This window comes from Rhinopithecus roxellana, chromosome 16, assembly GCF_007565055.1.
Source record: "Rhinopithecus roxellana isolate Shanxi Qingling chromosome 16, ASM756505v1, whole genome shotgun sequence".
Taxonomy (NCBI): Eukaryota; Metazoa; Chordata; class Mammalia; order Primates; family Cercopithecidae; genus Rhinopithecus; species Rhinopithecus roxellana.
The window spans coordinates 66206798-66278886 of record NC_044564.1 but is presented as its reverse complement, the minus strand read 5'-3'; the positions used below and the strand labels follow the sequence as shown (position 1 = coordinate 66278886).

Below are 72089 nucleotides of genomic sequence, written 5' to 3'. Positions count from 1 at the left end.
TATCACCAAATGAATCTCCATGGCAACCAACCAGCACATCCCACCATATGCCACACACCATGAGAAATTACTCTTCAATTATTACTTGGCATGATAGTTTAAATGTATAAGCATTTCAAACAAATCTTTTTAGGCCAATCTCACTATTTGGATGGTTCTGATATGGAGAAATCTGAATAGTTGACATTTAGTTATTTAGATATACATTCACTTATATATACCCAGAAAAAGATTTGGAATACCTACCATCACTTCAAAGGGGGACTTTTAATTTTCACTTCATATATACTACTTAATTATTTTCTTTATTTTTTTTATCACAGGCATATGTTATTTTGTAATCAAAGAAAAAAAACGTAACTTTTGTTGTCCCATACTTGGTAGGCAGTCACTTCTCCTAATGCCATACCTTTATGGAATGCTATCCCGTACACACTGCTTCAGGCAGAATGAAATGTCATATGGGGAATCAGTTACAGCTACATGCTATTATTTTAAGAAATTTTAAACATCCTCTGCCTTTTCATTGAACTCAAGATGAGCACTTAACAATTACAAGTATTCCTAGAAGCAAAGATATCATATATATATATATATATTCTGGTATTTATTTAAAGTACTAAGAAATTCAAATTCTTTATATAATAAGAAATAGCTTTAGTCTTTATCAGCTGAAACGTTATGAGCTATAATCCATGAAACATGCTATTTTTAACAAATGTTTATACTTCCTATCATTCTGAATGTGAAACATTTTCATTTCTTCTAGGAACATTCCAGGTTTAAGTCTGAGAAATGATCCTGGTCTTTTTACAGTTAAAGAGATTGTGGGCACCTATCTCATCCAGTGTTTTAGTCTCAAAGATTGTTGGGTTTTCTTGCTGTCTTTTGGTTGGTTGTTGGTTTTTTTATTCGAAAGCTTAACTTCTCAATATTTGTACAGATGACTAAATTCCCTTGTAATGTTAATATTAAGAAAGAAGTCAGGAATTTTGCGTGATGATCTTACAAGGTGAAATAATCCTGAAGCAATAAAAAGCCTCTAGAAATTAGCCAAAGGACTATACAGAAGAGCATATGGGGATTTTATATCCTACCACATACTCTATTAATGCAGCTTATTAATGCAAAGCATGAGAGGCTGACAAGTCAAACGAGGCCTGATCATGAACATTGATCTGGCTCACATCACTATCCAAGTGTGAGAAGTGAGTCAGGCTGCTTCAGTTGAGCATCATCTATACTCCCCATTATCTGATGGGCACAAATAGATTCAAAATTGAGCTGTTTTAAAATTTTTTTTTGGATAAACTAAAAGTGAGTGTTTTTCCCATTTAATCTTCCTAGGTGGAAAAAAAAAAAAAGCTTAGAAAAACTCTTAGGAAATTGACCTTATCCTTGTCACTTGCAAATCAATCAGAAAAAAAAAAAATTCTTTTTCCTTTTGAACTTCTAATATTGAGTTGAGGGAGTACAGTTAGAATTCTCACAGATAGAACATTGATTTCACCTTTTTGTCTGTTTCAAATTTGCCTCCTATTGACATGTGGCATTGACTTATTGTTCTGACAAGTCCAGAAATGTATTTTCTGAGTTTGGATTTATTAAGTTCAATTTTTTTATTGTCAGTGGTCCGGATATCATTGCTGATTAATGGTCCAGATCCTTTGGAACTCAGGGAGTTAGTGTGAGTAAAATGGGGGAAGATCTACCAAATCGAATTCCTTTCCCCAGTGGTATTCTAGCTGAAGAAAAGGAGCACGCTAATTATATTAGTTAGGGAAGGAGATGGTAAAGGGGATATTGAGGTAAAAACCATAAATTTTGTGAGAAATTGTATCATTTTGCCAAAGAAGAATGAGAAGTCTTTGGAAAGCTCAGATGCTCCCTGCTTTGTGTGAATTTGATAGGTGGGTTGTAGGTCCTGAAATATATACCCTTGGGAAGGGTTGGGGAAGGTCAAGGAGATGGGACATGTCATTGAGTGGGAAAGCAGGAAAAAGTGGGAGCTAATGTGGGTGTGGGGAATAGGGGCTGTCAGTAGGCAGCTGCAGGGGTCAGGGAGGAGAGCAATGGAGGACAGGAGGCAGTGGGCATTCAAGACTCACTGGACTTTTTTCCATTTTGTCACGCTTTCTTTGGCACTTCACTGCTACAGGTTTTTAAGTACCTGGACTGTACTCTCCATCATGGAAGTCTTCTCCTCACTTACTAAGGCTAAAAACACAGGCTGCATAGCCTCTTCATTTTATCACCCTAATGGTCAAAAGGCTCTTATCCTGTTTTGCATTTGTGTCTTGGGGGAAACTTGAGAGGCAAAACTTTGGAGCCATACTCCCCTGGTGCAAATCTCAGCTCTACCACTCCCTGCTGTGTGACCATAGACAAGTCACTTAGCACTCTATGCCTCAGATTCATTTTTAAAATTAGGATGGTAATATTAGTATCTTTACAAGATTTATGAGGATTAAATTAGCTGTTGAGCACGGTTATAGTTAATTTCAGGTGTCAACTTGGCTGAGCTAAGTGATGCCCAGATAGCTGGTAAAGCATTATTTCTGGGTGTGTCTGTGAGAGAGTTTCTGGAAGACATTAGCATTTGATTCAGTTGACTGAGTAAAGAAGATCACCCTCACTGATGTGGGTGGGCAGCACACAATCCATTGAGGGCCCAGATAGAACAAAAAGGCAGAGTGAAGGGTGGATTCCCTCTCTGTTTAAACTGAGACATCCATCTCCTCCTGCCCTCAGATATCAGTGCTCCTGCTTCTTGAGCCATCAGATTTGAACTGGGACTTATACCATTAGCTCCCCACCCCAGTTTCTAGCCTTAAGGTCTAATGGAATTTGTCTGTCAATCCTGTCTTTCTTTTGATTTCTCCGTTTTGGAATGGGAATGTCTATCCTATGCGTGTCCCACCATTGTATTTTAAAAGTACGTAACTCATTTTGTTTTACGAGTTTATAGATGGAGGGGAATTTGGCCTCAGAATGAATCATATCTTAGGTCCCACCCAGATCAGATTTAGACAATGTTTAGATGAGACTTTGGACTTAGATTTTAAGGTTGATGCTTGACTTTAAATGCTATTAGGATGGAACAAATGGGAGGACATAATTTTTGAGAGAATGGGGCGAATGCTATAGATGGAATATTTTTGTTCCTCCAAAATTCGTATGTTAAAACCTAATCCCCGATGCGATAGTGTTTGGAGGTGGAGTCTTTGGGAGGTAATTAGGTTTTGAGGGTGAAACCCTCATGAATGGAATTCATGCCCTTGTAATACGGACACCAGAGAACTTCCTTGACCTTTACACAGCAAGAAGGCAGCCATCCATGAACCAGGAAGAGGACCCTCACCAGACAGTATATGTGCCAGCACCTTGATCTAGGACTTCCCAGCCTCCAGAACTATAATAAATAAATATCTATTATTTATAAGCCACCCAGTTTATGGCATTCTGTTAAAGCCACCTGAACAATATAAGACAGGCATATGATAAATGCTTAGTAAATGTTAAGGGAAAAAAATCCTCCTTGAAAACATAACACATTTATTCAGTATATGTCTTATAAAATCCTTGTAGTATGGAGTTGATATCAGGGTTGCGCAGCTCATCTCCCTCCTCACACCATGTCCAGCAGGTTCCTGAAGAATCTGCACAGTGACTTCTATGTGAACTGAAGCCAGTGCCACAGCCAACACTTAGGAGGTGGTGGTGAAAAACAGTCATGGTTCTGAAAATAAGCAATGCATCTGTATGTTGGAAATCTTCCCTTTGCATAACTGGAAAACAAATCTATGAGTTTTTCAGCAAAAGTGGAGACATAAAAAAAAATCATGTGGGCCTAGATAAATTAAAAATCAATTAAAGACATGTGGATTTCTGTGTGTGTGTGTGTGTGTGGAATACTACGGGAGTTCAGTTGTCACAAATGCCTTATAGTTTATACATGGAACTGTCCTCAAACTGGATTATCAGCACAGAGTGGGATGCAGACTTGGAGAGAGGCAGAATAACCTGATTCAAATGGGAGCCTGGTAAGAGACAAGTCTTTCAGGACTGTAAGTTTGGGAGAAGTTATGAGAAGTAACACAGTGGTGAGTGATGAAATGTCCATTCGTGAGAAACCTGCTCCTTTGGACCTGTTGAATCTGTGAATAAACAGCACCAACATCTGCAAATAGCACATTTTATAAGCTTGAATTGACTTTTCTACTGAACTGGGAACCTCTTCATGGCTTTCTTCTCTGAAAATAATTCAATAATAAAATCCAAAAGAATACCTTTTGTTCTAGTCTTGGAATCTTCCCCATGTGCCAAATGATCATTGATTTTCAAAAATTGCATCCCTTGATAAAAGGTTGTATGCATAACATTTACTATAAAGTGGGATTATCCCAGGGTCTCCTCCTGAAACATAGCCTGTCCTTCAGTGTTTCTGCAGCTCAATATTGAGGGATATTCTGCAACACGTCAGGTCTCTGAGAGCTAAGAAGTGTTCATTACTTCACCTCTAGAACTACAAAACCCCTTGTCCTTAGGTAGGGTGTGGGGTTGAAGACAATTCTACATCATGGGATGCTAAACTTTGGATTGCTCTTTTAAAGCCTGGATGTTAAGATGCTTCACTTAATATGGTTTGTGGAAGCTAGAAATGAAAACTCAAATAATTCTAGAGCAGTGCTTCTCAAACTATCTGCGGTGAAAAACCAGCTTTGGTTTGGTTATTGTTGTTTTTAATCTGTTGCAGACCAATCCTTTTATAAATTGTAATATAAACGAATTACTAGAAAAATGAAAGTTAAGTAAAGCTTTACAGAATACAAGCTAAACATTTTATTTTATTTTACACATTTTAATTGCAAGAGTCAACAGACATAAAATCACTGTACAATTGCCTTAATGTTCCTAAACTCTTGCTCTTAATTTCTGTTCTTGTTCCTATGTGGATCTGGAATAAAAATTTTCTAGATAGACACAGGTCTATGGAGCACCACTTGGAGTAGCACCAGATTAGAGGTCGTTGAGAAGAATACACTTTCGTCCAAAACTTGGACCTAGTATGGGAGTATTTCAGAACACACAGCAACATGTGCATTGCTAGTGATCACTTAAATGACCATATCATCAGAAAGATACTCTGTTAGAATTATATTGCAAGGGACATAACATAGACATCAAAATTTCAGTCAATCTGATGATCTACAGGTAATCCATTGACCAAGACAAATTGTTCTGCATGATCCCTCATCTTTCCTATTTCTACATGTATGAAAATGCCTATGACAGGAGTGCCAAGGGCAGTCTAAAGAGCAAGGGAACTCATTGAAGGAACAATGTAACTTGCAGGTTGGAGATGAAGGCAGAGAATGGAGGGGTGCCAAGTAGCTAAGAGCAGCAAGACCTAGACTATATGCGTGCCTTACACAGGTGGACTAATCACTTCAGAGGCCTCTTCAGGGGCAATTATTCCTGTTTGTCCCAACTGGGAGACAGCTCAGATTGCAAATAACTGTGGTTTCTGTAGGGCCACCCTAAGACTGATTGTCACAAATTGGCTTGGTAAAGTGGTGGACTAAACTTCCCGGATGAGTTCCAAGGCCCTGTGACAGGGAAAAACAGAGAATAGGTGGTGACTTATGTGGCAAAAAGTGGAACCAGAAAAACCTTAAATTCTACTCCCAACTGGTAAAAGGAACTATGTAGATAAGGTCTGGCTAAGGCATCCACCATCCAAAGATCAGTTCTTCCTAAATAGTGGCTATGATTTTAGAAGCATTGCAGTCTTCTACTAACTTGGTTATTGGGAAACAAATGTAGTCTTTCTTTTCCACGTGTTGCTTACTGCACATTCTTATTCCTATAAAATCAATATTTGGCCCATATGATGACAAAGCTTCTGGGGTGCATTCCACATGTGGTACACATTTGATTCTGTATCTTGTTTATAAATAAGCCCAGGCACAGGACAACAGTGATTAAAGACCAGCCAGTGCCTGACCTCAGGGAGGAGGCAAATCCACTTAGAAGCCATTCACCTTTCATCCAGACTTCATGTCCTACATGTGTAACATCAGTGATGTGAGGAAGGAAGTTGGAGCTTTAGTCATCAATCCTGTTTAAGTGAAAGACTGGATCAGTGATTTTGAGTTTGTTGCTTCCTATGATTATAGAAGTTTATATTTCATTTCCACAGTATTTTTTAATAGTAACCTTATGCTAATTCAACATATGCTTACTGTAGAGATAATTGTCTCCAAGAATATCAGTACGTATGGAATTTTTCAGATCATTAATGCTTTATGCATCATGTTCAATTATCTAACCATTTCAGGTCCAAGGTCAGATTTTAGGCACCCTGCCTCGTTATTTCTGTTTCCTTTTTATCTTGGAAGTGGAAAGGAATTTAGAGTTCATCTTCTCCATCCCACTCCCTTGACAGATGAGGAAACTGAGGTCTATGGAGGGTGAAATGGGTTACACCGATGTCTTACAACAAATTGTGATTGGAGTCTGGGTTCCGTTCCCCTGGCTCTTTGTCCAGTGTTCTTTTAGGTATTTCCTCCTAGTTATGGCAAAAATCAGAGTGCATGAAAGAAACTCTGAATGTAATTGCTGTGGGCTTGTGGTCTCGAATTTATACTACAAGATGCTAATCATTGCCTGCCTGCCTGCCTGTCTGCTCGTGCCCTCTCTAAAGGAAATCCCCCTATCCCAAGCCCCTGCTGCCTAAGCAGCCAGGTTTTGTACTGTGTGACTCCTCTACTCCCACCATTGTTAATTAGTCCAGAGATGACCATCTGGCCCTTATGGAGTTCAACCATAGAAGGGTAAAAGGTAGATAGGACAATTCAAATTCTCTTTTTCGGTGGAGGTGGGGGGCAAACCAAGGAACAGAAGGAAGTTGCTATTTGGAAGTGAGATCATGAAGCTGAAATGGGAGTAAGTTGAAAGCTCACAACTATGGCAAACCAAAACCATATGCAACTTAGAGTTGTGTAAGAACAGGAACCAGGAGCAAGCAGGGAAAGCCAGTGAGTAAAGAGAGAAGAAAATGGAGCAGACATACAGAGTTGCACATAGACTCTGCTGCAATGACAATAACAGCTGTTTCCAACCTGTGCCAGGCATTGCTCCCAGCTCCTCACCTGCATAAACTCATTTTAGCCCTCATGACAACCCATGGGGTGAATATTAATGTGATCTTTCTTTTCAGATAAATAAACTGAGGCACAGAGAGGTTAATTAACTTGCTGAAGTTCATACAGTTCCCTTCACTGCTTTAGTACCTGCCAGTTTGTTTGCATCCCTTGTGGGGATCTCTGCCGTAGTCCTTTAAAACACACCCACACAATGGAAAATGTAGTTATTTAACCACAACAAAAATAGAATATTTGGAGAAAATTGGACTTGAAATTTTCAAGCCTGTGATTAAAAAGTCACCTAGACACGGTGTAATCATTTCTATGATTTGGTTTTAATGTTCTTCCTCAATCCTTTCCTTGAGTTAATTTGAGTTGGAGACCTCCCCAGGCAGAACCATGATGGACAGCCATTAACAACTATATAGGAGAGGACTTTATAAGGAATGCAAGCTGGATATTATGTTCTTGTCATCTAATGTCTAAAAGGGGGAATACAAGACAGTGGTAGAAAGAGGGAGGAAAATGGAAACCTAGTTAGTTAAATGCATGAGAGCCCACATGTCCCGCTTCCAAGCAATTCATCTCAGGCACCTGCTGAATGATTTAGGAGCATGCATGCAGAGGGAAGAAAACAGTAAAATATGCAAAATTCTGTTATTTACAAATTTGGAAGTGAGAGGATTTTAGAACCAGAGGATGGGCAAAGGCAAACTCACTGATTTGATACCTAAGTCATACCAATGAGAAGAATACAGTAATCCAGAGACGGATTCTGAATCCACATTTCCAGGGAAGAGCTCTATACATCAAGAAGTGTCTGGATACTTCTCGTCACCAGGGAAGTTTGTGAAACACACAATGATCATCAATGTCCCATGTCATCCTCACACTAACCTTTTCAAGTTGATAACAGGCTTATATCTTTTTGCCAGATGATAAAACTGAGTCTTACAGGGTTTTAGGGCCCTGCTAGGTTCAGTTTGCACAGTTCTGTTCCCCAATCCCAATGTGTTCATACCTGTCTGATTCGGAAAAGAAGTGGGCATCAAAAAATGGTCTTGATTGGGACAAAGGTAGTTAAAGGAAAGTAGACACAGGACAACAGGTGTTCTATCTGGAGTGTGCAGAATGGAAGAACGGTGCATTGTTGTGCCTGCCTGCCTGTCCCAGACTCACTTATGATACCTGGATATGTCAGTGTGGAACACATGGTTAGGATTAGAATGAGGGAGGAAAGAGGACATGAAAATGAGAAGTCACCAGTATTTCTGGAGTTATTTTTATTCCAAATGGTGGTCCCATCTTAACCTCTGGTTTAAGAGAGAGATTTTATATGAGTTGAACTCCCCACACTTGTAGGAATTACTTCCTGCCTATTTCATCAGAGTGACTAACAATAAAACATGAATATCTGTAGTGAAAAGAACCTGTGATTTCCTTGAGAAGCAATACAGAAGGAGGATGTGGTTCCATACCTTTCCACCTGTGAGATCCGGGCAATTTACTTGTGAGAGTCTTAGTTCCCTCACCTATCAGTGAGTGTGATCATTTCTACCTCTTGAAATTGTTTTGGAATTTAACAAAATATGTATGTAGAACACCCAGCATGCAAAATGCCTCACAAGTGACAGATAGCTCCTTCTTCATAAACATCCACTGTATCTCCACCAGTCTCCTATCCAGTTCCTGCCAGCATCTTATTCGAGTGGAGAATATCATCTCATGTTCCAAACTTTTCCTGAGAAGCTGAAAGAGAAGCAAATTAGAACTGCTTTGGGCAGCAATTTTTACACACTCAGAAACAGTGCAAGAAAATTAAAGCCTCCAAACCAAATCGAATACCCACTCTCACCCCTCTACCCAACCTGGGTACCAGCTAACAAAGAATGCATCTCTATTCATTAATAAGTGGGCATTTTTTGTGTTTATGTTATGCTAAATGTTGGAAATGACCCCCTTCGTTGCCCTCAATGCCTTAGATCATATCATCTCTTCACCTTATCTTCCTGGCAAAGAGGTGTACCTTAATTGGCACTTTACAAGCATTTTGTCTGCATTGGTTACCTTTACTGTAAGTTTGATAAGTCCTTCTTGAAAGCTCTATATTCATTCACTCTTTTTAAAGTCTTGCTAAATACTCTTATACAACCAAGATCTGATGACATCATGCTTCATAGCAAACATACATCCTTGTTGAGTGGCCTTGCCAAATCAGTTGGTTTTCTACATTTGGCATTTTGTGTGTAAGTTGGTTAGTTCCCCTAAGGGGATAATTTCTGCACATAAATTCCGGAGAAACAGACTAACGAATACCTAATGCAAAGCTGATTTCTCTTCCTTGGGTAAAGTGACATCTCCACAGGATTAAAGTCATATTTGAAAAGAAACACAGACTTGGAATTGCACAGACAAGGGCTTGATCATTTCCACCATTTAGTACCTACATTGTTATTAAATGCCACTCAGCCTTAGTTTTTGCATCTGTAAAATGGGGACAACAGTGTCCTCCATATACGTTTACAGTGAGGATCAAATCAAATGTAAGGTGTTTGGCCTCCTGCAATGGCTCCCCAGACACAGGTCTTAGTTTTTTTTTTCTAATGTATCTCAAGCACCTAAAACAGCCTGGCCTATGGTAGGTGTTCAATAAGTATTTATTGAATGAACATCAAATCAATAAATATTTATTAAATGAGTAAATCAATATTGAATGAATAAATACATATTGAATGAATGCCAATCGATTGAATAAATAATAAATACTGAATGGATAGACAGTTTATAAAACCCTGTAGCACCAGGACAAAGGGTATCCCCTCACCCCAGTAAGAGCTGTTAATGAGACAGCAGTCACAGGTGGCTTAGTTGGCAGCCCTAAGCCTATTTTCATCCTCTTCCATCCTCTCCTTGGCTTCTCTAATCAGTGTCTCACCCACTCATGCATCCCCAAATTTTATAGGCTTCTTAATAACCTTGCTGATATGCCTGGATCAACTTGTGACCTGGCCAGCCCCTGTGTGCTGGCTGTGCTGGGAAGAGGAACAGCTCTGAGTGACTCCAGTGGGGTGGAGATCAAGGAGAAAAGTGAAGCCGGTTCCCGTTAGCATGGAATAGCCTTTTCTTCGCATCAGGACAGCCTGTGGTGCCCTGAACTCATCAAATGATGAGCTCTATTTGGATTCTAAATGACAGTTGTCAAGGAAACAGTCACTATTCCCCATTGACCCAACACCTCAAAGGGAAACCTAGAAGTCTCTCTCATCAGAGTGAAGCCTGACTTTTGCTGGTTTTCCTGCCCTCTTGCCCTGATATGCCAGGATCCCACAGCCTCCTCTTGCACAGCATAGCAGTGAAACCTCAGCTGTGGTCCTGGAATGGTGAATCTTTGGGACTCTAGATTTTAACTTCCTAACCTCAGCTTTGGCTCTTTTTCGGGCAAAAAGAGGTCAGCCTGTCTGGTTTTCTTTCAGTGGGGCTAAAAGCCAGACCATCCTTCGGGTGTTTTTAAAACCTGGGGCAAATTGCACTGTGTCTCCAGCCTCCTCAGTCCCAGCTCCCCCGCCATAACCCACATATTTGTATCTGGTTAAAATGAATATCAAAGGCAGACATAAAGAAGAATAGAGAGGGAGGAGACACCACAAAGCAGACCTTGGGGGGCAGAGGAGAGAGAAGAAAGGGCAGAGAGGGCCCCTTGCTGGTAGGACTGTGTTCTACCACTACCAGGGAGGAGGAGGGAAGGCTGACAGATAGGAGCTCCTAGCTTCTGACTGTTTTCAGACTGGAAGCACCTGCCTCCCTTGCTTTTTCCTCTGGCCTCACGATCTCTGCAGCCAACGGAGCGGGCAGTATGAGGGGAGAATGTAAAACGCAGAGCCCAGAGGATAGTGCGATCCAGAGTGCCGTGTTCCTAGACCTTCCATCTGTATATCCCCAGTGCCAGTGCAGAGTGTGCTTTCAGAGCAGCCTCATCTTCAATGGAAAATAAGAAAAGACACATCCCCTGCCTTAGTATTGCCTGCATGCTACCATTTGGCAGCCCTTCAGGATTTTATGACAAATAGTAATGAATAATTAACTAATCATTTGAACTGCTGAAGATAACAGCCTTGCCTCAGCTTGCACCATCCCAGACAGGCCTTCACAGTGTTTCCTCTCTTCATAAAGGCTGGCTGAGATGCGGGCTCTCTCTGAACACCCGCGAGACCATCAGGGAACTGGATCATTCCTTCCTGCATTCTGCTTCTCACTGGGTTGCTCGCAGGAGAGTGAGACAAATATAGCTGGTGACTCGACTCTCTCTCGGTCCTGCCGTGCTTTTCTATTGGAGACCAAAGTTTTGGGGGCCCATGACCTCCATGAACTCCATTAGAGCAGTGGCTTGTCCCCTAGGGGACATTTGGCACTGTCTGGACACATTTTGATTGTCACAACAGGGAGAGGGAGTGTTGCTGCTACTGGCATTTAATAGGTAGGGTCCAGGGATGCTGCTAAACATCGTACCGTGTACAGGATGGGCCCCTGCACCAAGAATCGCCTTGGCCCCAAATGTCCACCCTGCAGTAGAGCAGCAGCAGGACGTGTCTCCCAGCATGTTCCATTGCATCCTGGTGACTGTAGCTAGCCCAGGACCAAAGAATCTTGGGCTCCCTCGAGTGGTGATTCACACTATGACAGCCAAGAAGGGCCCATAGCTGCAGGGGGTGGGGCGTGTGTGTGTGTGTGTGTGTGTGGTGTGTGTGTGTGGTGTGTGTGTGTGAAACAAGTCATTTCATTCATCACAAAATATGCTTTGGTTGATGGTGACAGCAATTTCCATAAATCATTAAAGCCATTTTCTTCTCTCTAGGTTGTTAATATCTATGCAGAGGCCTTTGAATTCAGAGAGCAGATTTCCTTCTGATTAGTCAAACAGAGTGTTTATTTTTTGAAATATGCTCTTCCCATTTAGAGTAGCACTTGAGTGTGAATTTGTGTGATTTCTTTCTGTTTGTTTTCTTCCTAAATGGAAACTCCAAGAGCTTCCATCACGTTCCCAGTTCTTCTTTTGGAAAGAGAACATTAAGAAGGTTCCAGGATGGACGACTCAGAGATAATGCTTCCACTTACATTTTTGAAGGGATGAGGATAAGGGGGTGGAAGGTAATTTTAAGATTCCAATTCTGATCATATGAACCATTATGAGAGCGAATCTTGCATTGTTCTATGAATGCCTCTACAGTGAAGCCTTTGCAAAGCACATCTTGTTTATAACAGATTATTTGGTTTCCCAAGAAAGCAATATTATTAATGGGTTATTTAAAATTTAACTGACTGTTCTCATTTATCTTGTAGCCTGTCATCATGCCACTCCCATGTTCATATAATAATAATAATATCTATTGAGTACATTCCACATGACAGGTACTGTGTCACATTCATTAACTCATTCATTCTTCACAATAGTTGTATAGGGAAATACAACTGCATCTTTCACAGGAGGGACTGGAGACAAAAAGATAAATAACTTCACAAGGTCACTGACCCAGCAAGTAAGAACGTGGGACAGGAGTCAAGGTCTGTCACGTCCCAAAGCATGCTGACTGTCCCACTGAGATCTTTAGGGTTCTGGTCCATCAGGACAGCTCTCCAAGGGGCCCTGGGGGTCTAGGCCAAGCACCCCACCTCCTCCATCCTGGCATCATTCTTGTGATCCTTTCCTCCTAAGCTCTCACTCTTGAGGCCACTTCCTTGCTAGGCTCCATCGGCTGTTCTCCTCCTCAACTTCAGGTCTGTATACCTGTTTTCTCATGAGAAACACCCTCCCTTTTTCTTCCAACACTTCAGGTTCTGTTTTTGTTCAAAGCCCACTTCTTACCACCACCATAAAGCCTTCCCTAACGTTTTCCCTGTTGAAAAGGTGCACTGTCTAGGTTCGGATAAAAACCTGGCTCCTTCCACACACAGCACTACCTAAGAGATAATAAAATATATCTATGTCATGCACTGGGTTTACAATTTGAGGTCTCTGTACCTCCTTCGTTACCTGCAAAATAAGCTGAATGGATGGAATTAAAATGCCCAGCCCACTTCACAGGATTCTTATTATACATAAATGAGATAATGCATATGAAAACTTTTCGTAAATGTAAGGCATTGTTTGATTATCATCCTGGTCTCTCTTTTTTCAATTTTTATTACTTTCATTTTTCTTTTCTGTCTACTCCCAGATTTTGTTGAGTCATAGACAGAGCCAGTCACTAGTGGTAGGGTTGGAGAGAAAGTGGATTTTCTTGTCTTGATTTCAGGATTTTCAGCTGTAAAAATGCTACATGTTACAAGCAGCCTCAGACCCCATTGTAGATTGTGTTTTTAGAAAAGCAGGGAGAAAATCAAATTACTTCAGTCATGTAAATGATCTGAATAGCATCTTACATCCCAGAAAATGCAGATTTTAATAAAACATGGGGAAAATTCACTTAACGATGCCACTCTGCCAGGAGGGGAGGAATTAGAGATTTCCTTTGCTATTAACGACATCACCATCCTGACATCGATGGGTGACAGAAACGGCTTTTTTTCCCTAGGATATTTATTAAATATATAAGGAAAAATCTGGTTAAATCTTCATTGAAATTGTATTGGCTTTAGGAATTAATTTATAAAGAATTAACATCTTTACATATTGAATCTCTCCATCTAATAAAGTATAGCTCTCCATTTATCCAACTCTTCTTTTATTTTAGTAATTATGCCCATAAAGTCTTTTATATTTTCTGACATTTATTGCCAGGTAGCTGCAGCTTTTCTTGCTATTACCATAGGTGTTTTTTATTTAAATTAAGTTTATTTCAATGAAATAAAATAATCTAATTGTTTTATGATTTAATTATGTAATTGCATTTTAATTCTCCTATGTATTTATTACTTAAATTGTTTAAGTTATAGTTGTTTATTATTACATTTTATTAAATTAAACTTATTATGGACAAGCTTCCCTGTGTTTTGTGAAAGCTCTACCATTGTCTGAATATTAACATTGTAATGTTTGTAAAGCACATAGTCAGCACACAGGAACCACTACAATCAGCCTTTGAAACAAATGAATGTGACATTGTCTCTGCCTTTGGGAAGTGTTGCATAACTTTAAAACATGATAATAACTAAAAGCATAATTAATACAGTAAACTGATTGGCTATGGCCTTGTGCTAGAATCCCAGAACTTTCTAATAAATGGGGAACACCTATTATATGAGCCTAGAGGCCCCATAGTCCCTGTGGTCAGGAACGCCTCACTTTTAAGTACAAAAAAATTCTCTCAATTGATAGTCACTTTAAGAACTCTAAAAGCCAAAGATAAGAATTCGATAGCCCTGTGTTTCTCTTAGTGGTTACTCACACTCTGGAAGATTCCAGTGATGGATTGAAGAACACCATACCGTGATTCAGCACAATACACTGGGGTGATCAGCAGAAACCAAAGAATATATTTTATGTATCAGACGGAAACACTGATTGCATATGAAAATGTTTTGACTAATTTGACTTGCAAATAATTTAAAACACCTATATTAAGATAACTAGGGATACCTTATGAGGTGGACTGCGAAATTTCCATTTCTATTTAAGAAATGGTGTTAGGACACTCTGCCCAGGAGGTTCCCAATCAGTCTCCTCTGCCTTTGGTGTCTTCAAAGGAAATGCCTTTGATGCCTCAGAAGAAATGATCAATAACGTGTATACGAGACCCATCTGAATCCAGTTCTCCCCTTGCTTTTGCTATTCCCTGGTTGCTCTTTGGACTCTTCAGGAAGATACCATAATACCATTAATACATCTCTTTACCTGCTCCAGTGATCCTAGAGCACCCATGTAAGATCTGGTGCAATAACTGCCCCAGGCAAAGTTTCCACAACTTAGGGTTTACAATTTGAGATCTCTGTGCCTCCTTCATTACTTGGAAAATAAGTTGAATAGATGGAATTAAACTACCCAGCCCACTTCACAGGATTCTTACCATACATAAAAGAGATGATGGAATGGGGTGCTGAAGCTGGAATGCAGAGCATGGCATTTGGTTTCCTGTGTGCTGTTAGTACTATATCCAGAATGGGTGAGCTGATTGATGAAATGTGGAGGGGAAGCAACACATTTTTGCAAGTAGTTCCACAGTGGAAGAAAGACTTCAGCCAGAAGGACTCCTGCCTGCTGCTGATAGAGGCTGATTTGTAAGATTAGTCTTGGCAGAGAGTATCAATTCTGAGCTGAATTTTACAAAGTCGATTAGTTGGCTATGACACATCTATCACCAAGTCCTGTTTATTTTTCTTTTGGATTATTTCTTCCTGTCACCTGTGTTTCCCCATTCTCATTGCCACCTCATAGTTGGATTTCTTCAACGGATTGATTCATTCATGTTCTCATTCAATAAGCATTTAATCAACTCTGTGCTGATTGCTCTGCCAAGCTCACAGTTCCCTCAAGAACTGACAATCTACTGAGGGAGAAAAAAATGAAGCATCAGTTACCAAATGGTGGTGTAAAGACAATTGCAGAGAACAGTGTGGGATGCTATGGAACTGTGGAGAAGATTGAGCTTATCCAGCCTTGGGGGTCAGGGAGACTTGATACCTAATTGCTGAAGAACAAGAGGGTTGCACGGAGGAAGGGAAAAGAAGGTATGATTCTCTAAGCCAAAAGAAAAACTGCAGATAAACAGAGGCATATAAAGGTCTAGTGTGGAGCCTGGGTCCTAAAGACTATAGAAAATTTGGAATAAATGGAACAAGATAGGGAAAGGAGTAAGAAGTGAAGTTGGAATAACAAGCAGAGGCCTCGGCAGTGGAAGGCCTTGTATGTTACACTAAAGAATTTGGATTTCATTATCCTTAGGGCAATGAGGAGTCATGGAAGGATTTAAAGCAGGGGAGAAACATTATCAAATTTGTGTTTTAGAAAGTTCACTGTGTTTTAGAAAGTTCAATGTAGGAAATGGATTATCTGCATACTAATTTATTTAAAATTTCATTATTGTAACTACATATTGGTCTCTACATAGAATATGATTGATGGTCATTTATTGAGTTCAGGATTTGTGTGTGTGTGTTTCTTTTTTCAAATCAAATAAGATCTAACTATCTGCAACAGAAATAGCCCTCTTTCAAAGGGTGTTGTCATCAATTCATTCTAACTAAACTATCATTTTTTAACTTAATTTTGTAAATAGGTAATATATTAAAGTGGTTCAAAACTCAAAATGTGCAAAGGCTACATGGTGAATAGTGTAACTTCCACCCTGTTCCCTGGCTGTCCAGTTCATCTTCCCACAACCAATGTTATTAGCTCCTAGTATGTTTTTCCGTAGAAACACTGTACTTATAACAATGTGTATGCTCATATATTCTCCATTAGCCTTTTTAAGATCAATGGCAGCATACAATATACATCACCCTTGGCCTTTTCTTTCTCACATGACAATTTTATTTGAATGTCTTTTTATGTCAGTATGTAGAACTGTCTCATTCATTGTTACGGTTGTACATTGTTCAATCATGGACCTGCACTATAATTTATTTAGCCAGCCTCCAAAAATGGGTATTCCAGTTGTTTAAAGACTTTTGATTTTACAAACAATTCTGTAATTAATAATGGTGCCATTGCCATTTCACACATGTACACGTGTATCTATAGGAAAAATTTCCCAAAATGGGATGGCTGGGTCAGAGTATGTTCTTTGGTGCTTTTGACTGATATGGGCAAATTTTCCCCTATAGAAAATGTAGCAATTTATACCCCTACTGGAAGTGCTTCCGTTTGCCAACATAATGTGCTATCAAACTCTGGGATCTCTGCAGTCTAATAGCTGAAACAATTTTATCTTACTTTAATTTTAATTTTAATTTTCAAATTAAATGAGTGAGGCTGCATGTTATGAGTGAGGCTGAGCATCCTTTCATATGAATAAGAGCCAATTAACACTTTGTCCTTTGATCTATGTGTTGATATTTTCTTTTAATTTTCCTAGTGCGTTATTGGCTTTTTGTGCATTGATTTGTAGAAATTCTTTAGATATTAGAGAAATTAATTATACGTCTATATAAGTTGAAAACATTTTTGCAGGTTTGTCCTTTGTCTTTTTATTTTGTTTATGGTGATTTTTGCCTTCCAGAAAAACTTTATTTTTAAGTAGTTGAATTTAACCATCTTTTATGCTATAGGCCTTTGGATTCTGTGTCATAGTTTTAAAAGTCTTTCCCAACATAAGAATATTTTCAAAAGCCAAGTGATTTTAACTTTCATGCCTTAAATGATAAAAAAAAAAAAAAAAAAAAAAAATGCCAAGTAGTTGCTCCAAGTACTTTTGTAACTTCAGTTTTTATTAGGTGAATCATATAAAATCACCAATATTTGATAATTTTTGACCTACGGAAATGGTATTATGATCAAATCTAGTACATTCAATGCTTTGATTTATTTGGAATTTATTCTGCAATATATGAGGTCAGATCCAATTTGCTGTTTTTGTAGACGCCAATCCAACTGAATTATTCATCTATTCCCACTGACTATTAATGATACCTCTTGACACTCATTTTCCAATGAACTTGTATATGTTTTTTCTATTTTCAAAACTCTCCCATTGATCTGCCTATCCATTCAAATTGTTATATTAATTATTTAGATTCTATGTTTTAATATCTCATAATTCTTTTTTAGAATATTCCTTTTTAAAAATTTTTTCCAAGTGAATTTAGAATTTTCTAGTCTAGTTCCCTGAAAACTAATGATAATCTTATTTATACTTTTGTTAAGGTCACTTTGAATGTATAGCTTACCTGAGAGTTAATTGCCCTTTTTTTTGATGGTACATTTTCTGAAGTAGCTTCTTAACTGTTTCTAGCCTCTCAGTTCTCTTCTCTAATCCATTCATTCTGCAGTCTGCCACCTGACTAATCTGCCTAAACATCATCTTCATTAAATCATATCCATGAGTTTCCCTAATCCACATGTTTTGTTTTCATCTTTCTCCTTTTAGAAATCTGCCATGTCCTCCTCTCACCCCTCCACTAACTAAAAGCCTTGATAAATCCACTTGTTCATCCAGTTCACATCCTCAAGTGAACTCTCACCTGGCTATTGTGACATACCACTTTTCCCTCCCTTCCATGAATCACTGCTCTACCTCACTAGTTAATACCGAATAATGTATGACTTCTGTTACATCACACATATTTAACTTGAGTGGCTTAGGTTTCAAAAGCAGATAATTACATGTTTATTACATTAAACCCCAAATTTTTGTGGTTGAAATGATGATACACACTCAGATTTTTATTACTTTGTCCCTGCATATGCCTTAAATTCCTGTGTGTCTCCATTACATATCTCCATTAATTCATTCAATCTGTCACCAAATATGTATTGTAGGCCTTCCATGTGCCAGGCATCCTGACAGTCATCAAATATTTGTCTCAGTCAAATTAAGCAACAGTAACAACCCCCAATCATGGGGACTTGCAACCATAAAGGTTTATTGTTTGCTCATATTACATGCCTATTCCCACTCAGCTTTGATTCTGCTTTAAATCTTCATTTCGGAATTCAATTCATTCCAGGTTCCAGGAGAAGCCTATCTGGGACACGCTGGTGTCTTGGCATAGGGAAAGAGCAATAGGGAGACCATATGAAAATCTTTAAAGCTTCTGCTCAGAATGACACATGTCAATTCCACTTATATTTTATTGGTCAAAGCAAGGCATGTGACTAAGCTTTGGGACTGGAAATATAACATTCTGGTAGAGAGGGATTCTGTAGTGAAAGGTACAGAATATTTTTAACAAACAGAACAATTACCATAGCAATAAAGTGGTGGAAAAAGCAAATATAGAACTGATGTTACAGAGCTTACAAACTAGCAGAAAATGAAAACATTAGCCAAATAATAACCCAGTTGTGACAAATACTTCAAAAGAGTAAGAGAAAATGGTAAGAAAACATAAAATAGATAAGTGAACATAGTCTAGGTGGCTTAAAAGACACTGTTTTCACTACCACTAAGAAATATTTGAGAGTTAACAAAAATTAACTAGGCAAGAGAGACCTCCTGGTCAAATGCTTTGAATAACTTGATGTCATTCAAACCTCTTGGACGTATTAATTTGGCCAAGATGAGCAGCATTAGCACACTTCTATTTTGCAGATTGTCTGCAGCTAAATAACAACGTAATCTTCTCAGATGCTCAGTGTTCCACAATTCCTTATTAATATGTTTTCCTCATTTGACAAGTCAGGTCTAACTTTATAATTACATTATTGTATTGACAATTTTATTGGTTTTGAGGAGTCCTAAATGACAACTTGTATTTGGACTGGAATATACTTTCCTACAAATGGCAACATGTGAGTCTTCATATTTACACTACCTATATGTTTGTACAATATGTGTAACACATATTGTATTTTTTTTTTTTTTTTTTTTTTTTTTTTTTGAGATAGAGTCTTGCTCTGTCACCAGGCTAGAGTGCAGTGGCGCGATCTCGGCTCACTGCCTCCTGGGTTCAAGCGATTCTCCTGCCTCAGCCTCCTGAGTAGCTGGGACTACAGGTGCCCACCACGCCCAACTAATTTTTGTATTTTTAGTAGAGATGGGGTTTCACCATGTTGGCCAGGGTGGTCTCGATCTCCTGACACCGTGATCCACCAGCCTGAGACTTCCAAAGTGCTGGGTTTACAAGCGTGAGCCACCACACCTGGCCTATATTTTATTTTCTTTGTTATAAAAATTTACTGCTATTTGCAAAAGAAGTGGGCAGTAATTATGGAGCAAGGGAATGATGTCACCATTTCAAATGAGAATGTACCCTATCCCTAACATGTGCTTTTTAGACCATTTCTACTTTCATAAGACAATATTACTCTCAATCATTTACTAAGAAATAAATGAGTAAACTAATAATGATGCTATGTTCTTAGTCTTGTTTTCTTAATGGATGCCTCAGAAGAGAGCCTTTGTAATTCCGTCTCCATACCATATGTCTCTGTTGACATTAAAGTGCTTAGTTCCAAATGAGTTGGCTTCATTCAAGCATCTTAATTCAAGAGTAGATGATTAGATCTTAAGCTAAAAACCTATTAGGATGTAAGCACTTGTATTTTTGAAAAGTATTAAGGGAACATCATAGTGTGGTTACAGATAAATCCTATCTAGTAGTGGGTTGGCAGAAATCTCATTTGATCTTCAAACATGACAGACTAGCTTCATGTCAAAGTTAAACACAGAATGAGAAACCTGCCAATGTTTGTTATACAATACACACACTGGATCATGTCTGTTTTTATCCTTCGCTAGGAGTCATTTCAGTTATCCTGTCTTTGAGCAGGGATAGTCAGAGAAGACCAAGTGTGTTTTACACACAAAGGATACCCTGAACAAGATTCTGAGATCAGCGAGGGAACCCACCTCACTGGGAGTTCTAAAGTGAATGCCACACTATGGTGGGCTTATGCACCCATGAGGTTTCTTAACAGGCACCATGCTACAAAGCAATCAAAGTAGAAAAAGACAAATCACATTCCAAATACTTTCAGTCCCTTTGAGAAAGCACATACTGATCTAAATAAAACCCAGTGCTATGATTGTTCCTGCTTTTATTTAACCACATGTGTGGTCCAAACTAATAGGATTCTCTCCCTTCTCCTCCCTGTTTCCAGTTAATTTGTTTTAGTCCCTATGTAATCCTGTCATCAGCAGGGCACAGTGATCTTCATATAGGGAATGTGAACATCATTTGATAACCATCTGCCTAATGTTTTGGCAGCTATTTGTTTAGCTTACAGAGCTACTACCAAGTTGGGACTCCTCATCAGGAGTAGACATGTCTACTAGAGAATAGGACCAAATATGAAGTCCCAGGGTTGAGATTTTCTGATTATATTCTGACAGATGACCTGTAGATGACTGTACCACTGCTGAAGAAGAAAACACAAGATCGATGTATCATTACCTAACTTCAAAAGCACCTGCTACTTCCTTCCCTTCCCTTCCTTCCTTCCTTCTCCCTCTGTCTCTCCCTCCTTCCTTCCATCTTTATCTCCATCCCTCCCTCCTTCCTACTTTCCCTCCTTCTTTCTTCTTTTATTTTTTAATGTAAAAAATATCATGGATACAATGAAACAGTAAAGGTGGGTTTTGATTAAAACTGCATGGGGAATTTTAGTAGCTCATACTTCTAACCGTACAACTCCTTAGCGTGTTACCTCTTGGTTCACACCAATGTTGACAGCTCCTTTATTACTCATTAGAAACACGAATAACCACAAAGGAATAAGAAAGGCTTTATGAGAACAGAAATGCAAATTGCTGCTAGAGAAAAAGTCAGATCTATATGTCAAAGTAGTTATTGACTTAAACATGAAAACCTGAAAAATGAGAGCAGACATCCTGGATTAACTTGTATTGATAACGCCTCTTAACTGCATCCTCCCCTCAACCCCAAGGGACTTTGAGTACCATAAAGATATTACATGGTCCAGACGTACAAATTAAAACAGGACGATAGGTTCACAACTTGAAAAAACATAAGGTCATGCTTTAAATAAATGGGGCTCCATGAAAATAAAAATTTTCATGAAAATTCAAATCAAAACATTAAGAACTGAGACCATAGCGGGAAACTCAAGCTGCCTTTCAACAGAAATATCCCCATTAGGACAAGTTTTCATACTCTACGTTAAATGGGGGCATTAAAGTCCTCTTGAGTCAATGAAGTTTAATCAAATTTATACAAGCAAGCTCTAAAATGTTATGATTTGTATGTGGCAACTGGATATTTGGATGCTAGTTCAATATTGATGATGCTTACAAACTATCATCAAACTTATGTTTGGCCTAAAGTGGTATTGTGGGTTTTGTTTTGTTTTGTTTTTTTAAGTGCTTACCTTTTACAGACACATACTTTAAACATCCTTATATTTTAGAGATACAAACTAAGATGTTTATGAATAATTGGCCAAGAGTTGATCAATGTTGAAGCTGGGTGGTGGGCACATTAAGGTTCAGTATATTATTATATATTTCTATGTTTAAAATGCTTCATAATAAAATTTCAAAAGAAGGAAATACTGTGAAATGTCAGGTATACAACGATATAATAAAGAATAATCTGGTGAACACCTATCTATCCACCATGCAGCTGAAGATTTAAATGTTGTTGAAAAATTATAAAGTGACTCTTCTACCTCAATTATCTGGCTACCTTTGTGGTGTCCCACTGGGAGGGTAGGAGCTGGTGTTGACGCATTCAAATTGGTAACACCTCAAATGTTTCCTCCAGCTGGCTAGAGCAGACCTGGATTCAGGCTTCACTGAGGCAATGTGGTGCCAGCACCTGGACCAAAATCCCTGCTCTAAATAGTTGTGTGACCCCCTGTAAAGTTCCAAATTTCTGTGAGTCTCATTTGTGAAAAATATAATTAGCGATACCAACTCTGAAAATGTATTCAAAGCCTGACAGACAATGTCTGTAAATCACACGGCTGGCACTGGGTAAAGTGTAGCTATTTTCTTCAATGTTTTAAAATAAGACATTTGAACATTTCCCAACTGAAATGTATGAGGATCTCTGAACAAACAGTAAATAGACACTTCATGGCCAGTTGATAAATATAACAAAGCCCAGTTTTTGCCACTTATAAAAGAAAATCACCTGGAAAGTATTTTAGTAGTTCCCAGGAATCAGGAGGACAAAGTTAGAATATTTATGAGTTTGTGGTGTGGTGGTTGTGGGGTGCTGTAACATCTGATTTAAGGGAGGTCTCTCAATGCAGTGTAGGGGAGCACTTAGAACTGGACAAGGTTTATTATAAAAAAGATCGGAATACACAGAGTGGGGAGGTTTTCAAAGTAAAGAATAAATGATCTTTTGAAATTATCTATTATTCTAAGAAAGGGTGATAAACGAAGACAGGATAATAGATTTGGGGAAAGTTCCTGAAACAAACTATAATATTATCTTCAACTTCAGCTTCTTGGGCAAGAGTTTCATGGAAAAGTAACATTAGGTCAATGTAGTTTGAAGAGTAAAGTTGTGTTGATGTAAGCAGTAGGTTGAGTGGTGATAGATGTTTTCTTTTCCCAGTTATACAGAGGGCTTTAGTGAGAATGAAACCATCATTCTCAGCAAACTATCACAAGGACAGAAAACCGAACACCGCAAGTTCTCACTCATAGGTGGGAACTGAACAATGAGAACACTTGCACACAGGGTGGGGAACATCACACACTGGGGCCTGTCGTGGGGTGGGTGGGCAGGGGGAGGGATAGCATTAGGAGAAAAAGATTTTTTTTTTTAATTGAGACAGAGTCTTGCTCTGTCACCCAGGCTGCAGTGCAGTGGCGTGATCTCGGCTCACTTGCAACCTCCGCCTCCCTGGTTCAAATGATTCTTATGCCTCAGCTTCCCGAGTATTTGGGACTACAGGCATGCACCACCATGTCTGGCTAATTTTTTTCTATTTTTAGTAGAGACGGGGTTTCACCTTGTTGACCAGCCTGGTCTCAAACTCCTGACCTCAGGTGATCCACCCGCCTCAGCCTCCCAAATTGCTGGGATTACAGGTGTAAGCCACTGTACCCGGTTGAGAAATATTTTTGTCTGTTTCGACTTTTATTTTTCAGCCCCAGCATGAACAGGGATTATATGATAAAAACGATACATTTCAACAAAATTAACTTCCTTTATGATCACACTTTCAACTCATGCATTCTCTATTGCTTTTTACCATCTCATTTGAATATTTCAGACTGTCTTTAGAAAGCTATTATAGCTTTCTGCCAGTGATCCTCAACTTTGCCTGCAAATTGGACTCATTTGAGGAGATGTTTAAAGTCCTGAAGCCCAGGTTCCATCCTAGGCCAATTAAATCAGAATATCTGGAGTGGTGCATAGGCAGCAGTAAGTTTAAGCTCTCTCAGTGATTCCAATTACATATAAGCTTGAGAACCACCGCTTGAAGCATAGCTGGAGAAATAAAACTTTGGGGGAATTACAAGACTTTGGTTGGACCCTGACACTAACTACTGAGTTCTGAATATTGAAGCAATTTTCTAATGCCATTAAACATTAGTAGAAAATATTAATAATGACACAGTATTATGTAAACATCCTGCCCTTAAAGGTCTGGAATTAAATTGCATCAAATTGCATCAAATTTTTCAGGAACTTAAAGTTTCATGGTAACCTTCATCTTTGATCATCCATCCCAGCAACTTCCTTTTCTTCACTGTCTCATAGTGCTCTTCCTTTATTTTTATTTTATTTTATTTTATTTTTTTTTTTGAGGCGGAGTCTCGCTCTGTCGCCCGGACTGGAGTGCAGTGGCCGGATCTCAGCTCACTGCAAGCTCCGCCTCCCGGGTTTACGCCATTCTCCTGCCTCAGCCTCCCAAGTAGCTGGGACTACAGGCGCCCACCACCTCGCCAGGCTAGTTTTTTTTTTTTTTTTTTTTTTTTGTATTTTTAGTAGAGACGGGGTTTCACCGTGTTAGCCAGGATGGTCTCGATCTCCTGACCTCGTGATCCGCCCGTCTCGGCCTCCCAAAGTGCTGGGATTACAGGCTTGAGCCACCGCGCCCGGCCAGTGCTCTTCCTTTATACCAGTCTAGCATTGACTCAAACTGGGAGCAACTCCCTTTCTTTGATTTGTATGCATATCCCTCTATCTCCCAACCCTCGCTTGTGCAAGATTTATGCAGGTGTAGCAGACATTGCTGGAGGATGGAAAAAGGAATGGGATGGGAATATTGCAAAAACATAAAAATCTTAATGTAGAGTATTAGATATCAGCTATCCATGGGAAGACAACTTCTTTGCCCACCTTGCTTGCTGTGCAGCTACCACGCTATACACCTCTGTGCTCCCACTCTATTTCTTATTTGCCCCTCTTTCAAGAGAAAATAAAAATTCCTACCCTTGTCTTATTCAGTACACTCCATTTGTTTCCAGCCTCATCCCCACACTTAGCTTTGGTATTCCCTTTGCATATCCAAAGATTCATTAATGTCCTTTGATAGACAATAAAGCATTTCCTCTGAATAGCACCTTCTCCATCCCAACTAGATTTTTTAAGGAAAAGAAAGCACTGGAGAAATATTACTACCACTCTCATGGGAATTATGATAATCCCTTTCAACTGTTAGAATATATAAATAGTTAAATCAATTCAGATTTTAAATAAAAAATTTTTTTTCAGATACAATCATTTAGTTCCTTATTTCAGCCAATAATTATGCCTACCACCATAGATACCGCAAGATACAAACTTAATAGACAAAAAATCTTCCAGGAAGCATCAGCTTACTGAGGACATTAAGACAGATTCATATGACATAGTTAAGTTATACATAATACAAGAGACTAATTTTGTGTACAATGAACTTGGTCCCCAAGAATTGATTTTGCTTTATTGATAGTCACTTTTCTGTGATCCATATTTTCACATTGTATAATTTTTGCAAAGAACCAGGCTTTTTCTCAATCCCATCTATGGTTACATATATGGTCAAACCACAAGTTATATACTTTTTTGATTCTCAGTCAAGTTTTCTATAACTTCACTGATAGACAACCAGATCAGTATAGACTAAAGAATCAATAGAGGACTTCCATTTTCAGGGTAGGTGCCTTGATCAGCCTTCCTTCTATGCATAATTTAAAAAATTGTCTAAATATGTGAAAAAGCATCATCTTAAATCGATCAATGAACTCTGAAAACAGAAGAGAATTTTCAGCCTAGGAACTGGGGTCATTTGTTGAAACAAATGAACATGAACTCTTGTTTTTATGACTTCTAAGGTACAGGGAATGGGAGACAAATCCCGGAGCCCACCAAGGTGGGGAGTCCACACACCTGTCTCCCAGAGAATTACACTCTCAGAATAAAAGTGAACTAGAAATAATGTGGCTATTTCTCTTCACTCCCACTCTCAACCAGAAAACTACAAAGAAAATATACTGCTTTTAATCATGGTGCTGAGTAAAGGTGAGAGAAGAAAAAGAAATCACTACTGAGAACTTATAGCCACAGCTTGTCTGAGATTTACAGCCTGAATTCACACTCATTTAGTGGTTTTAAAAACCTCAAGCCAAGAATTTAATTGAGAGTGACCGCAGACTAATTGTACCACCAGGTGAATGATAGAAACAAATGTAGATCCTCTCTGAAGAACACATCTTCTTTCTGAGCCCTAAAGAACTCCCATGAATACAATTCCAAGAATATGGAGCATACTGCAATAAAAATTTACTAAATGCATAAGGAAATAATGCACCATAAGCAATAACTAAAAACAAACAGAGCAGACATAGATTCATAAGGACTTCAGGCCGTGGAAGTTTCAGATACGGGCTATTAAAAAATTATGTGTAATATTAAGAAATAGATTGGAAATTTGAAAATATGAAATAGAAACAATAAACTATAAAACATAACCAAACAGACTTTCAAAGAACTGCATTGAACTTATGAAATATAAGATTCTTATGATAAAAATACCTCAAGCATACAAGGAATTTATGTGTTGGTTTATTCATATGTGATAAAAGCATGTTGGTTCTGCATAAATATAGATGTTCTTGTCCATTAGAGATGATTACTAAGGTATTTTCTGGGGAAATGTTATTTCAGATGGAATTACATGATATCTGAGATTTGTTTGAAAATTTTTCTAAGAAATGTGTTTAAAGTGTGTAGGTAGAGAAAGATAAAATAAGATTGTTAAAATGATGATTATTAAAGTTGAGTAATGGGCAGAAGTTGTTTGTATTAATACTATTCCCTGTACTCTTGTGATGTCTTTAAAATTACATAATAATACGTTCATTTATTTAAGAGACAGAATATATTTACATAGCTGGTATGGGCCCAGATATTGTTAGTGCTCACTACATAATTTTTAGGTATGATTTTAAAATGTATGATTATACTGTTTTCAAGTCATATTATTATATGTATGACACACATGTAAATTTTCACTGGCTGCTACAAACCACAAGTAGATGTTATACAGGAAAGGAATGAAATGGATGAGTTTGACAGTAGAGTAATAGAAGCATAGGATAACAAAACAATAGTAAAAATAAAGCAGAGACATGTGGGGTGTAATGAGAACATGCAATGTTGGACTGGAGTCCCAGAAGAATAAGACAAGGGGAATTAAGCAGAGACAGTATCTGAAGAGATAATGGCTAAGGATTTTTCAGAACTGATCAAATGTTCCAACCCACAGATTCAAGCTCAGTTAATCCTAAACAGTATAATTAAAAAGAAATCCATACTTAGACACACGATTGTGAAACCGAAAAGATAACATACAAACAAAAGCAAAACCAAAATGAAGAAATGACCTTAAAAGGAGCCAGACAGCAAAGGCATGCTCTTCGGGTGAGCAACAGTCTGAAAGCACCTTTCTCAGCAATGAAAGCTGGAAGAGAGTGCGATTACATCTCCAATATGCTGGGAGAACCTGGAATTCTATGGCTAGTGGAAATGTACTTCAGAAATTAAGATTAAATCAAAACATTTTCATACACACAAAATCCAAGCCAGCGTATTACCAGAAAACTCTCTAATGTCTATTCTAAAGGATGTTCTTTAGGCATCAAGAAAATGTTCCCCAATCAAACATCAAAGATGCAAGAAGAAAAGAAGAGCATGAAAAGTGGCAAATACATAAGTGAATAGAAATAAGTATTGGGTATATAAAACAATAAATAGTGTCAGGCTAATCTCATTCGAGAACGCAGCATAAATCCTACAGAAAATTTCATAAAACCAAACCAGCAATGCTCCAAAAGAATAGAACCTAATGACCAAATTAGACTTATTTCAGAAATGCCAAGTTGGTTTAATATTTAAAAATTAAAACTTGTAAATTTGGAAATTAATGTACACATTAACAGATTAAAGGAGAAAAATCGAATGATCATCTAAATAAAAGCCAGAGTGTTTGCTAAAATTTAATACTAATTTTATGATCTAAATTCTAAAAAAGATCAAAATTTCTTATGCCAACTGGCAAAGGAGGTAACTTCCTTAACCCAATAAAAAGTATCTATAAAAACTTACAGTACAAATTATAGTTGATGATAGTAATGGTAAGAACACTCTCTTAAAGATCAGGAAAAAGACAACAATGCCTGCTATCACCCCTTTCCTTCAGACATGTACTGTAGATTCTAGCCATCACAATAATACAAAAACAGAAATGATTAAAATTATCACTATTTGCAAGGATATGTATGATTATCAAAATATACAGGTTAATTATTAGAATTAATAAAAGAGTTTGGCAAGTTTGCCAAGTAAAAACCAATACAGAAAAATCAACTACATTCCTATATGCCAGCAACAAATAGTTGGGGCCAAAAAGCACCATACAGCGCTGAAAATAAACAAACTACACCTACATACATCAACATGGATGAAGTTCACAAACATAGCATGAGTATAAAAAACAAGCCACAGAAGAACACATACTGTATTGTTCCATTTATATAAAGTTTAAAAGCAAGCACAGTTAAACAATCTCTGATTGAGGAATGCATACATAGGTGGTAAGACAAGAAAGAAAAACAGGAGAATGATTATCATGTAAGTGAGGATATTAGTTGCCTGTTGGGGAAGGCAGATAGTGCACAAAAAGGGGCTTTACAGTCCTTGTAATATTCTGTTTTAACTTGGTTAAGCTTATTTTCTTGTCTAAATTATTAATGATGTACATATTTTTTTCTATTCTTCTGACATATTTCACAATTTTTTAAAAGTCAAAGAGTAAATGGGGATAAGGACAACATTTGGTAAATGTTAAATGGCTGGATAAGGAAATGTTGGCTATATCATCTAAGATTTGCGTTTTCTTTTCCCCCAATACATTTCTGGGTCTTTCAACATCTAATCATGAAAACAAATCTTTCTCTCTCGCATGAGGTTAAGTAACACTTTCAGGGATAATTCACTCTTATTTAGAAGCTCATCCATTCTCAGAGCTTCAATTACCATTATACTTATGACTTTCAAAACTCTATTTTTATCGCTTTCCATCACCCAGCCCAAGCGTCAATTTTTTCTAGCCATTACCTTCTAGATAGTGCCACTTGAATGACCTACTGTTACCTAAATTCTGTGTCTGGTTTGATGATCTATGTTGAATTGATGAATACTCTACTTAAATCTACACTCTCTCCCTAGGTGTGTTCTTTCATTGCCTTGGTTTTAACACCATCTATATACTGCAGCTTCCAAACCTCTTACTCTAACCCTAAGCCTCTCTTGTGAGTTCCTGGTTCATGTACCTAACAGCATATTTGATATCTTCATTTGGATCTTTCATTAGCATCTAACGCTGACACATCAAATATGTAATTTCGCATGATTAGGGCCATGAAAATAATAAATATGCTTAGAAAATGACAAATAATTTTGCTTAGCTGGTCTTAGTATGAGGGACTGAACAGAGGTAGAAAATATTGCCAGAAAAATAGTTTGGGGACACACACTGAAGAACCTTTGACGTTTTGTTTAACAGTTTGGACTTTGTGGACAATGGATAGTGACAGAGAAATGTTTATTTTCTGTTCTTTTTTCATACAGTAAATATTAATTGAGTACCTCCCACATGTTAGGTAGACAGTGTGCTCAGCAGTGAGAATACATCCACATCTGTAAGTCAGTTTCTGTCTTCATGGATATTACAGTCTATCGTGAGATTTATGCCACTAGATTTACATTTTAGAATGGTAACTTTGTACATGTGGAAAGTTAAAGAGTGAGACCACAGGCAAAAATAGGAAGTCAAGAATGTCAAATGCCTGGACTAAAATAATTGGGAAGTAAAGATGAAGAGATATCCCCGAGAGTGTTAAGAGGAGGACGTATTGCAATTGGGGCCAGGTTAGAATAAATAGAATGGAGGAGCGTGGCTTAGAAAGGGACTGAGGATGGCATTGAAGTTTTCATCTGGCTCATGAAGCTTGAGGAATGGCAGTGCCTCTTCCTGAGATAGGTGATGTGGAAGAAGAAGGGTAGGTGGGTGGGAGACACCTGACTTCAGTTTGGACAGTAAATCTGAGATGCCTATGAGACACTCAGCAAAGAGGCTGGGTAGCTAATTAGAAATATGGCATCCTGTTTTTTGAGAGAAGCTTCAGATAAAGGTATTGGTTTGGAAACCCATCTATAGGAAGTCATCGCCAAGCATGGAGGATGGAAGTGGGGAGCATGGAGACTGCCAAGAAGGACAGCCGAGGTGATCGCTCAGACGACACTCAAGAAGAAAAATTTGGCACTGCCCAACTGATTACCCTCAGCATTGCCATAGTTAGCTGTGAACCTTGACCTTCCTTTCCCAAAGTTCTGTGAGTCGGTCTCCCACTGTCCTGCGTTCTGGGAAGGACAGAAGCAACACCACATATAGGCAGAAGAGTCATGGGAGGCGGGGATTTAAAGATCTGTGAAAGGTTTGCCTGCCACCACACCTGGGATTGGCCATGTCGCAAGTGTGGCCCTGGGTCAAAGCCTTGTGCATAATAGCCTTCGGCAGACTGCAAACACTATACCTGATAGAAGAAACATATTCTAGTTATACACATTACTGATACCATTGTTGCTAATAAAAATAGCAGTTCATAGTTTGTTATGGGTTAAGTTCTGTCCCCTCAAAAAGGTATGTTGGACTTGAACCCCCAGATCCTCAGGATGTGACCTTATTCAGAGATAGGGTCTTTACAGAGATAATCAAGTTTTATAGGACTAGTGTCCTACCAAAAGGCAAAGTTTGACAAGGAGACAGGCACACACACGCAAAGATGAAGACAGAGATTAGAATGACGCCAAGCCAGGGAACGCCAAAGATTACCAGCAAACCTGCAGCTTGGAGACAGGCCTGGGACAGATTCTCCCTCCCAGCCCTCAGAAGGAACCAGCCCTGGAAGCTCCTTGTAGCCTCCAGAACTGTGAGGCTTAAAAAGTTGTTTAAGCCGCCCAGTGGTAGTGCTTTGTTATGGCGGCCCTAGCAGATTAATACATGGCCGTGTTTTACTGGACATTTTATCAAATGCATTTTTTGCTCATGCTCATTTGATCCTGGCAACGACCCCTTGTGGAAGATATTAGGTAACCTTTTTTACAAGGTGGGAAACTAAAGCAATCAGAGATGCATGTTCCTGTGTGATAGGACACAGGAGACAGAAATTTTAATGGGGAGAACGTCAGGAAATTTCACACATGGGGTAGCACACTAACCAGCATTGTAGGAGAGGGTGGCGATTAAGCGAGGAAGACCCGGAGTCAGCCTCCCAGGCTCCAGTCCCAGCCCTGGCAGCTCTGGCTGTGTGGTCCTGAGCAAGCTCCTTCACCAACTCTGCACCTTGGTATAATGAAGAAAACCATATTGAACATTCTCCTGAGGATGAAATGACCTAATTCCTGTGAAGTGTTTAGCATAGTGCCTGCCGTATTACTATGTGCTCAACGAATGGTAGCTATTTTAAAACCATCATTCATGGGAAATTACAAGGGAGTGGAGAAGCCCTTCAGTAATTTTGAGGGTAATACAATCATAGTTGCCTCTCGTAAATGTACTGTACAAAGGGTCTGTAATAAATGCATTGTATATAGTTAGTGGTCTCTGGGTGTCTATGGGTGGGGATGGATCCAGCTACTGCTTATTCCACAGGCAGACACGGCCACATGGTGATTCTCTTCCACGGCCCATTCACTCACCACTGGAGGAGGCCCTCTCCTGAGGTCAAGCCCGTCTTCACCCCCCAGGAAGCTGCTTGTCATAGTAATAAGCGTTGAGGCTGCCTTGTTAGATGTCAGGCAGGAAAAAAAAGAAGAAGAAGAAGAAGAAAAAGAAAGAATTGTGGGCTATATGCAATCAGGAATCAGTTAAAAGGTCAGAACATAAAGTATGGGTTTTGATATAGATGGATCCCACATGCTTTGAACTTTAAAAATCACCGCATAAGGTTTCACTATAAGCACGTTCACCATAAAGGGACTTCGCTACACAAATAACGAGAAAAGAAACGAAATCTCCATCCTGAATTTTAAAAATGCAATTAAAATCGGCGCAGACCCACTGAGCCTTGCCAAATCCTGCTTTAAATAACAGTTTGGAGAATCACAAACTTCAATTACTTTTGGCAATGTCTTAGTTTTCCATGAGGCACTACAGGTTATTAAATGTCGTAGCTATTTAGCTTGCTAATGAATAGTTTATCCTACATTCAATTAGGCTGGTTTTCCCTCCTTTTTTTTTCTTTTTGGTTTTCTCTCTACTTTTTTTTTTTTTTCTTTTTTTTGAACCCACTCAAAGAATTGATGATAATTAAGGGAAAGTTGTCAAGGGTCCAGGTTTTTTTTATCCAAGATATCTTTATAGTTCTAGGGTTACCTAGGGTAAAAATCTGGCTTCAGCTTTTAAACCTAATATCTATCTTCCACATCAGGAATGGCTGTCATGATGATGATAATAGTAAGAAAAATTGCAGTTGTATGTTCTACATCTTTCAAACTGTTCTGAATATTTCGCATTTTTCTGTTAATACCTTTGTGTAGTAGAAAAAGAGCAGGTTTACTATTCTTTTTAAAGTCAATGAGGCAAAGGAGGATAAATGAATGTTCCCAGGTTATAAACTTCATCATGAACAAAGCAGAATGAAACATGAACAGGTAATGTAGTGTTAATTCTGTGTTCACTTCATTGCATTATCCAGTTCCCTGGTTTCTCTCTCACTCTCAAGTGACTGAGTCATTGTTATCAGGGGATGCAAATAGTATTTTCACGTATTTTGGAATCGCCAGATTATCAAGGGCTGATCAGTTGGACAGCAGTCTCTTCCTGATCAGTGATGTGCTTGTTTATTTCATAGCTCCGCTTTAATCAGGAGAGATTGCGGCCCTAGTGATTTTTGACATTCATAAAGAAGGTCAAAATTGGACATAGACCCTGTGTAATTCAACAAGTATATTTGTGAAATGTACTTCAGAAGAGGCAAAATTAAAATCATCAATAACAAAACACCTAACCGTAAGAGAAACAGGCCAATTAAAGAGCCCTTCAATGGATATCAGCTCCCTCTGCAACTCTAAAATAAGACCGCCCTTCAGGGATTCTGGATCACACCCAGGCCAATTCAGTATTTCAATCTAGTCAGTGTGTGCTCTGTCCTAGGTGCTAAGGTGAAGCGTGTGGGAGACAGAAAGATGAGGAAGACACAGCTGGCCCCTTGCAGAGCTCTGTGGCAGTCGACTGCCCCAGCCCCATCCCAGCTTACACCAGGTGCCTCATGCATGTGAGGGCTCAGCCATTTTCAGAGCAAGCTCATTGTCACCACGAAAAGAACAAATCTAGACAAAAAGTAGGTCCACCAGGTGAGCCAAATGCCTGGATCATTCTACAGAGAAGGGCTTTGAGGAACGACTTCCAGCTGCCATGTGGCTCAACTATCCCTTCTCCCTCCAACTTCCACCCAAAGTTCTTCTCCTGCCCTGCCCACTTAGCTCCTGACGAAATTGACTGAGATATTGGTTCATACAGGGCAGAAAGGGCAATGTGTCAGCCCAAAACTGGGGCAAACTGCTTTGGCTTCTGTTTTCAACCCTTACACCATGTTTTTGCCTCTACTTGTTTTCCCCACATGCCCCTGTCATGTCCCTATCTCTGGAATTGGAACCACCTGTCCAGACCCTGAGGCACTCTGGCCCATCTGGTGTCCAACTCACCCCTTGGCCCTGACCACTTCTTATAAACAGAGCCCAGTCCCTAAATCTCAGGCCACTTCTGGGGCTCAGCATGTGCCAGCTCTCCTGGCACCCTCTCTTTCTGGCCTGAGGCTCAAGGAAGCTCACTCCCACATCTGGGGTGGCCAAAGTATATCTAATATTTATTCAGCACTTACTAAGTACCAGGCACTCTTTTAAGTACATTGTATGTTTATTCAATCCTCACAATAGCCCTATTAAGTAGGTATTATTATTATCATCCCCTTTTTAGGAAGGAAATTTAAACACAGAAAGGTTAAATCATTTGTCCAAGGCTATCGGCCCCAGACCTTCAAGTAGCCTGTGCCTCGTTCTGTCACCCAAGCTGGAGTGCAGTGGTGTGGGCTCTGTTCACTATAGCCTTGGCCTCCTGGCCTCAAGGGATCCTCCCACCTCAGCCTCCCAAGTAGCTAGGACTACAGGCCTGTGCTACCATGCCCAGCTATCTTTTTATTTTTTGTAGAGTGGGAATTTCACTTTGTTGCCCAAGCTGTTCTCAAACTCCTGGCCTCAAATGATCCTCTTGTCTTGGCCTCCCAAAGTGCTGGGATTTTAGGCATGAGCCACAATGCCCAGCCTGAAACTTCTCAACAAAAAGTAGCTCCACAGCGATTGGTTAGAACCCTCTTGGTCATAAATCCAGAATGTTAACTGGGATCCTTCCTGCCAACACTTCTCTGTCTTAAAACCTCAGAATCTTAATGTGAGGGGAAGAGAAAATACGGTCATTGGGAGCGTTCCCAGGCTCTCCACTACTCAGCGATCCCTCTCTCCACCCCATGTCCCTCTTTCTCGGGCGTCCTGTTGCCACCCCTCTTTCTACACGCAGAGCCCTCATTCTCTGCTGCCCTAGGCCTTCAGCTGTTCTCCTGGCTCTTTGTTATTACACATTATCATTAATGGATCAGCCCCCCTCACAAGGTTTCCAAATAGAGGCCTGGCCCGCCAGATCGTAAAGGTTAGGCCCATGTATTCCAGGGGGCTGTGTCTGATGAGGAATTCTATTAGAAAGCTTTGCATCTGGAGTTTTCTAATGGTGCCTTCAGGCAAAAAAAATTAAAATTAAACCACCAACCAACAACCCCTCTCCACTCCCACCACCCCCTTTCCAGCTTTCCCCACAGCAAGATTTCTGACTTGGTTAAACAGAATTCATTAATAAGCAAGGGGGAAAATCACTCCAGGCAGTTTACTCTCAAAAATGTAAACTGTTAAAACATTTTGTGGTTACAAGAATTCTGCAAAGAATGCGTTGTTCTCTGGTGTTTCACGCTCTCTCAGGATCAACGATTTTCTGATACACACAGGAAGCGTTGAGATGGTCACACCTAAGACCATTTAGCACCCAGCATTTCTTTATGATGGTGATGTATTTGGAAGCTTGAAATCTGGAGCTGCAACTGACTTGGGCTTCCTCTGCTTTCAGCTCTCTTATTTTCCCCCTAAAAATATGATTTATTTCCATAAGTGTGTGTAGTATATGAGCAATCCTTGGTATCCTTACAAGCACAAGATTTGTCCAGCCTTTCTCTTCTTCCCTCCCTGCTTCTCAGTCCCCGCTCATCTACTCCCCACCAACCTCTCTCCATCTCACACACACACACACACACACGCGGGCGCACACGCACGCGCGCGCGCGCGCACACACACACACACACACACACGAGGATGGGGGTGGTGTTCTAGAAAGTACCTAAGAAACAAGAGACAGGACTCTGGGAGGGGGGAACCGTGGAGCCTTCATTCCAGGGGGGTTCCCAACCTGTCTTTGTCTGAAAACTGGGCACTGCGCCAGCCTCAGCCCCACGGATTGCCACTCTTGGCCTCCAGCCCAGTGATGGATCTGACTGTCATTTCCCTACGCCCAGCGAGGCAGGAGGCACACTGAGAAGAGGGACCAGCAGGAGAACACAGAGAGTGGCCTGGGAAAAGGGGTAGGAGTGGCGACGCTGGAGATAGGACTCAGCTGGGGAGGTGGGGGACCCCCTCCGGTTCCGGGCCGTCCTGTCAGCTCCAGGCTTCTCTGCTAGAATCCATTATAAACAACCAGGGAGAGGAACAACTCCATCAGAAGAGCAGCACCAGGAAGCCAGAGGAGAGGCAGGAAAGCCAGGCTCTCTCACGTGGAACAATGAGCCCCTGGTAAACATTCATCTTAGTTTTAAAACTCTGAAAGGGGAAGTCAACAATCTTCTTTGGGAATGAATTCCATAGTTTAATGCCCCACACAAGCAAGAACTTCTCACTTACACCCAACTTAAATCACTCATACAGCAGACTGATCCCTATCTATTGAAAATGTGTTGCCATAGGCAGGGAAATAAGGCTGACAACATTTGGAAGCTGACAAAGGGACAGCTTCCGTGAACTTAAGAAAACACATAAAAGATAACCGTAATAGCTATAAGATTCTCCTGTTTTGAATAGGTGTTTTTTCCTCCACACTTTTTACATTTGGCTATTGTTTGTAAATGTATTTCCCTATATTAAATGTATGGCATGTCAGAGGTGTAAATAATCTGAAAGCTCATCTAGACCAATTTCTCTTACCTTTCTGATGAGGAAATAGAGACATCGAAAAGTCAAGTGACTAGTCCACGGTCACACAGGGAGAAGGGTTGGAGAAAGAACTGGAATCCACACAAAGCAGGCCACTTTCTTCTCTGTCTCTTTCTCTCTCTTTCTCTCTCCTCCCTCTCTCTCATAATGCCTTCCCTGCCTTTCTCAACTTCAGCCTCATTTGAAAACTTTAAGGAAATATGTATGTCCTTCCGGGGTGCCAACTCATATATCATCTCTATTCATCTACATCTCAGTCACAAGACTATAAATTGTGTGAAACATGATCCATTTCTGTTTTCTTCTCCACCGAATCCTTAAGATTCAGAAAAAATAACTGAACTATAGTAGATCCCAAGTCTTTGTGAATCATGAATAAATTAGTGGGTGAGTGATAATAATGTCACTATTGAGATAGCACAAACAGAGAAAAAAAAAATCAGGTGGTAGGTTGCAAAGAAGTTGCAAATGCCATCAGAAACCGTGTTTTGGTTCTATGGATTTTTCCCTTTGTAGTGAGTTGCAGGTATTTGGTGCTGTGGAAGAAATCTGAACATATCCTAAGAAGACAGTGAATGTGCAGGAGAAATTTGGTAACTGTTCAAAAGTCCATCTCACTCTAACAGGCAAGAACCTTTCAGAGTCTATCCACACAATGACTGACATCAAGTAAGGGAGAAGCCCATACAGATACCAAATGAAAGCCTTACCTGGTGAACACTTCTCCGTGTCAGGGTTTTGCTCCCCAGTCATGTGTGTTTTGAGGTACACAGCCTCAAAGACTTCTCCCAGCTGAGATTCACCAGTAGTGACATGGCTGGAAGTCCTGAGTGATGTTCACCTAAGATTTCCAGCTCCCTGCTTTCCGGGCATATGGCAGGGATGCACTGCCTGCGACTTTTATAGCAAGCTGAGGCCATGGAACCAGATCTAGCCAGTGAGTTGTAAGAACAGCTTTCCGTTGCAGGTTCCGGAATCTGCAGAGCTCTTTCCATTTGCCAAAGCAATGAGCAGTGTTCATGACAGTGGTTGTTACCTTAATCTGGTTCCCTGAATGAGGAGACAGAAAGCAGGGCCATGCAATGAATGTGGATCAGTGCAAGGGAGGGAAAGCCTTCTTTATTCCAAGTCACTAAGATTTGCACGTTGTCATATAGTATGACCTAGGTGGACAGATCCAATGTGTGAAGTAATTTAAGGAGTTTAATGGGTGTGGCATTTAACAGTATTAAAATCTGTGAAGAGAAAGTTATTCCTTTTTCAAATCTTTTGTGGTCATTTGGAAGAGTCCAGAAGAAGCCTGGTTCTGAGGCTGGTGAGGCTTTAACAGATCTCCTGCCCACCTTCCTTTTAAACACAGAGCAGAACTTGCGCTTGGAGTTTAGAGTGTCTGCTAGGATTTAATTCTATTGGTTTGTTTTCACATGTTAGAGTGACCTCTATTTATGGAATGTGATACTATGTTTTTTTAAATATATGGAATGTTATAAACTTTCCTTTGAAAATTTATTTATTTAAATTATAGTAGTATAACTAACATTTCTACCATGCTTACTATGTGACAGACCTATTTTAGGTCGTTGACATGTACTTATCTGTTGAACCCTCATAACAATCCTATGAAGTAGTTGCTATTTTTATCTCCACTTAATAGATGAGAAAACAGAAGCACAGAGGTTAATAAGCAGTCCGAGTTCCCCCAGTTAGTAAGTGATAGAGCCCGAATTCAAATCCAGATAGTCTGGTTCCACAATTTGTATGCTATGAGTTAATCTTTTAAAAATATTATTCTCCTGTGGTTCAGTTGGTACATGCCCACAGCAAAAATTATGAAGGTGGTACACGAATGATTATACTTTGGGAAACATGTCCTCTTTCATCGACCAGGAGATTTGGTTTGCCCACTTGCCACAGGGTTACCTTTCACCAGACTCACCCACATGTATTCCTGTTCAGGCCAGAGAATGCCTTGCCTGGTTCCTGCAGAGGGCATGCATGGCTCCAGAGCAGGAACTCCAAGCAAGAATCTTCTATGTGGCCATAGAAGGAAGATGTATTTGTGAAAGATTGAAGAAAAATAAGAGGGACTATAGATGATCAGATGGGAGTGAGTGAGTGAATATTTATGTCTGAAACTTTTCTCTTCTGAGATATCCTCCTTCTAGAAGTCTTGGAGCTGTGGGCACCCAGTCAATACATGCATGAGGTTCTTGCCACCCACATACAGTGCCAGCTAGCTCCAGCTGTTCCCAGGTCCTCTCTGTATGGAGGAATTAAAGGAGGCACCCTGATAACAGTCCATTGATTGGAAATAGATATTTCTGTGCGTTTTGTTTTAAGATTTTCAGCCCCGGAATATCTTGTGTAGACTACTTACTACTTCAAGTTTTACAACAAAGAAAGCTAAAATAAATTTCGTCTTGAAACTTATCTAGCATAGAACACTCCAGTTTCTTTGTGTGGTGGCTTGCTAATGTTATTGGGAAGCTTTTCTTGCTGAGATTATTGTGGCTTTAAGGCCTATATTCTGGTGGGGAGAAAACTAGCTTCAGGGATCAATGAGTTTGAAAGGGAGCCTTTGCTCAGTCAGGATGTACTGACTTTGGCTTCCCCTAGTAGGAAAAGCAAGTCTTTCTGAGTCTCTGCAGTCCTCAGGCCATTTTGTTCTTGCTATATTTTTTATTGTTGTGCTGCCTAAGCAAATGGAAATAAGGCTAGTGGTGAAAAAATGCACAAAAGAGGCTCATACGTTATTCAATGCAACATTATTTGGTGGTAGTTGGGGTGGGAAATCCATATCCATTATTGATTAAACATAGGAAGTGTGAGTCAACGGACTGGTATCTCTTAGTCTTGTTACCTTCATCACCATTTCCTGGACAGCAAACCCAGTGAATCCTCTCCTGTTACAATTTTCCCAGCCAAGAAGACAACGTTAGTTTTATTTTCAAGGAATTTGTTATTGTTCCTCTAAATAATTAGAAATCACGGGAACACAGCTTCTCCTTCCCAATATTAAGAAAGTGTACATATTTAGACAATAGATGGCAGTGTTTCCACAAATTTTAATATTGCAATGGCTCTTAGAGAAAGCTTAGTGCTCAGCTCTTTGGTAGCTTGCCGTGATCGTATAGTGGTTAGTACTCTGCGTTGTGGCCGCAGCAACCTCGGTTCGAATCCGAGTCACGGCAGGAGGGGAGAAGGTTTTTGGAAGAGAATAAGACTGATCCCAAGCTGTATTGCATCTAAACAACATTTGCAACCAGACGTACAATCATGAAAATCAATAAAACAGAAATCATTATGAATATTTTCAACTTTAGGGAGATGGCATATGCAGAGTGACTAATCCTGTTGCAAGTGTGTTGCGTGTGGGGTTTTTTATTTGCATCGACGGGTAATATGATAAAACTGGAGTGTAGTGGGCATGTAATTATTATTAATTACAACTACTTAAGCTCTGCTTTGAGCAGACTCGTCAAGTCTGCTTGCTTTTGAGCCTTGCCAGGGCTATACAGTAATAACAACCCTGAATTATTTGGAAAGATGTCAGCAGTAGATGTGGAAATCCTGTTTAACCAGGCATGAATTGTTGTTAGGAGGGTTTTTTCAGGATGACAGAGAGAAAATGAACTGTCCCTTATCAGTAATTGCAGGAAACATTTTGTTTCTATGATATGAACTGGCTGTAATTTAACTTTCCTGCATCATTGGATAATGTAAGAAGCCAGTTGTTGCTCAAAACGAAAATCTCTGAAGTGGGCATTTGGGTCTGATAAAGGGCATATTATAAGTAGACAATGGGGCTCAAACAATAAATAATGTCCATATATGGCAAAAAAATTTTAATGATATTTTCCAAAAGACTGGGGTTTGTATTGTAAGTGGTTAAATGTTGAATTAATGTGAGAAACACAGCTTTAATGGGCCTTTCTCCAGGACTTAAAAACATGGACAATACAGCCTGAAAATGTCAACTGTAAGTGTGTTATAATAAGGTTTTACTGCTCTAAAATTATACCCCACTATGTTTTAAATAAGGGGTCACTAGAAAGTGTTTTTCAATGCCCCAACCCCTGTCTCACAGACAGCCTAGCAAAAATTCATATTTGTTATTTATGTAATACTAAAAATATTTTCAAATAAAAATATGTGCAGAGACTAGAAACAGAATCTATCAAGTTCTTTCAGAGCCAGCAAATTCTTAGAAGTAATATTCTAGAAAAACTGCAATAAATATCTCTTCTCCCTTTCCAAAAAAAGATCAGTCTCTGATTATGGACCCAAAAATATTGGCCTCATAGTATTATGATGTAAGTAAAATGTGCTTATTTCCTCTTTCAATACTCACTTTCAAGACCATTTTCTTCTCTGAGGTCTCCTCTTCCTAAATATGGCAAATTCCCCAGTCCTCACCCCTTACCCCTTATCCCCCACAAATTCTGCTTTCGCTTCTCCAAAGAGTTTAACCTAGGCTTTGCCTCAAGTCTGCAAGTCCTCAGCTGCCTGGTACTAATACTGTTTCAAGAAGACAGCTGAATTGCAATTGTTCTTACATTAAAACAGAATAAGCCCATCTATGGTTATTTGTATTTTATTAAGAGGCTGAAAGTACAATGAATTTCTCATTTGAAGAAGGAGATTGTGTTGGTCAGAATTCAATGGTTACAAGTTAAAGAAACAACATGTACTGATTTAGAAAGAATCATGTACCCAGGAATGGGTGCAGCAGGGGCTTAAGAAACAATTGGAACTAGGGAATAAAAGATGACCAGAACCAACTCTCTCCATCTCACCCCATATTTCTTTCTGAATGTTGCCTTTATTCTCTGAAACTGACTTCTATATGGCAAGAAACATGGCAGCCGGCAGCAACTCCTACCTTTTGTATTTGAAGCATTGCCTCCAGCAGGAGATTCCCTTAGTTACTGGCCAAAAAATACTAGGGAAGGATCTTAATGGCTTACCTTTGGTCAGGTGTCCCTCACTGGACCAATCAGCTGTGTACATGGGGATAGATATATGTAGCATACAAGAGAACTCCTACCCTCCCTTGTCTTGAGGCCAGTCTCAGAGTGAGAGCATTGCTAGCCCTAGAGACATCTCAATTGTCTCCCTCAGAAGCTTTTCCCACTGTACTACTCAAGCACACCATTTGGTGGCTGTCTACTTCCACCAACCCATGAGTTCAGTTGCCAAACTAACATGTTTACTGCCTTGGGAGAAAGAAAAGCAGTGGGAGAGGGGAGGTCAGAATATGACAATTAGTCTAGACTCAACTTTTTGAGCATAGGGACACAGGGCAACTGCCTGCACCAGGGGAGTACTTCCTGTTTTCTCTTCTCTGTCTCACCAAGAGAGGCCTTTTCCCCTGGATGACAGTGCTCCCAACTCAGCTAGTAAAGAGCACAAAATCTTCCTGACTCTACCAAATAAATCAACTTGAATTTGGGCAAGTTATCTAAGCTGTCACAGTTTAAAAAAAAAAGGGGGGGGGGGAGCAGAGAGAAGGGAGATAGTATCTTGAGAATTAAAAGAATAATATACAAACAAACAAAAGCCACTTAATACAGGAGCACATAGTAGAAATGCAACACTGGTGCCTAGCAGGCATGCAACAAGTCATATTTATTCTTACTATTTTAAGGCTGCCTCACCCACCATCCAGCCTCCATTGACAGACTCTGTAGAGTGAGTTTTCCATTAGGAAAAGGACTCTTTACCGTTGATTTCAGAAGTTAAAAAAAAAAAAAATACATCAAATGTAGATGACAACCCAGGAGTAGAAGAAGAGTCAGGATCTACTGAGTGACCAGATCCATGTCCAAGTTTCTGTCCTGGTTCACTCTTCATTAGGTTATTGTGACTGAGTGTCATAATAACCAATGGTTGTTTTCATCAACAAAGAGTTTACTGACATTGGGTTTCCTCCTTGCTGTTGTTAAAATGTGTTTTTACTCTAAAACCAACACAACATTGAGTTAGTTTTCAGAAATGTTAAAGCCCAAGTTATGAGAGAAAAGTCTAATTTTGCATTACATTGAGAAATTATCTGCTTTTAAATTTTGTAGAATCATTTGATAAATATCTCAAAGGCCCCATTATTTCCATGCCCAGATTGTCTACATTTTATACCAAACCCAATACCTGCTCATGAAAAATCAGGGAGACTATGATATAATCTTACAAAAACTATCTCTCCAAAATGTCAATTATAAAGCATTTCAGGGCTGGACATGGTGGTTCACACTTGTAATCGCAGCACTTTAAGAGGCCAAGGTGGGTGGATCACTTGAGGTCATGAGTTCAAGACCAGCCTGGTCAAAATGACAAAACCCCCTCTCTACAAAAAATACAAAAATTAACTAGGCAAGATGGCGGTTGCCTGTCATCCTAGCTACTTGGGAGGCTGAGGCATGAGACTCACTTGAATCTGGGAGGCAGAGGTTGCAGTAAGCTGAGATCGTGCTACTGCACTCCAGCCTGGGTGACAGGATAAGGTTGTGTCTCAAATAAACAAGTAAATAAATAAATAAAAGCATTTCAGGGAAAAGGCAAGTCATTCTCAAACTAGATTCCTTCACAAGTTTTTAACATTAATGAGGAAACTTTCGAAAAAGGACAGAATCCTGATTTTGATCACATGACTTGGACAACTGTACTTTTCACCAGTTACATTGTCATATCCTGGATCTGTTTATTCAAATTATAACATCATTTGCTCATTGAAAAGTCAGGAAAGGCTTTTTTCTTTTCTTCCTAGGGAGTCAACTACCATGGCAAGAGGAAGTCTTAATTCGCTGTGTAATCTGTTATTTTCTGTCCCTCATGTTGGTAGCAGCAGTCAGTTATCTACTAGAGTTTGTTCAAGCAAAAAAAATTTTTACCAATGTAACTGTAATTGAGTACCTGAATTAAAAATTCAGAACTACATATGCTTGCTTTATTACCATAAGCTTATGACTTTACCTAAATGCCTCTTGCTTGCTTGCTCCCTGCAGTATAGTGGGTCAGAGCTATCTTCTTAATCTCAACCATTAACCTATTGAATTGGAGAGGGCTTATATTACAATATTTTCTATACCTACATTTTAGTGAGCGTTCATAAATAAAAGAAATTAACATTTATTTTTCTGATTAAGTCATAAATTGAATTCAAAGTAAATTAGTCATACAATGAATACTTTCTTATTTAAAAACCAACATCTATTCCAAATTAGGAAGAATGTTAAGTGGTTTTTTTCCAATGAAAATATGCCAATGCATAGAAAATGATTTATTACATCAGAATCTGAATGGATGGAATTCACTTTCAGGGAGTACTGCTGGCCAGAGAGGTTGTTGCTGCAAGCCCCGTGGTAGCAGTGGTGGGGAGGAGGCGCTCCTAAGGTGCAGGACACTGGAGCAGCAGTGGACCTGGGAGTGTCAGCTGGTGGTGGCTTTGTGAAAAGAAAGTGCTTACCCACCAACAACTGCTGTAGTTTCACCCACAGGATCTGAGCATTGAGGGATGATGAAGGGACTATTTCTTCCCTCTGTAGCTCAGCCATAGGAAGCATGAGACATTGACAATTCTGCTGGTGCTCCTAACTGGTCTAAGGTGTTATCACTTATCTAATAACATCACCCTTAAAGGCTGAAGATCTGTGGCAAGGCCTGGAAATGTGGGTCTTCCAGGGAGGAAAATTCTGACAAAAGCTAAATCTGAGAGAATGTTTTTCTAAAGAGACCTGGATTCAGATCCTGCCTCTGCCACTCTTGACTCCTTGACTTTGGACTTGACTTCTTTGTGCTTTGGTTTCTTAGCAAACTAGGGAGATTATGTGGATTAGGTAAGGGGACGTGTATCTGGTGTGAATCCTGATGACCAGTACTCCCCATTCCCTTCCTATCCTTCCCAGAGCCGTAATCTTTGTTCTATGTTGTTTGTACCGACTTCCCAGCATACCAAAGTCAACCAAAAATAAACATGCCTTGGGTTGAGCCACTGTGACTGGCAGCAGCTGTAAGACGCGCATGTCTTCACCTAAGCTCTGTCATTTGATTGCAGGTCATGCAGCCACTAGAAGGGTGAACTTGTGTGTTCCGGTCCCTCTGATAATAAGCAAAGAGCCAGGCAGGGAGGTCCCGGTCAAGATGCGCCAGGATAAGTGAAATTGCCACTAGATGGCGCTGCTTTTTGTCGTTCATCAAAGACCGGGCTTTTTCTTTCTTTTTTTTCCTCCACGGATTCCTGGCCCAGGGTGTCAGCATCCAGGACCCTAATCTTACCGGACCTCTCTGTTCTCTGAAAGGAGGTCCTATTTTCAGCATATTATCAAGATCAGAGGACCAAACAGACTCCACCTACAATCTGGGGGAATTACCTCAACAGTGTTGCCTTTATCCAGAGGTGATTTTAAAAGAATATATTGTATTTGAATGTCAGCGTTCAAAGGCTTTGAGGCAGAAAATTCCATTTCAAAAGAAAGTGTGATTAATGAAGCCACATAAATCCTGTAGAGGCTGGAGCAATTTCAGAAATCACACCATACAAATCAAAGAAGCAGGTTTTTCTACATCCTCTCTCACTTTCCCTTGTTCTTATTTCTGCACCATCTCAACCTTTCCTTCCCTCTTTCTCTTTTGCAGTTTCTTGGATGCACGTATCCCCAATCTCCAAAACATAAGGGAACTTGATCAGAAATCCTAGATACAGCTAGCTTCAGGCTCTGGCCTGAGCCATTTCTCCTCGTTCTTCCCCCAGGAGATTCAAAGAGAGTTGAGGCTGTAGCATTCAACTCACACACCTCACTATTTGCTTATAAAATGGATTCAAATTCTGGAACTCCACTTAGCCTAGTCTTAACAAGATGTTTTCATTAAAGAAAAAGCTAGGCCAGGCAAGGTGGCTCATACCTGTAATCCCAGCACTTTGGGAGGCTGAAGTGGGAGGATTACTTGAGCCCAGGAATTTGAGGCCAACTTGGGCAACATGGCAAAACCCTATCTCTACAAAAAATATAAAAATTAGCGAGGTAAGGTAGCATATGCCTGTAGTCCCAGCTACTCAGGAAGCTGATGTGGGAGGCTCACCTGAGTCTGGGGAGGTTGAGGCTGCAGTGAGCCATGATCACACCACTGCACTCTGACTGAGTGACAGAGTGAGATCCTGCCAAAAAAAAAAAAAAAAAAAAAAAGGCTGAATTAAAGAATAATGCAGATCTATACCTTTTATAGAAGAAGTAGCAGGGGAATTTTAGAGACTGCCCCACAAAGAAAATTAGCCAAAAATCCCCTTTAGGCATTTCTCTGTCTCCTTCAAATGTCCTACTTATACCAGCTGCTAAGTGTGCCGCTGGCTCTCCTCTGGGTTCTCCACCCAGTCACTCTTCTATCAGACTGCTCCACTCCTGCATCCTGTTCACACTCCCCGGTCCCATCCATAAACATAAGCTCTCTACTCCCGCGCTAGGAGTTCCCTCAGCCCAGTCTATGTCTGCTTCCAAGAATGAGCTCCTTATCCAGAGTAACAATGTATCAAGTTGTGTAGTGTAACATAGTGGAGTGTAGTCCAGTGGTTAAGCACATGAACTCTGGTGCCTGATTCCTCTGTTTAAATTTGAGCTCCACCAATTATCTGCTGGATGACTTTAGGAAAGTTACTTGGCCCCTCTGTACCTCAGTTTATCCTCATGTAAAATGTAGATAATAATAGTATCTGCCTAAAGTGTTGTCATGTGGATGGAATGAGCTAATATAGGCAAAGCACTTAGAAGAGTATCTGGTTCAGAGAAAGTACAATACAAATATTCACTATGAGTATTATTATTATTACTATTATTACCTTTATTGTATGCCACACATAAAGATGAGTAAAGAGAATGTAAGAATGAACAATATATTATCTTTGCCTCCATAGAGCTGTCAGGCTAATGGAAGAAACTGTTAAGTCATTTGGCACTTGCAAGCCATCATGATAAGATTATGAGAAAAAGAAAGCTACAAGTATGATAAGAGTACACATAGGCATTTAACCCCTAGTTGGGAATCTAGAGAACACTTCTTTTTGGCACTGAGACCTGAAAGGGGCCATGGAGTAGCCCCTTTCCAGAGGCAGCTACCAAAACACACATCTCTTCTGGCTTCTGTGGGAAGGACACAAGCAGAAAAGAGGAAGTCTTCTTCACATTTCTGCTGGATCTCAGTATGATTCCAGTGCAGTGAGAGCTGAAGGGAACTCAGCACCATTTTGCAATTTGAGAGCTTTGCATCTCTAGGAGCTGTAAGAGCTTCCCCAGGCAGGGAAGTAGGACTGTTCCTGAGCGATGTGATATGGGAGGGGCACATATCAAAGCTGTCAGAGAAGGAGGATTCAAATGGACTTATTTCTGAATGTCCTTCTGGGTGTTCCTGGAAATACTCTGACATGTCTTCAGCTAGAGGAATGGTTGGAGGAAGGACAGAAGTTTGATGGGCTTGATGAGCTCGTTGGGACAGAAAAATATAAAGACCTACAAACATTGGGAAAGTAAGGTTTTCCTTTTTTCTGCTTTTAAAGAATCATAAGATACCCAGTTTGATCACTTAGCAAACATATATTGCATGTGCACATTGTATGAAGCACCATAAGACATGAAGAGGCCACAATGAAAGCAAAAGTTCTCAAAGAGCTTGCAGTCTATAGGAGAAAATAGACATGCAAATCAGTTCACTTATAATCCAACAAAATGTGTCATCATAAAGGTATAAGAAAAGCCTCATGGGAACACAGAGGAGAGTATACAAACTACAAAGGCATGCCACCTGCATCTGGCCTGTAGAGCTCATAATGGTGGAAAGGCATAGAGTGCAGGATAAAGACAGGGAAAATCATGGAGTGATTAGTAAGATTATCACACTATAAACAGAGGGCTCTGATTTTTTCTTTAAGCCAAGAATTGCCATAGAAATGTAAGAATCTTCTTGAGTGACAGTTTAGGAGGATTTGGGAAAAGTCAACAGCGAGACCACTCCTTCATTCTGCCAGCTACCTCCGTCTCCAACGCATTTCCAAAACAGGCGGAGTACAAAGAAAGTAATTTAATAGAGATAGAGGAGGTAAGGAAAAGAAGAAAGGACATAGGCCTATGAAGAAAGGTAGCTGTCATCAAACTCACCAAGGAAGACTCATTTTTCTTCCTTTAGTCAAAAAGAATCTGTAGATGAGCTTCTCCCTAGAGCATCTACTGAGATGCAGAGCCTAAGCATATTTTATTCATTTCAACTATCATTTATTGAATGCATATTATATTAAGGTGCTACTCTATGTGTTGGGAGAAAGATGAATGAAACTAGGCCTCTGTAGTGAAGTAGCCCATGGTCCAATCAACCAATAATCACAGTACCACACAATAGTGTGGTAGTACCACACAATAGTGTGGTAGTACCACACAATAGTGTGGTAGTACCACACAATAGTGTGGTAGTACCACACAATAGTGTGGTAGTACCACACAATAGTGTGGTAGTACCACACAATAGTGTGGTAGTACCACACAATAGTGTGGTAGTACCACACAATAGTGTGGTAGTACCACACTTTTGGGTTTGCTGTGGCAGTCCTGCCGTTTGAGGGAAAACAAATGCCTGGAGATTAAGTGGTCCCATCTAAACTTCACTGAGTACCAAAAAAAAAAAAAAAAAAAAAAAAAAAAAAAAACGTAGCAATGCTGAAATTTCAATCACATTAAAATTCATGTATGCAGAGAAAAGATAGTTTCTTATATATGTTTCCTTATATATGCCTCAATCATTTCTGCCGCATTTCCCCAGATCTCTACAACAGGGCATCCAGTGCACAGCTGGGCAAGCAGCGGGGCTCACATGATCTTGTAGAGGATGGAGTGAGGGGTCAGAGACCACACAGTGCCCCTGTTTTGCCCTCGATTCCTGCTGGTACAAATACTAAAGGCAGGGCTGGCAGACCTTGTATGCCAGCTTCTCTCATCTCGATCAGGGTCCAGTGGCCCTTCCTGGCTGAGTCAGCTCCTCATCCTAGTTCTCTGTGACACTAAGAATCACTGTAGAGCAGTACCACTAGACCTGTGTGGCCCCAAGCAAGGCTTGCTGACAATTCATCTGCCCTTGAATGCTGTGGAATGCATGGGTGTCAGCCACACCATAGAGAAACCTAGAGCTGAGCAGTCAAATGAAATTCCAAACACTTATTTTCCCTGTCCATGCCAGCGGCTAAACCCAAGGCCTCCTGTAGGAACTGGGCACTGGAGTACTTCTGTATTTACTCACTGCTCCTTCCTCCTCTGGAAACCAAAAGCCCAGGAGGGGAAATTGGAACAGAGCTGATCAATTCACCTTCCACCCTTTCTTGCCATAATTATCCTCCTAATGTTGCCAGCACTAGAAGAAATGGGCTTTCCTTCCCACTTCCTCTTCCTGCCTAGATGTCCCTCATGTAAAATTCTGTCCAGTCCACCAGACTTATCCCCAGATATGTCAAACAGGAGCTAAAGAAAGTTTTAAAAATCCTTTCCCTCTCCATAGAGCCTATTTCGCCTGCCTATTGTCTTGCTCAAAATGTCAAGAACCTGCCTTCAGAGCTCTGCCTCTGAGTCAATAAGACCCATGGCTCCAGCCTCTGAGAGCACGCAGTGAACAATAACTGAGGAAGGAAATTAAACTCATGTCCTTAATATCTGCAAAGAGTGTGTCACTTTTAAGATAATAAAATCGTATTTCTTTGTCTTCTAATTGGGTAGTCCAAGGAATGTCGTTCTGCAGGTTGCCCCTGGGTAAACTGTGGCAAATGTTGCAAGCTCAAATAAGTTTAGGGAATGCTGAGGTAAACAAAGGTAAACAGATTCATTTAATGTGAAATTGTCAGAGCCTTTACTATGCTAATATGTTCCGTGAATTCCGATGTGCTGTTCGCAAAACTCATTTGACCGTCGAACACGTTTTTCCCATCTCCTAGAAACCGTGTTCTGCAGAACACAGCAATGGAAAAGGCTGAAAATCCTTTGTCCCCAGAATCATCCATCACTACATTTCTTCTGTAAGGGAGCAAGGACGAGTGGCTGAGGCACAAGTGTTTCAATATCTGATTTGTTTCCCATCTAGGCCCCTTCTTTACTCCCTTGGGCTTGTGCTTATTTTTTAACTTAAACTATCACGGCATCGGTGTTATGAGCATAGAGTACGTGGGGGTTAGACAGTTGGAGAGACTAGAACTTAAAAGTGCTTCTCTCAATGTAAACAAACAAGCGTACCCAGCCCCCACCCCTTGCCAAAAAAATGAGAGATAAAAGGACCAAATTCCCGGGCGTCTCTGGGAATTCTCTGGTGGAGATGCATGCCGACCCGGGTTGCCCTTGTGAAGGATGGGAAATGGATGATGGGTCACAGTTAAGGAATGCAAAATAAAGATCTCATGACTTTCAATATAAAAATACATATGGTGTAAGATTACTGCACAGTTCCCCATCATCAGAAAGAATGCAAATATTCCCTGCATGGCAGGAACAAGGGAAACAGAATCTGAGTAGACAGAAAATTGGGATCAACAGGAAAGTTCTGGCCAAACTACTTAGCAGAGAATATAATGATCTTCAAGTAAGTTCCCTAAAAGGGGCATTACCTAAGGAAAAATAATCAAAACTCAAGGAGCGTAGATGAGTTTTTAGGGAGGACAATGATGGATGCGAGGAAATGGCAGGAGAAAACTATAGACGGCCAGGATAATGGGCCCAGTGACCCTTTTACCTCCTCGAACTTTTCTTCTGTCCTGTGTAAATAGAGAAGAGGCCCGATGTCACGCAAAGTAAAAAAGAGGAAAAAATTGATATTTCATGTGCAGCCACATGTGGGCTGAAGTATAACTCGTAAAGAAAAAAAATCAGTCCTCTTGTTCACATCTCTGTGTAAGAGGGCTTGATTTACATTTATAGCTTTAGCACGAGAAAACATCTGAGCACACAGGAAAACAGCGGGGAGTTCTGGGGTCCCAGAAGAACCAGATATTACTGGTCACTCCATGCTCCTATGGATAGGAGCAATAAACTGTCCTTGAGAATGAAGTAGATACATACTTTTTGCCCCTGATCTGATTACTACTCTCAGACTTTTCCTCAAAATAAAACATGATGTCTGTGTTATTTTCCAAGTCAATCAAAAGTAACTAATGGTAGCACTCTGAATTAAATTGTTAAATATTGCTACTGGCATGTGGGCATACTTTTTTTTTACAAAAGGGTCTAATAGAGATAGAAATGATCATTTGAACTGTCATAAATCCATAAAGCTCTTAAAAAATGAAATAAAATAAAAGCAGCCCATATCAAGGCTGTTGTTGAAAATCCAGAACTGTAGAAACATTTCATCTTCCTCTAGATGGAGGCTGGGAGCCTCCATGTGCATCTTTGTTTTACGTGCCCAACCCCACCCCCCCCCGACCCTTTTTGCTACTTTCACCTTCTCCCACAACACAAGGCTATCTGTGGCTGGCAGGGCTGGGGACGCAGCACTCTGTACCTTCCTCAATCGCAGAAGCGGTCACTGGATTCTGGTTGGGCGGATTTTGTACCATATTCTTCTAGCCAAAGAGAGTAGTCCAAGTTGTGGACATATGACCTATGCTGAGCCAATCTGAATCCTTCCTTGGAATGTCTTGAGTGGAAAGTGAGAGGATATAGTCTCAAGACCGGCCTTTTCAAGGCTAGGTTTTATAAGTGTGCTGGCCTTCAAGCCTTATTGCCTTCTTAAAGTAATTTAAGCTAGATGCTTATCACGTGCAATTGAAAGTCTTCCAACTAATACGGGGGCTTTGGCAGAATGAGAAAGGAGCCTTACTTTCTTTTCCTGACTCCATAAGAATACTTATAGCAGGCACAGAAGCACCAGGCCAGAAACATCATGGTGAGCTAACATGGACTCCAGGGACATTCAGGCCTTTTGGGAAGAACAAGCATTCATGGACTGCTAATAATTAATGAATTTCAAGTGATCAGTGTTCTATAAGTAAAAGTAGCCAATAACCAGAGGCCTAATGTTTGGGGAAAAGGCAAGAAAGTTTCCATAAGGATCTGACAGTCTGAGACCTGAAGATGGGGAGTTGTTAGTCTCATCTTCCTGGGTCAAACTTTCCTTTGTCATGGTAACCCTGCATAGCATGGTGGCTGCTTCCATTTTAAAATGTCTTTTTCTCACTAACTGAGCTAATGCTAGCCTGTTTATATGATTATATTAGTGGAATATAATTACTTTTTCTGTACTTTTCATACTTCCTGTGGCCTCATCAAAATGCATAAGAGAAACTTTTGGTCTTAGTAAAATGAAGTGCTAGGTAGAAAAGTGAGAAAAATAGCCCTCAAAGAAAAAACACAGCAATTCTAATTCTTCTCTCATGAGTTATCTTTGGAGTCCTGAATATCTATTAAAATGTCTGACATACCTGTAGATTTCTGCTCAATCATAAATCATGAAAATATAGAAGAATTGGGTATGCTTTGGTACAAAGAATTTGCACTTTCATTTAAAATGAACTCTATAAAGGTGTATCAAAATGAATCTTTGCTGTATGCAAATTAGCACTGGGTCAATTCTAGTGTGGCATCCTTTGCTTTGTTGAAATCTATCCAACTGTGATGGATCCACTGTCCATTGGTTTGTAGCAGGTAATTTACATTTGTCAACTTTCATTTGTATGTAGATAAGATAACTGACATTGAAAACCCATCTTCTTATCTTTCTCAATGGAAGAGTTAATCTGATTTACCATTTTCATGATGTATGATCTGCATTCCTCTTCAGTATCTTCAATTCCGGGTAGTTTTTGAGTGATTTGTTGTGTTCCTGCTTTTACATCTTATCTCATGAAAGAACATATACACTCTGTTATTTTAGATCTTAGGGCTTCTAGCCCTCCTCAGCCTTTCTCTACCATGCCCCAAAGTATCTCATCCAATAATTAATATTGATAATTATTTAACAAATCTGTATTGAGCCAGACATTGTTCTAGGTCTGAGAATTTAGAAAATACATGTTCATTTCAATTAATGTGATTGTAATTTATCTCATTTAATATTTCATAAGAATTGGCATCTAGAAAGAAATGAAGGAAGAAAAACAGGAAAGAAGCAAGGGAAGAAGGGGCCTGTCTCTTTATGAATGCTACAGTTTTGCACATGGTATACATGCCTTATTATTATTATTTTTTTGCCAAAGACCCGGAGCTCTTAAATCATGTGATATTATTTTGTAGCAAAATAGTTGAAGGCAGGATGTGAGAAAGAAACCAATGCAATTTACTTATAATTAACTAAGACTAAGTTTAAAAATGAAAAAAAAAATGGCTTACTCTCAGTGGTGCTGCTGTTGAAGTGCCATCTAAAAGCTTATATAATTAGTGGAAGCATGTTAATTGAATTATGGCAATTAAGTCAGCCTTGAGACAAGAGGGTCCCTCCTGATTGACGAGATAGTGGTAATTCTGCAACCCATTTCCCCTGGTAGGAAGTTTCGGGACTGTGTCTCATCCTGCCCCTTAGTATTTTACTTATGATGAAGTAGCCAAATCTTGATTTCTCTGGTGTTAATTATCCACTTTGCGGGTTTTCTGGGCCCTTGGATTTTTCTCTTCCTTTCTACAGGGTTACCAGGTTGACAGCATCAGTGGTAGGCTAGAGCCATGAAGAGGCTATGCAATTTACATCTGTTGTTTTTACTACCAAGTATCTTCATCAGTAAAAGATAAGGAGTGGGAGGAATGAAAATATATGGGGGGGCCGATGTGGAAAAAATGATTATCTTCCCAACCTTTCTTTAATAGCATCTTTTTTTTTTTTTTTTTTTTGAGACGGAGTCTCGCTCTGTTGCCCAGGCTGGAGTGCAGTAGTATGATCTTGGCTCACTGCAACCTCCACCTCCTGGGTTCAAGTGATCCTCCCACGTCAGCCTACTAAGAAGCTGGGATGACAAGCACATGCCACCAAGCCCATTAATTTTTGTATTTTTAGTAGAGATGAGGTTTCACCATATTGGCCAGGCTGGTCTCAAACTCCTGATCTCAACTGATCTGCCCTTCTCGGCCTCCCAAAGTGCTGGGATTGCAGGCATGTGCCAGCATGCCCGGCTCTTTAATAACGTCATTGTTGATTGAAGTGTTGAGAAAAGACTGCAGCCAGAGTTCACATGAGTTTGGGGACAATTTGGGGACTATAATTGCTCATGTTAACCCCTTTTTATAGAGCCTGCAGAGTGAGCTAGCAGCATGTATATCAGATCCTGTCCCCAACCTGATATTAATAAATGAAGTAGCCTTGGGAAATTTCCTTCCTCTCTCCAGTACTAATTTACTCTATAAAACAAGAATTCTGCAGTTCCTTTAAACTACAAAATTCTATACTTTATGGTCTATTCGCAAGCTCAGGTTCATGTTTTCTAGGGTTTTGAATATGGATTATTAGCATCATATGTCCTGGGGTGACAAAGCTACGTGGGCAGTGTGTATGCCAGCCAGACATACCGATGGGAAGTGGAGCAGATGCCACTGAGGACTGTCGAAGGGTCGGTGTTGTGGATACCTCCAGAAAAAGAAAGCCAAAGAAAAGCCAACAGGGAGGAAGGGGTGGGAGGACCATACTGAAATGTCTGAAGACAGTGATCCTGGGGAAGTTCTGTGAGCTGGACCAGCTACATAACATGCAGGGCTCAATGCAAAATTAAAACATGGGGTCTCTTGTTCAAAAATCAAAAATTTCAAAGTGACAACAGCGGAGCATTCAACTAAATGCAGGACCCTTCTAAGTGCCAGGTCACATGCCCGTGAAGCGAGCCCTGTCTGTGGGCATGGTTGGTAGGGATTAATCCTGTTTCCAGGGGTTGGAATCACAGTAACCTCCCCTCCCTGGTCCCCTGAATCTGCAAGGCTCACTTCAAGTCTGCTTTTCATTCAGTGCTATGCTTCTTTCTTGCTTGCTTTTTTTTTTTTTTTTTTTTTTTTAACAGTGCTGCTAGCTGTATAAATATTTTACAGTTCCCCTATGAAAAGTTTCCAAGGGGCCCATGTTGAGGGAAAAAATCTTTGAAAGGATTTTTTCCATAGCAATTAAAACCTTTCAAAGCACCGAGAGCTCCCCAGTCCCACTTTAGTGCAACAAACCTCTATTTTTTTGCCCAGTTTGGATGGCTCTGGGTCTGAAAATAAGCCAACCTCTTTGTTTGGTTGACTTTGTGGGTTGCCGATAGACATTTGGAATTTAAATTCATTAGATACATGGCAGAGCTGTGGATGGAACCGGGATGGATTTAGAAATGCTGTGATCAGAAACTCTAACCCCTATTTCCTGTATCTCATTTACTGGGGTAAAATGTCTATAAATCAACCTAAAGTTCATTTTAGCTCCCCAGATGAAGTCAAATGTACACTCTGACTTATGCATATACCATTTTTAGTTAACGCACCAATAAAAATAATTGTGCAAGCCTAAATTTGGAAGTGTTCCCAGCGTTTATGACAAAACTTAATAAAGCCAGGCACATTGAATGTAATATGGGAATTTTATTGAAATGAAATTAGTCCATCATGTAAGCTCCACGTTTTCCTCAGATTTCTTGGACTTCATATGAGAGCTCTCTTGGGGACCCTAATAGGGTCTTGCAAAAATTCAAGTCCAGTATGTAGAGACACAGGGCTGACACGCAGACTCTGCAGCTGGTAGGATGGTGCACTGAGTTTCTATGCAGCAAACCACACACACTTCTCCAAGCATACCCCTACTGTTTTCACCCCAGCTCTAAGCAGCAGATATATTGTTGTGGTTTTACTCAACACAGGAGACTCCTGGAGAGATGGGGGTGGGGGTTCATTTGTAATTCTAGTAACAGTGGTATGTGCCAGAAACCTATTATGTAATTTCCCTGGGGAAACAGCATGGTGGGAGCCATTGTGGATGTTCATATAGTTTGGTTGCTGAACTGTATTTAGGCCTGAAAGCCAGGGGGCTGTGAGATGCTTTTTTGGCTGCTCAAAGTAGGAAGCAATATTCATTTCTTGGAAATGTAGGGTTGAGGGTGGTGGTGCAGGGATGAGAAGATGTGAATAAAGAAATCGAAGTTCTGATATAGATTATATTTCATTTACAGTGGTCCTCAGACTTTAATGAGTACATAAACACTTCCTGGGGTGCTTGTTTAAAAAAACTGTTCCTAGGCCCTACCTCAAGAGATTTTAATTTATGACACCCAGAACTACACCTAAGAACTTGCATTTTAAATAATACCCCAGATGATTTTGACAGAGGTAGTCTAAGGATCTCAGTTTAAAATACTTCTTTTTTTTTTTTTTTTTTTGTATTTCCCTTTTATTGCATAAATTACCAACAAAATCCTGACCTGGGAATCAAAAATTTAATATAACCTCAGTTTAACACTATTAAATAAGCTAAATCACAGAGTAATACTGGAATGTTACCCAAATTAATAAAGTAGGCAAATGGCCAAGTATTACATTCCCTATTTCAAAAACGAGGCATTAAGCATTCATGTCATAAGTTTATTAACATATCTAGTATGCCGTGAGTTAGAGTTTGATCCATTTCCAGAGGCTGTATCTCTTAAAATGCTCTTCATATCTGTTAAATGGACGAACTGAAACATCCTTATGATTTAAGCAGTTGGTGTCTTACTATAAGGAAGGGTGCAGCAAATGCAGATCCAAAGTACAAACACATCTTAACTAGTAACGCCCACTTGTTTTCCACTGAAAATGGCAAATTCTTCCCAGGGCCCTCCTCATAGTGGCTCCTACGGACCACAGAGGTTGTGAACCTCCGGATGCTGTGGCCCAACATAGCGCTGCTGGAAGCTCCGCACCGAGTACGGATGAAATGGCGGCACCTCACCAAGACCTTGTTTTCACGACCTTGTTCCCCGTGCTCAAGGACCGAAAGGAAAGATGGGAAATCAGTTTAAAATACTTCTATCTGGTTAGTCATCAACAACAGCAAAGAAACGTCAGTATCTTTAATAAATGTTTGTTTTTGAGGTGTTACCATGTGCTGAGCATAGGGGAAGGTCTTCCAGCCCAACTACTTCACCGCATTTGAAACGTCATCTTGGTAGGTGTCTAGCTTATTTTTTAAAATCTCAGGGGACCGATACAGTCACGATGAATACGTTCTGAGAAATGCATCATTAGGCAATTTCATTATCGTGTGAACATCATATAGTGTGCTTACACAAACCCAGATGGTGTAGCCTGCTATACACCTAGGCTCTGTGGGATAGCCTGTTGCTCCTAGGCAGCAAACCTGTACAGCATGTTACCGTACTGAATACTGTAAGCAATTGTAACACAATGGTATTTGTGTACCTAAGCATCTCTAGACACAGAAAAGGTACAGTAAAAAATACAGTATAAAAGATTTAAGGCCAAGTGCAGTGGCTCACGCCTGTAATCCCAGCACTCTGGGAGGCTAAGACAGGAAGATCAATGAGGTCAGGAGTTCGAGACCAGCCTGGCCAACATGGTGAAACCCTGTCTCTACTAAAGAAACAAAAAAATTAGCCAGGCATGGTGACACACACCTGTAATCCCAGGTACTTGGGAGGCTGAGACAGGTGAATCGCTTGAACCCGAAAGGCGGAGGTTGCAGTGAGCTGAGATCATGCCATGGCACTCCAGCCTGGGCAACAGGGCGAGACTCTGTCTCAAAAAAGAAAAAAAAATTTTTTTAAATAGTGTACCTGTATAGGGCTCTTCTCATGAATGGAGCTTGCAGGACTGGAAGTTGCCCTGGGTGACTCAGTGAGTGAGGGGTGAGTGAATGTGAAGGCACTATACACTACTATAGGCTTTATAAAGACTGTGCACTTGGCCACACTACATTTATATTAAAATATTTTCTTTCTTCAATAATAAATTAATCTTAGCTTACTTGTAACTTTTTTTACCCTGTAAACTTTATTTTTTAACTTGTTAACTGTTTAGTAATAATGCAGCTTAAAACACACATTGTACAGCTGTAAAAAATTTTTTTCTTTATATTATTATTCTGTAAGCTTTTTTCTGTTTTAGTTTTTTTCTTTTATTTGTAAATTTTTTTGTTAAAAACTAGGACACAAACACACACATTAGCCTGGGCTTACACAGGGTCAGGATCATCACTATTACTCTCTTTCACCTCCGCCTTTTGTCTCACTGGAAGGTCTTCAGGGTCAGTAACACACATGGAGCTGTCACCTCCTATGTTAACAATGCCTTCTTCTGGAATACCTCCTGAAGGACCTGGCTTTTACAGTTAACTTTTTAAAAATACATAGAAGGAGGTATACTCTAAAATAACAATAAAAAGTATAGTAAATATTAGTTGATAGGAATTTCTCAGCTCTGTTATAATCTATGGGACCATAATGGTATATGTGGCTTGACATTGACCCGAAAGTTGTTATGTGGTGCATGACTGTACTTCATAGCTTTGTTTAATAGCCTGTTCCATTGCTTACTCACCATTGCTGTTTAGACTTTTTTTCTTAGGTTTACACAAATTTCTTCTTGCTAAAATTCAAGCCCATTTCTCCCTGGTTCTTCTTCAGAAGGAATGGAGACTAGTCAGATGGTGTCTTAATAATAATCCTCTATGTATTTAAAGGAGGTTAGAGTTATCTCCCCTATTAACCCACAGGCAGACAGATTTGCTCATGGCTCAATGGCCAATTTCCATCTGTAAGGCTTCAAACCATGTGGTCCAAAGATGGCTGAATTAGGCCTGTCTAATTCAGGTGGGTGTCTCCTTTGATTACCTTCCCCAAAGCTATCTTGGTGGGACTTGAGGGATTTAAGGAGCTATTTTTGGACACCGACATCACCATTTCCACAGTCCATGTGGAAAGAGTGATTATCTTTTTGGCTTTCCCTTAAATGCAGTTCTTTCTGCTTCCCTTCATCTTCCCTAAGCTTCATGTCTCTAATTAACAGATTATGAAACTTCTAGATCTCTTGGGCTAGAACAGAAAATGAATTGGAAAATTTAAAGGGAAATTGGACAATGCCTTTTCCTCTTGGTGACAGCATTAGACAGCCTCTGAGGTGGCCTCCTGCTATTCACACTTTGTGCAATCATCTGTCTTTGAGTGTGGGCAGGACCTGTGACTTGTTTCTAGTTGATAGAATATAGTAAAGGTGATGGGATGTCATTCATGTGATTATGTTACATTGTAACATAGTATATGGTATAAGTCATGTGTTGTGTGTTATGCTTCATATACAAGACTTTGTCTTGCTAGTGAAATTACCCCAGAGACTCTCCTTGCTGGCTTGATGAAGTAAGTGGTCATGATGAGAAAGTCCATGTGGCAAGCAACCATGGTGGCCTCTAGGAGCTAAGGGCAGTTTCTAATCAATAGCCAGCAAGAAAGTGGGGCCCTCAGTTCAGCTGCAAGGAAGTAAATTCTCTTAAGAAACTGAGTGAGCTTGGAAGCAGGTTCTTCCCCAATCAGGCCTGCCTATGAGAATGCAGACTTGCTGACAACCTGCTTGCAGTCTTGTGGGATCCTGAGCTAAAGACCCAACTGAAGTGCATTCTGACTCCTGCCCCAAAGAAACTGTGAGATAATAAATATGTGGTGTTGTTTTAAGCTGTTAAATGTGTGGTGATTTATTAGTCAGCAAGAGGAATTAATAGAATGGCCATTTGATATGGCTTATCTGGCAGTGTGTGGGGAAGTGTACAAGGATTTTTTGAGAGAAGGCTTCTAAAGAAACATATAACCTAAGTGTCAGGCTCAATAAAGGATCTCATATTTATATACTTGTAAATATTTTGGACCATGCTTAAGATATTCTATAACGTTTAAATAAAAGCTATTTTCCCTTTAAAATGAATAATAAATGTAACAACAAAATTGTCATTTACTGAGCACATTCTGTATGCTTTGGAGTGCTTTGTAGATACTAATTCATTTAACCCTCTTAACTGGCCTGTAGGTAGGCACTGTTATGAACTCCGTTTTACAGATGAGGAAGCTGAAACACCAAGAAATGAGGCCATCTACTTATGGTCACAAACTATTATACAAATTTGCCAAAACAAACAAACAAACAAAAAAGACAGAACGTGAGAAAGGCTTTTGGGCTTTTGGTATCCAGTTATGTCCAATTACGTTTCCCTGTATCTTCTTTTTTTTTTTTTTTGAGACAGAGTCTCGCTCTGTCCCCAGGCTGGAGTGCAGTAGTGCAATCTTGGCTGCAACCTCTGCCTCTCAGGTTCAAGTAATTCTCCTGCCTCAGCCTCCCAAGTAGCTAGGACTACAGGCGCATGGCACCACGCCCAGCTAATTTTTGTATTTTTAGTAGAGATGAGGTTTCACCATGTTGGCCATGGTGGTCTCAATCTCTTGACCTCGTAATCTGCCCGCCTTGGCCTCCCAAAGTGCTGGGATTACAGACACGAGCCACCACACTCGGCCCATATCTTTATTTTCAGAGTTATGTCTAGAGATTAGCAAAATGGGACGTGGCATGTGCCTCACTAGACTTCCGAGAGGGCCTATATAAATTCATCAGCTATTTTCACTAATAATTATAGTAAGTGCTGAGTAGACATAAGTGAATGCTTTGGTAAATCTATAAAGCTGGAAATGGAGACGTTCAAACCCTTGAACCAAGTAGAATTTCTACAAGAACACTCATTTTGGACAAGTTATTTGCATGTTGTTTCTATTTGTCTCTATTTTAGTTGCTTTATTCACTATATTTTTCATTTTGTTAATATTATTTTTAAAATGTGGGAAAAAAAGACTGAGCCTGACATGGTCAATGGATGGACCATTTTGGCTGTCTTAGGTCATGCTGTTTTTATGCATCCTGGAATGATATTAAATTACCTTTGGAAAAATAGCTGTACCATGTCCCAAGCTGGTAGTAAGCCTATGATTTACTTTTTTTCTAGAGGCCTTAGATGTAATCAAGCATTCCCAAATTCTACTTGGAGCTTTTTTATTTCCTTTGGCCTTAAGAACCCCATTCAGATTCTGCCAACATGTTTTTAGTGAATGCTAGGAGGTAATTACCAGTGTCTTCACTTTACAGATCAAAAAATCCTGAGACTCAGAAAAGAAAAACTCTCTGTGGTTAAACAATTAGAAATAACTAATGAGGGATCTGAAATCAAACTGTCCTGTTTCACACTTAAGGCCCTGTTGACTACATAACAAACTGAGTGCTATGTATTCCCTCCAAAAAGGTTCTTAACAAATGACCATGAGCTAGACCATGCGTGCTTCCCCTGACTCCTCATTGTGGAGTATGCAGAAAAATTAAGTAGAAGTTATTTAAATATGCCTGATACTGTGCCCCCAAATGGTGCGTTTTTTAAGCTCACTGGGAAGACTCCAGCTGCCCCAAGTATGTCCTCCATTGCCATCCATGCCACTGAAGACTTATTCCTTTGAAATTGGAGGCTTTGTGCTCCTCATAAGTTTCATTACAAATCCAGCAGATGGAGAGAGCACAGAGCATGATTGGAAAGCAGTTCAGAGCCACCCAGGGGTTCTTTGAAAGTCTCCCGCATATATTTTTCCAGTTAGAGATGGCAGTGCCAGTTAAAGAGGTGTGATTTGAGGGAAGGAGGTGGGGTAGTTTGTACTGTGGCTCTCCTGGAGTGGGCAGGGCTGAGCCCTGAAGTGGAGGCACCCTTCCTGGTACGTTTGTAACCAGATATCACCCCACTTAGAGAAGTAACTGAACTTTTAGCCTCCTCTGAACAACATTTTTTAAAGCTCCTAAATAAAATGTAAAAGCCCCCTACCCCACCCCTACTTTTGCTTTGTCCCTGGGTCTAGTTTAATTATGTATCCCATGCCCTGAGCACTCCCCTCTGGGGAGTGTCTTCACAGTCTGCATCTCTTATGTCTGGGGCATTGAAGAAATTCTTCCTTCTCCCCCAGAGTCGATCTAGAGTAACCCACCGCAGCTGAGCCCTGCTCATGCCCCACATTCCAGATCACATCTTCTGGAAGCCCTACAGACAATGAGAAGAAAGCAGGAGTTGACTCATGGGGAATTTGCGAGGGTAGTAGGGAGGCCAGTTGCAGCAGCAGGAGAAGAATGAACCTTCATTTTGAATCTCTCACACCCAAAGAGAATAACCCAATTTGAACACTGCTAACTTGTTCCTTAGCTAGTAGGTCTTCTGGTGCTATCTGAAACCATCTCATTTTGCTTTATTCATTTGTTCAATAACGTTTCCTTACTGTATGCCAAGCACTACTCTAGGTATTGGGGATACAACAGTCACCTGAATCCCTTTACTCAAAGCATAAATTGTTCAATGGGAGAGTGGGACACATGGATGAGTGATTGCGATCTAGAACAATACATTATGTGGGAACACACAGGACAATCTAAGACCATATATAAGTACTTTATTGCTGCATAACAGATTACCCCCAAACTTGGTAGCTTAAAACAATAAATATCTGTTGTCTCATACAGATTCTAAAGGTCAAGAGTCAGGGAGTAGCTTAGCTGGGTGGTTCTGGCTCAAAGTCAATCATGATATTGTTGTCACGGTGTCAGCCAGGGCTGCAGTCATCTGAAGGCTTGGCTGGGGCTGAAGGATCTGCTTCCAAAAAAGCTCACTCACATGGCTGTTGGCCTCTGTTCTTTACCACATAGGCCTCTCTTTGGGCTGCTCACAACACTCCCTGCTCTAGCCTCCCCACCAAAACAAGCAATCTGAGAGAGAGGCAGCAACAGACACCACAGTGTTTTTTTTCCCTCGTCTCAGAAGTCACTTCCCATCAATTCTGTTGTATTCTATTGGTAACAGACCAGCCTTGATACACTGTAGGAGGGAATTACACAGGGCATAAATACCAGGATAGGGATTTATTGGGGACTGTCGTGGAGACGGTCATCCTCATCCAGTCTAGGTGCATGAGAGAAGGACCCCAACAGAAACCAAGGCCACAGGAGGAAAAGAGTTCAAGCCCTCATATCATTCCATGGCCCATGAAGATTTGCAGCAGCTCTCAATTCACTAACAAGGGGTGGTTTCTCTCCTGCCATAATCTCTTTCCTTCTTTGGATGCTTAGGATGGCCAGGTGCCCTTATATTGGACTCATCCAGTCTCAGGACCTATCATTTTCTGAGCCAGGAGGAAAGTGGGATGAGAATATACTAAATTCCTTGGCCACTCTGAGCCACACCCCCCTGCATGAGGAGCTTTATCTGAAATCTACTAAGACCTCTGCAATAGATCAACTGGCAGATTATGGGTCATAAATGTATCGGATTTGTATCATTATTGTTGGTGCAATGTGGAGACTAATTCAATGTCAGTAAAAGTACCAGGATGACCAACCAAAATTGCTAATATCCAGTAATGTGTGTCCACAGAAACTTCTTTTTGTCTTAATTTACCAGTAACTTTGTGGGAAGTCTTTGAAGGTTGGGGATTCTTAGAAGATTTCTAAATGAGATAACATCTTAACATTTTTGCTCATTTTTGCAACTATGTCAAAATGGAAACACATTTATAAGAATTTGATTTTTTACCTCCCACTAACTGAGATTTTTAAAAGCATCAAGTGTGGGGTTTGGTAAAAATTGACATATTTCTTCCAAGGGAAAAGATACTGACCTTTGCAAGGTGTCAAAGATAACAGAACTCTGACAATAGACTAATCTCAGAGACTGATTATCTTTAACAGTTATATTCCCTGTATCAATAATAATGAGAAGGAAATGAATGAGTCTGAATTTTAAATGCATCATTTTCTGTGTGCATTTGTGGTCTGGGTCTGTGGTCCCTGAGCCAAGCACTGCAGACCCCAGAGCACAGGAGAGGCCTCATGTTTAGGAAAGTGGGAACTGTTTCATGTCAAAAATAGTGGCAGAAGGAGGATGATGCTCCCAGGAGAGCAGGAAAGCATCTATAGGAAGACTCAAGTGTTCTTTCTCTCTGCTCATAACCTTCAACCTCTTTGTTTTCTCTGAATCACTCTCGACTTTCTTCCACCACAATCCAAGGCAAGGCTGATTTTAAAGTACTTTTTCATTTCTCTTTTATTTTTAGGAGATTACCAGAGGTAAAGGTAATCATGCTCTGAAGAACTGTGACTCTTCCCAAATCTCCTAACCTCTTCTACCTTATTCATACTAGTTTACTCTGCCCTTTGCATTAATATTAGGCCCTTTCCAATAAATGATTCAAAATGTAAGACAATTGATACACAGTATAACAGAGCCCAACAATAGGACTCAGATAACTGAAATATTGGCTACAGTGGGTCAAACTAAGAAAATATGGAGCCATGAAGTAAAATGCAAACATTGCAAACATATAACAATATCCAGAATCTGCTTGGTCATTTGGAAAATGAATTTTTTTTTGAAAAGTTTTTTTTTTTTTTTTTTTTGGAAAATAGTAGGTATCAAGAAAGAAACTCAGAGAAGGGTAGGATTGTCTCATGTTACTTATTTTGTTTTGATGCATGGCTGAATTTTAAATGTTAAAATGACTTGACATGGTTACAGACTTTAGAAACCTGCCCCCTGCCCCCCATATCCCCTAGAGCACATAAAAGACATTCCTGTAAAAGATACAATGTATGTGAAAAGGTTAGTAGTACTTAAGTTTGGGTGATAAACTTATCCATGTTTCCAAATTATAGTATTGAACTTTCATTCTTTTGCTTTAACAACAGGTTTTAACGTCAATTTTTCATATCCCAAATCCCTAATTAGTTCTTTTCTTAACCATCTGTTCTTTTAATTGTTTATAATATCTTCTCTTATCAGACTGAAGATATTAATTATATTTCAAGTCCAATTCTATTTTAACTGGTTTCTTGAGACATAAGTTCTTTTCTTTGTGTGATTGCTGATTTGCCTTCCTCCTTCCCAGCTATATTGTTGGCGAGGAGGAAGAAGCTACTTAACTTTTCTTTCTACTTTTTCAGCAACAGTGGGGAAAGGTGAGCTGTGTCATAGACAGTATTCTAGTGGCTGGCCGTCAGAGTGTTGCCACTCCCCTTTCCTCACGGGACACTGCCCTGTCTTCTCTAACCCTAGAAGTACTCCCTTCAAATAAAGAGTCCCCCTGTTGCTGCTGCCTGGGCCAGGGGTGAAGGATGGCATGGGTAGGCATTGGCATTCCTGGATCTCCTACTGTAGAACTGCAATCCAGCCCCGTGGCTGGTTGTTTGTGAACCCTCCCCTGTTCCCAACACCCTTCATCTCTAGACAAGGAGCACCAACTCTGTGCTGAGACTGGGCTTGCACCTGCTCCTAAGAACAGATAGTTCAATTTTCAGGAAATTTGCCAACCAGTTGTTAAACATAGCCATTATTAAAAATTAAATTATATAAGCTTATAATTAAATAAATTACATGAAAAGCAAGCTAATAAATACTCAAAACTCATCACTTCCTAGTTATTTGGCTATATGTTATTATTATTCATGTTCTTGAGGTTATTTATCCATGATGGAAGTGTTTACAGCATACATGTCAGCAAACACCAAAAATCTGGGCTTCTTCCCCGCCACGGAACCAATTGTTAAACATTTACCAGTATATCACTAGGCATACACTTCTGAAACTTCTCAATTTCTTGGCAGTACTTAAACCAGACTGGCTGGGTTTAAACCCAGATTTTGTCATTTAGTGGCTATGTAACTTGGACACATCATTTAACTGCTCTGTGCCTCAGTTTTATCACCTGCAAAATAGGGATAATATAGCAACTATTTCACAGGGTTGCTATGAGGATTAAAAGAATGATACTTATGAAGCACTTTTAAAAAGTGACTGAAACATAGTGAGTACTGTGTATTTGCTAAATAAAATAAACTAAAAATTATTCTAAGAACCACTGGTCTCCTCTTTGATTCTATCGCAATTGTATCTCATCTCTCAAAATCTGTTCTACTCTCTTCCACACTAATAAAACATCCAACTTTTGTTGTATCCATGACCATTCAAAAAAGGTAAGATTTCTCAACCTTCCATAAAAAAAATTAGAATCAAGTGATATAAAGAGAAGCATCATGTAATCACATCCAGGAATTAATCTTCAAGTGACAGTTGGCAAATTCCCTTTGTCCCCTTTTTTTTCTTTATTCCCTCTTCCATTGTGGTCTCTGAAACTTGGGTGTGATGGCTAGAGCTCTAGTCACCATATGGTACCATGAGGAAGAAAGTCATACCCTAGGGATAATGGAAATCTGAACATACAAATATGAAAAGAACCGGTCATAGTTGATGACAGTAAAGATGTAAAACGTGGGCTAAAATAGGTTCATGGTTTATAATGAAAATAAAGACATACAGATTCAGGTGTTAGAGGCTTGAGAGCTAAACTTAGACTCTTAATGATCTTCCAGTTCCAGATCCATGAGGCCCAGCTCCCATGGCTCATGTTATTGGATTTCTGGAAAATTCTATGTCCCTTATTGCCATGTGCATGTTTATAATATACTTTCACTACTAGAGCTAATATAATTGGCAATTCCTTGAAACTAGGCCTGAAAGTAACTAAACCTTTTCGTTTAGAATACAAATGTGAAGGTATAATTCTACTTATTTACAGGTATATTTTGTGTATTAAAATTTTTTGTTGGACTGGCACAGTGGTTTATGTCTGTAGCCCCCAGGCTTTGAGAGGCAAGGATGGGAGGATTACTTGAGGCCAAGAGTTCAAGACCTACCTAGGCAACGTAGTGAGAACCCCGTCTCTACAAAAATTTTTAAAATTAGATGAGCATGGTGGTGCACACTTGTAGTCCCAGCTACTCAGAAGGCTGAGGCGGGACAATTGCTTGAGCCCAGGAGTTCAAAGTTACAGTGAGCTATGATTGTACCACCACACTTCAGCCTGGGCAACAAAGCAAGATCCTATCTCTAAAAATAAAAATAAAAAGTAAATATTTTTTGGTGCAGACAAACTTACACCATAAGCCTTCTCCTTTGGAAATGTTTATTCCACACTATCTGGATTTTTACATATTATTTTTAATTCATGTTTTCTTTGGGAAAAATTGCATAGATGAAGTTTGTTCCTCCTCTAACTCCTTTGTTGCTCATTCTCATCTGAATTAACCTCCTGATTTGAACAGAGGCATGCACCTGATGAACCCTCCTCAGACCTACTCCCAATTCAGTAACACCACAGACTTTCTCTCCTTGTCTCATCACAGTTTACCAATAAGATAAGATTTTCCTTAAGATAATGCTAATTAACTGGCCAGTTAATCAAAACAATCTGATTTACATTGAGACAATATTTGATTCTATTACGGACTTTGTTATTGACTCATATGAAAGTGTTAAACTAGCTCTTCCAATTAAAGCAAAGGAAAGTTTAATATTTGTAGAATATTTAGTTAGATGTCAGGCCTTATCCTAAAGGCATTATTTAACTTAACTTTTACAATGACTGTATCAAGGAAGGTTTTTTAGTTGCAAGCAAGAAAAACCAATTCTAGGTAACAAATAGGAAAGAAATAAATGGAAAGGATACTCATTTGAGAGCTCACAGGGTTGCCAGGATGGCCACAGAATGAGGCTTGGAAAATGGGCAGAAATAAAGATAAGGCAGCCCTAGTGTTAATTTTAATACTGATGCAATCTCTGCATTAACAGGTAAACCATGGTATCTCAATGGCTTAAAACAATATGTATTTCTCACTCACAGTTCAATTGGTGTTTGAGGGAAAGAAGGTGAGGCTTTGCTCTACGTCATCACTAAAGAGGTCAAACTGAAAAGACCACAAATGTTTTCAACATTGGACTTCCAGGATCACCTTGACCTGAGCATCCTGTCAGCAGATGAAGGGAAAAAAGCGAGTGGAGACACAGTCCATGTGTACCTTTTTTATAGGTCAGGCCCAGAAGCAGCATAAGTCACTTCTGTTCACATTTCATTGGTCAGAACTCAGTCACATGACCACACTTAGCTATGAGAGAGGACATACCACTTAGTAAGAAAGAGGAACAACTAGCTTGTCTCTGCCCGAGCCTATCCTTCTGGTCGCCAAACATCTGTGTCATGCTTCCTTCTACACACAGCGCAATCACACACTCCCCAAGAAAGAGAACTCAAAGCACTGTCTAGTCACTGAGTTTGGCTCTATGTCCAGATTCTCTAGGGATGCCATCTTTCCCATCAGGTCCAGATTCATGGCTCACCATGGCCCAGCTACCTATAACTAGAAGGACAATTACCTACTGCCTTGTCCCCAACACATCCCTTCTAGAGTGGTGGGATGAGGACAAAATAATTGCAGTAAACATACCCTTGTGGAAAAGAAAAGACTCACAGCAGTCACTGGTGAAGGTGTCATATTTTACTGGGGGAAAGGTGTTATGAAAACCCTGCTCTGGGAGTGAGGAAAGTTTCTAGAATAGATCCTAGATCTGCTTTCTTGGAGAAACTCCCTTGTTCATTGGTCTTCATAGCTCCTGGATCCACTATCTAAAAGTTTCTTCTTTGTCCTTTTCCTCCTTGGCCACTTCTAATATAAGTGAAGGAAAATACACCCTCCTAGGAGGCTGCATAACTCTGGTGGCCCAAAACTTATTTTAATAATCAAAGGTACACTTTAGTCTAACTTTATGGTTTCTTTGTCAGTACAATTCCTTCAAAAACCTAGTAGATTTCTAATTTATTTACTTCTAATCAACTTCATGTGCTAGAAAGCATATCCAAGGTTCTTCCCTGGTCATAGTTCTTAGGCCTGATTTATATTCTTGCTTTCTACGTCTTCATGTTTCATTCTCTATCTACTATATTGAGGCCGTCAAGTCTAAATAGGAAGACTTCATCCTTGATTTGTTCTTAGCTGCAAGGCTGAGTCTTATTCATTCTGATTTCCTACTGTTTCCGTTTTGGAAGCAATCAATTTTTCCAACTTTTCAACACCTCTAGTTTCTGACATTCCATTTCATTTTTGCTTGAAAACAAGCCAATTCTTGCCTGAGTTCATCCATTTTTTTTGGAAATTGCTACTAACATTCTGTTTTCCAACCCCTTTCCCTAGAGCTAAAGAATCAGCATGCACTTGGCCTGTCTTTTGAGTTATAGCAAGAGGCAGTTTTATCAAAGGTTTTGCCACTGCATAACATAGATCTTCATCTTTTCAGCCTCCAAAGTCATTTTCCCTGCCATTCACATCCTTGTTGCTTAGCCGATGCCAGGCATTTTAGGTTTTTGTTATGGCAACATTCCATGCTCTGGAATGAATGTGCACATTAGTTATGGAAATTCTAGCTGTTATTTGGATTTCCTGAAATCTCAGTGACATAGTACAATAGAAGATTTTTTCTCATCCACCAAAATCTAATTGGTGAGGAAGCTCTGCTCCCCATAACCATTCAGGGACTCAGGCTGATGAAGGCTGTGCCATATTTAAATGTGACTTCAAGGTTAGACTGGGCATCACCAGCCAGCTAATAGTTGAAGGAAGAGAGATTATGGAGAATCCGGTGGGAGGACTTTATGGATCAAACCTGGAAGTGATATCTACTTCTATCGACCACAACCTATTAGCCAGAACTCTGGTAAAAAGGTCAAACCTAACTCAAAAGGGAGACTGAAAAATATAGTACAGTTGTATGCCCAGCAGGAAAGGAAAATAGGTAAAAAACTACATGGAGTCTTCCATAAACTGGAACCTCAGCCAAAATCATGCCAAGCAACAGATGAATGAGAACACCGCCCCCTTTGCTGCTGGAGACTGGACCCTGAAGATTGTACCACCAATGCCTCCAGCATCCAAAAAGATACTGTCATTATGTTGCTACCCCTTAGAAGACAATGTAGCTGCTACTGTCACACCATCCACACTGAAATGGGTTCTCCATGGTCCTAGTCTCTTTAACTCACTAGTTCCCAAGTCAAAGCCCAAAGCAGGTTTGTAGAGTGTAGGTCATAGGCCTACTCCCTTATTTGCACAAAAGGCTGGGAAAACAAGTCTGCATTTTTAGCTTCTATAGTGAGCTGTAGACTCTGCCCTCAATCGTAATTCATAAGGTGAGAGAGTCTCCAAATAAATATGGGGAATCAAACTAAATCAAAGGAACCAATTTCATGATGGAAATTTCAGCAACAATGGCAAGCTGGTAGGAAAGAGTGTTTTGAACAAATAGGAGGTGGCCTACATTATTCTGTATATGTATATGCTTGTGCTCTTGATTCCTAAACATCAAGATTTCTGAAGGTTTGCTTTCATCTAGAGCTGTCTTGCTCACCACAGCATCCCACTGCCTAGAGTAGTGCCTGGTACTTGGTAGTCACTCAATAAGTATTTACCGAATCAAAGAATCCTTGAGGTGGTAGGTATGCTCACCTATGCTTCTGTTCCTTCTTGCATTTTTTGATGGCTGGTAGGGGTTGTTTAAGCCTAAATACAAGAATAAGAGTAAAAGAACTTCAATATTAGATAGATGGACCACACCACAGGAGTGTCTCCTGCCTGGTTTCTGACTATAGAAGTATTCTTTTAACTATATAATAGAGTCCATGAAAATCAGAGATAGGAGGAAAGACCAGTAAACATTGCCAAAAATTATTTTTCAGGTTTTCTACATTTGATCTTTCAGAAGGATATACTGAAATTTAAGTCTGAAAATTATTTTTTTTCTCCAAAGAGTTTCATGTTCTTGGCCCATATATTTGGAATAATCTCTTTGAGGCGCTTCTTTTTCCTTAGTAGCCTAGTGGCCTTGAGTATGTCTTGTGAGAATCTGTATTTGTTTCCTTTTCTTATAGAATTCCTTCCTGGGAATGTGAATTATGGCATCTCTTTGACAGAGAAAGATTTGCCTTTCCAGAGGTTTTAAGTGGTGCTGATATTACATGACAATATTTTAAAAGTCAACCGGCTAATACAGGGTAAAGATGTTTAATCCTTTCCTCTCTAACAAGAAAATCTCCTTTCATCCTGTATTATTTTCATAAGAAAAACTATGGCATGCATTACCATGTCTCAGTTTATTTGCCCTGATTTAGATGAGGTTAAAAAGTTATATGTTCAATGAGCTCTTTAGGAAAAAAGAGAAATGGGAAAGAAGAGGGGAGGGGAGAGGAGAAGAGCGGAGGGGAGGGGAGGAGAGGGAGAATCTGACCTTCTTTTCCAGTATAACTTAGATTTAGAATTAAGAGTCTGAAAATTACAAAATATGGATGTTGGACACCATAAAAAAGGAAAATTTCTGGGAAAGGGGTATTCTGCCTCTTCTATTACACCCTAAAACAGGGATCCGGGAGCACGGCCACCTGGCACAGATGCCCTGCCTTGCCTGCTGAGGCTGCCTGCAAAAACCTATCATCTCTTAAAGAGACAAGGCTGTATTCTGAACATGGCTTATCTTGGCCTGAGGAATCAGACCCCTTCTACATCGTTTCATCGCCGTGGACGTTTAGATTTTAGGATTGCAGAGCCAGTTGCCTGTATAAACTATGTCTTTGAAAAGGGGCTGGGATAAAGGTGCAAGAATAAGACAAAAGAAATGTTCTGCTCAAGCAATACATAAGTGGAGAGTCTCTACATGTCGGCCAAAATGGTTTTAAATAGGACTGAGACTATTAGCCTGGATGCTCCAGTCCAGATTCAGTATTTCAAATGCCTGCTGGTACTGTATTTGCAAATCATATTTGAGTAAGCACTGGAGCTCTTTTCCATTTTAGAAATTGACTACTTTTTGTTGCAGGATAAGATGAAGGACAAGATAAATGTTTTTAAAAAATTATTAAAAATTATTATTTTTTTAAATTTCTGAGCACGTTGGAGTTAATAGTTTTGGCATCTAGTGTTTCATTTCAAGGCTAATATGCCACGCCATCTGCCAAGTGACAGTGTCTTTATTAGGTTACCATGGTATATAAAAAGCAAAATGCTTTGCAAAGTTTTTGAGCAGGATGATTTTTATTTCCACCTTCAAATTTTTTCAAAATGTAAATGAATGTGTTTTCAATAAAACTGTTGAAATGAGTTATAAATATTGAGATAGTAGTACTCAATAATTTAAGACCGATATTTTCTTTTACGATCTTAATTTTTTTTAATCTGAGAATAATCCTAAGGCTTAGAGAATCTTACAAATATATATAAACTATTAACCCCATTACAACATTAATGACTACGAAAAACACTCAGAATTATTTAATCAGAATTGAAAAAAAAAAGGCCTTTACTTCAACTGTATTTAAGAAAAATGAAACTATTCATTTTTCTTTTGTTTAAGCTGGGAGTAAAGTACAGAGGCTCAAAGAAGGTGAAAAGAGAAAATGGGATTTGCAGAGTTTTTGACATAAGCTAATAATTTTTTCCTTAAAGCTAATGATTTATATGCACTAGTTTGCCTCTGCCTCCCAAAATGTAGTTTGAGGTGGCAATGTAATTCAGCTTTGCTGGATCAATTTCATCCAGCTTCATCTAAGCCGGATGATTTTTGCAAGTGTTTTTAAAGATAATGTGTGATCAGTATGTCTCTTTCATGCTCTGGCAGTCAAAGTTTCAGGCTTTCTCCCCCTTCTGTCTCTGGGGAAATTTTTCCAGGCTTCAATTTTTCCATATGCCTTGTAAAAAGAATTTT

At 39.8% G+C, this 72089-nt stretch overlaps 1 protein-coding gene and 1 non-coding gene across 2 annotated transcripts; one reads left to right on the top strand and one right to left on the bottom strand.

Moving 5' to 3' along the window:
• Positions 1–39631: 39631 nt before the first annotated feature.
• Positions 39632–39703, top strand: TRNAH-GUG. The gene has a single exon. It is a non-coding gene; the product is annotated as a tRNA-His (tRNA).
• A 16133-nt stretch (positions 39704–55836) lies between these two features.
• LOC115893945 (cytochrome c oxidase subunit 7C, mitochondrial) lies at positions 55837–56439 on the bottom strand. The gene has a single exon (XM_030919689.1). It carries the CDS (start codon positions 56337–56339, stop codon positions 56148–56150), a length of 192 nt encoding a protein of 63 aa, XP_030775549.1. The 5' UTR covers positions 56340–56439; the 3' UTR covers positions 55837–56147.
• Between the last annotated feature and the right edge of the window lie 15650 nt (positions 56440–72089).

Excerpts from the sequence above, each read along its gene's own strand:
- LOC115893945 (XM_030919689.1), bottom strand. The coding sequence starts at position 56,339 with ATGTTGGGCCACAGCATCCGGAGGTTCACAACCTCTGTGGTCCGTAGG.